The sequence below is a fragment of the Podarcis filfolensis genome (genome assembly GCF_964270895.1).
Source record: "Podarcis filfolensis genome assembly, chromosome: 17".
NCBI lineage: Eukaryota > Metazoa > Chordata > Lepidosauria > Squamata > Lacertidae > Podarcis > Podarcis filfolensis.
In genome coordinates, this window is record NC_139621.1 from 1626793 (window position 1) to 1692758 (window position 65966).

Genomic DNA, 65966 nt, shown 5'->3' on the forward strand with positions numbered 1-65966 from the left:
TCATTGGTTCCAAACTGTCCATCATTTCTCCCATGAAAATAGGGACATCCCATTCCATGATGATAATTTTACTATTTATACCACACACATCTTACTGGGTTGCCCCAGCCACTCTGGGCAGCTTCCAACATATAAAAACATAATAAAACATTTAAAAAACTTCCCTATACAGGACTGCCTTCAGACAGTGTGGGGGTCGGATAACTCCATACACTCCAACATTTCTCCAATTAAAATAGGAACATCTAAGGAAAAGTGGGGTATTACGGGATCAAATCAGAAACTGGAACAGCTTCTCTAAATCAGGGACGCTCCTGGAAAATAGGGACACTTGAAGGGTCTGTGCTTCAGATCCTAGCTTCCGAAGCAGGAAAAAACAAGCTTGCTGCATCTTCCATGAGACAGCCCTGTAGATTTTTGAAGATGGCAATCATATCACCTCTCACTCTCTTCTCCAGGCTAAACATACCCAGTTCCTTCAAGTGCTCCTCATAAGACTTGGTTTCCAAACCCTTGATCATATTGGTCACCCTCCTTTGCACACATACCAGCTTGTCAATAACCTTCTTAAATTGTGGTCTGACCAAGATGTGGTCTGACCATGGCAGAATAGAGCAGGACTCATACTTCCCTTGATCTTGGCACCCAGCTTCTGTTGATGCAGCCTAGAATAACATTAGCTTATTTTGCTACTGCATCACCCTGTTGCCTAATGTTAAGCTAGTGAGCTACTAAGACTCCTAGATCCTTTTCACATGTACTGCTAGTAAGCCATGTATCCCCCATCCTATATTTGTGCATCTGGTTCGTCCTGCCTAAGTGCAGCAGCTTATATTTGTCCCTATTGAAATTCATTTTGTTAGTTTGGGCCCAGTTCTCCAAACTATTAAGGTTGTCTTAAATCCCAGTTTTATCTTCTGTGGCCTTAGCTACCCCTCCCACTTTGGTGTCATCTTGAAATTTGATTCATCCATTTATAAAGGCATTGAACAGTCCCAGGACAGAACTCTGTGGCACTCCATTTGTCACTTTATTCCCAGATGATGAGAAACCATTTGTGAGCACTCTTTGGGTTTGGAAAGTTAACTAGCTGCCAATCTACCCAACAGTTACCCCGTCTAGTCCACATTTTACCAGCTTCTCCACAAGAATGTAATGAAGGACTTTGTCAAAAGCCTTACTGAGATATAGATACACTACACCCACAGCTTACCCTTCTTAAATCTCAGCTGATCTATAAACTCCTTATACACCCACACCATTCTTTTTAGATGCTTCCCACTTTTCTATCTTGTTGGAATTGTTTGCATTTGTGCCTTCAATATTTTATCTTTAAGAAACTCCCTTCCTAGGACTCCATTCTCTTTGATACTCTATGACATGGGTAGGCAAACTAAGGCCCGGGGACCAGATCCGGCCCAATCGCCTTCTAAATCTGACCCGCAGACGGTCTGGGAATCAGCATGTTTTTATAGGAGTAGAATGTGTGCTTTTATTTAAAATGCATCTCTGGGTTATTTGTGGGGCATAGGAATTCATTCACTCTCCCCCCCCCAAATATAGTCTGGACCCCCACAAGGTCTGAGGGACAGTGGACCGGCCCCCTGCTGAAAAAGTTTGCTGACCCCTGCTCTACAATTCTATGTAATTTGAGGCTTAGTGATATTTTCATGCAATTGGCACAATGAGGGCGTCTCCAGGTGTGCCTCAGTCTGAGGAAGGCCTGGAGATCCTAGGCCATAATGGCTCTTGAAAAAGTTTGGGCAGCCCTTTGAAGCAAACTTTTGCAAACTTTTCAGATGATTCCTGGTTCGTAAGAATCCTTTTGCTCTTGTAAGTTAAACAAAGTAAAAGTTATGGACTGCAACTTACCTGTGATTCCTGCATTGCATGAGGATGAGGTTGGTTAGTTGTGGTTCTTGCATTGCAGAGGGTTGGACTAGATGACCCTTAGGGTCCTTTCCAAATCTACAATTCTATGACCTTATCAGTGCTTTTTCTGGGGGTACTCAAGAGTATACCATACTGGCACCTTTCCCCCCAAATGTAAAAAGTGTGGCACTTACTGTAACAACTTCATGGTGAGTACCTGCTGGTGAGCTCTCTTGGCTTGCCTGGAGCATCAATTAGCCAGCTTTGGAGGGCAGACTCAACTTCCGAGGTGATTATTTATTTATACCCCACCCATTCTCGGCAGCTTACAGCACAAAATCTTTTTTTTTAAATAGAAATTTAAGATTTCCTGATACAGTGCTAAATCATGCTTTGTGCATGCACAGAAGCACCGAATAGCAACCTGCATGTGCACAGACGCACCACTGCGGGTTGCGAATGTGCATCCCGCACGGATCACATTCGCAACCGGAGCGTCCACTGTATTCAGCTTGTGCTGTAGAACCCCCTCCCGCCCACCTAGAATCCTGAAATGCCCACTAGTGGGCGGTAGGGACCAGGTTGACAACCCCTGGCGTAAACTCAATAGATGGCAGTGTGGGGCTGCCTATATCGGACATGTCATAATGGCAACAATTTTTACATTTATACACGTAAGTTCTCACTTGGTTGTTACAGTATTTCATAGGGTATTTCTTAAGCATCCCTTTAGAGACATTCATTGAATGTCTTGCGAAGCAAGCCCATAGGGAAATTCGTTTTGCGAAGCAACTCAAAAAATGAAAAACTCTTTCGTCTTGCGAGTTTTTCGTCTTCTGAGGCATTCGTCTTGCGAGGTACCACTGTACAGTGTTACATTTTACATGATTATTTCAAGGTCATACATTATTCTGTTAGTCCTTGGGCACACACTTTATTAACAGTAGGTTACAGGAATGTGAAGGGGGGAACTCCCCCCCCAGTTCTGTTTACATCAGTAGTTAGTCAAGGGAGCCGTGTACTCAAAGGTTGAAAACCTGTGGTGTAAGGGATAAAACTAAACCCTGAAGACCCCATATTGAAGTCTCAATGGGGCTGAAGAGCACTGCACAAGCATATCCCTCTGGAAATGACCTTCCAATTAGGAAGCTCGGGCCTCCCCCGCGCCTGGGGGGGGGGAATAATTTTTCCCCCTTTATTTCCCCGCCAAAAAACTAGGTGCGCCTTATGGGACGGTGTGTCCTATAGGGCGAAAAATACGGTAAGTTTCCAAAGTGTGTTTTGGTTTTTTTTTTAAAAAAATAATTTTTATTAACTGGCCAATCACATCAAATTAAATCACATCACATAAATTCCGAATTACAAAGCCAAATTTTGAATTTTGTTGGGGGGACCCATACTTCAAGATCCGAAGGGGAATTCTGATCATCTTCTTGCTGCTGCATTAATGTCCAAATCAGTCCAGACAGAGTTTGTAATTCTATCCCATCTTATCTTGCTGTTTCCACATCACATCTTGTTCATATATTTTCTCTTTTTTCTTTATGATCTCTTCTGATAGTCTCCTTAAGCCGATAAACACCAATAGTAATAATAGTCCTGTGTGAATTTTCCATTCTTCCAATCCTCAAATCCAGATGGTTTCCATATATCATCTCCTTCATAGATAACATCACTCTTTCCATCATAATCTTACGAAACTGTCGCTCTTAAGTCCCACTGAGGAGTTTAATCCACAATATATACACAGCTTTGTTTCGCTCTTTCTCCTCCCAGACTCAAGTGCTCCGACAGAGCTTCCCAAAATGGTGACGGCATTTTTAACTGCATCATTCCAAAGCTCTTATACCTTCCAGACTCTTCTTGAAACATGCTTTGGTTTGAAAGTTTATCTCCACACAGCCTTAAATCCACAGCTTAAGTCCTTAAAACGACATTTCTGTCTCATAAGGGGAGGGGATTATTGTTTAATCACATAGAAAAGGAAAGGTTTTTCCCCCCCTCCCCCATCAGTCATTTGCCGTGCCGTATCTTGACGTATCTTCTCATGTTTTATTCTTGTCTTGTTTTATCAGAGATCTCTTCTGTCAGCAGTCTTTACTCCCCCTTCTTCCTTGAAGTATGTGCAATTCGCCTTGTCCAAATTGTTTCTTTTGAAGTTCTTGCAGCTATTGGCGCAAATCAGGGACGGCGTCCAGGAGAGCCGAAATCCCACAGGAGGGCTTTGTGCCTAGTGCCCATATCCCCACTAATTCGGGGGTGGTATAGGGCACAGCAGGCAAGGACCGTCCCCCCCACCATCCTGGGGGGGTTAAGGAGGCTAATTACCCCCATCATAGCCTCCAAATTACCTCGTGTGGGTCGGAGAGGTTATTGTCAGCCATCTTCCAATGCGCCCCCTAGTGGCCCCTAGTTTCCAAAGTGTGTTAGGCAGTTTGTGAACTGTGAGAAAACTGGTGTTCTGCATCTCATTAAATACTTGGGGTATGAATAAGGAGTACACCACACACACACACACACACACACGAGGGTGCCTTCTGGACAGCCTCCAAAATGCAACAACAGTAGAGTAGAAGGAAAGTATTTAGGGCTGTATTTATAAAGGCTGCCAAGTCCGTGTGTGTTGGCCTTCCCAGGGAGGGGGGCAGGCAGGCAGGCTGGGGCGTCCGACGCCGCCTCCGCACCCGGCAGGAGCAGATGCCCAGCACCCGCTCGCTCCTCCTTGCAGGCTAAGGACACTTCCTTATCGTTTATCGTCGTCGTCGTCGTCATCCCTCTATTCTTGTGGTTTGATTCCGCCCTTCGTCCAGAGGAGGGGCGGCCCCAATTGCCCCCCCCGCTTCCTTTTTCGCCTCACGACCATCCTAAGAGGCAGCCGGGGAGACGACGGTTCCTGCCTGTTACGGTAAAAATCTGGGTGCGAGGCTGCTCAGCCACCCAGCTCGTCGGACTAAGTCCGCGGGTCCCTGCGGAGGAAAAATGAGCTCAGCCAGAGACAGGAGCAAGCTGCAGAAGATCCACGTTTATTGCGCAACAGGTTCAAGGCGAGATTGAACAGCGGGAAAGAGGTGACATGAGCTTTTGAAACTTCCCTCCATGTCCCATAATACAGTGCAAAATACATCATAGCTACATCATGAATACATTAAAGAGAGGTTGGGTTACACAGATGACATCATGAATACATTAAAGAGAGGTTGGGTTACACAGATGACATCATGAATACATTAAGGAGAGGTTGGGTTACACTGGATTAGCACACAGAGGAGGGAGGGGGAATATGCAGAGCTGGAGATATGCGCAGATAAACATTTCCTGAGTACCGGTGATGAGAAGACAATAGTTCGAATATGTAAAGTCTGCCACCTGGCACTGCCCAGAGGAAAGGCCGGGCAGAGCGATTTGACCGGATTAGGGTCTTCCTGAGTACGTGACATCTCGCTTGAGGGATTATGGAGGCAGGGGAGGTGTCATGGAGTCCTGAAGAGACTGAGTCGATCGACACCAAAACCAAGGAGATCGGAGTTACCGTTGATTTTATACGAATTTTTAAGGATTTTTCGTTCATTCTATATTGGTAATTGAAGTCGGAAACAAAATGGATACATTGTTGCAAGATTTGTCACTTTTACGAGTTCACAAGTTTCGGTTCCATTGTTCTCCCAGCGGGGAGCCGTCAGTAGCTTGTCAAGAGGTTAAATGAGGCGTGCAGGAGCTCGCTGAGCTAGCTCTACAAAGCGAATGCATGGTTCTGATTGGATAGAACACAGCCATTGAAACGAATGGGGATATACCTTTGTCCGGTCTACCCACAGTAAAGCTAGAGCGAGAAGGAGGCTTAAGAGTTTGGGCTTATTTCGCCCGCATAGGAAAGGGAAAGGCACTTTATTTATGGGGCTTGGGGTAGAGTGTGGTGCTTGTGTAACGGTGTGGGGGCTGAGGGGTCTGTGTAGGGCTGGGTGCCCTTGAGGTCATCGCCTCGGACCCTCCGGTGACCGGCGGAGGGTGAAGGGATGCATGCCCCCCCCTCCTTCCGTATCACTGCCCAAGGCAGCCCGGAAAGCTCTGCGGGCGAGAAACAAACGAGAACACGAGAGGCGTCACCAGGCGCCATCTTGCACAGAAACGAGTCTCTTAGGATTCCGGGCCCCGAGAGCGGAAATGTCTCGTCCCTCGTCTCTTTCCACACTGAAGAGCCGGCTAAGCACCGGAAGCGGAAGTAGGGAAAGCCGTTCCTAGAGCGGAAGGGTCCGTCGCGTGGCGTCTTTTTTCACTCGCATGAAAATTCCTGCGCGCCCAGATGAAACAAAGCCCCTTTCGCGCCTGACGTCATCGGCCAGGGACGAAAGCTTTTTTTTTTTTTTAGTGCGCATGCTCTGTGTTTGCCAGCGGGCGAGGCGCGAAAGGGCTGCTGTGATGCTCCGGCTCTGCGCGTCGCTGCCGCGTCGGGGAGTCGCTTGGCGGGTGAGGCGACGGGGCGCGCGCGAGGGAGCTGCGGGGCTCCTGGGAAGCGGCCCCCCCTCCCGCCGCCCAGCTGCGGAGGCTCCCCTCACCGCCTCCGAAAAGCCACTCAGGCGGGAGCGCGCTCGGGCACAGGCGCGCGCGCCCAGGGGGCTGTAAATGAAATAAGGGTTGTACTTGGCGAGCGTGTTGAGGCTGGACTTCAGCTGGCGCTGCTATCAATATTTGGGCATAGAAACGAGCCGGGGCCCCAACCGGAATAAAATATTGCGGGGGAGGCTGGCATGGGCCTAGGCCGGATTTTTTTTGGCGGGGAGAACCTCAGTTAAGTATTTTTTATTGAATTAGGGGGGCATCTACCCCCCTTGGCTACCCCCATGGGCCCTGGTAAGCCTCACGCCACATAATCACAAGACGCTGTGCCTGCACACCATTTGAATGGCAGTGCCCATTAACTGGGGGGGGGGGGGCTATGGAAACGAGGAAATAAAATTGAAGACTATTAATTTTTTTATTCATGGCAGCACGTACTACCATGGTTCAGAAGTAGAAGGCAGCATTGGAGAGGGCTGGTAGGGTTAAGCCAGAAGCCTTTGGGGTGTTTTGGAGAGATCTTATTGAATATATGAACAGGGCAAAGCTGCTACACTCCTTGACAGCCTTCACAGACATATGTAATATGTGAAGACAGGATTATTTTTGTAGTTATATCAATATTTTAAGTATCCCCATTTTTCCTTCTTTTCAGCTCATTTCCTATCTTTGTATTTGTTCTGTGAAGCATAAGATACACTAGCCACTTACATTAATTATGTCTATTGTGCATCAAAATGTGATTCACCATCCCCCATTAAAAAGGTAAAGGTACCCCTGCCCGTACGGGCCAGTCTTGCCAGACTCTAGGGTTGTGCGCTCATCTCACTCTAGAGGCCGGGAGCCAGCGCTGTCCGCAGACACTTCCGGGTCACGTGGCCAGCGTGACAAGCTGCATCTGGCGAGCCAGAGCCGCACACGGAAACGCCACCATCCCCCATTATGTTTGCTTTATTGGTTTCTAAACTATGTGCAAAATTAACAAAGAGTATTTGAAAAAAAAACATGTTAGTGTTGATCACCACATATCACAGCAGCAAGTTCATTATTTTTGTGTGAAAAGGGAATTTCTTTGCCTTGTCTTGAATCTTACTTTTTGTATTCAGTCAGTTGTTCTCAATACATGTGAATATAGCCACAGAGGGAACAAGAACAAGGTGAAGCCCTGTGCAGATGTACTTGCAGCTGTGTAAAGAAGTGCATAGTGCTGTCTTTTAGAATTTTCTGAGTCTTCACTTGATTGCACAGCACATCCACCTGCTGTGCAAACCCAATCCACTCCAGTCCTGAGATACCCAAAGCATCCTTGATGTCTGTGGGGACTACTCATCAAAAGCATTTTCGGAGATCCAGCATATGAGACAGAGAGAGCTTTCATGACAGGGAGTGCTATCTTTTTTGCACTGTGCCACTAAAAGGAGTTTAGGGCAAAGTCATAACATTTTGACAGTATGGTGAGCACGTGTATCAAAAAGCATCAATGTATTGTCACTCATTTTTATATACAGCATCACAAGTGAACTTTACAAAGCAACATAAGCAAAAGAAAAGGAGGGAAATAAGCAAAAATGTCAGGTCTCTGCCTCAGTGAGCATATATGTACATTTCAGTAGTGTGGGGGTGTTAAAGAGGAAGGATGATGGGATTAATATGATAAAAAAGTTATGCATTCCTTAGTTACAGCCTAATCCCTATGCATCAGTTTAGTGGAATTACACTGTGGTAAACATCTGCAAGGCTAGCCTTTTTCTGTATTTCATTAGGACTGTGAAGGTGCACAGTGAAAAGTACAGGGTTATCTCAAATGACCCCATGGGAAAACTGGATTTGGGGCTAAGTTGAGAGAGGTGGCACCAGGTTGGCATTCTGTCTAAAGATCCAAGCATAAGCCATCTCCGTGATAAATGAGCAGCCATTTACAGGAGCTATCTTGATTGAGCTGTCGGTACCTTCAGATATCTTACTCCATTTTTATTTCTTCCCCTAGCCTTTGTGTACATTATCGAACCAGACAGGATTTCTAGGCAACCCTGGTGTTTCAGCTAGTGTGACAGATGTAGCTTCATTAAAAGGTAAGGCCTTTTCATGACTAGAACAGACTTGTTGCCTCTAGATGTTGTAGGGCACCCATGGAATCATCAGTCCTAGATTGCATGGCCAATTGTCAGACGCAGTGAGAATTGTTGGCAGAACATTAGAACTTCCTCACTGGGGAATGGTTGTAATCCTTTACACACTTGAGAGTGAGTCCCATTGAACCCAGTGGAGCTTACTTCTGATGTGACATGTATAAACTTGTACTGTTAGTTATCAAGTGTGTTAGAAATGCCTGATCCATAACAGTGATGTGAGGTGGAAAACATTCCATTTTTAGAAATGCATCATTTAATACAAGTAATTAGCAGCATACTGAATGGATCTACTAGCAGTCAAAGATAAAATAAATATTGTCATTTTTTTTCACACGAGTACCCCTGGAAAGTACATGCATTTATGTATTCAGCTCTTTGAGCATGCTAGAGTTAATATGGTAACTGTGCTGAGTGCATTCACTTTTTAAATTTAAACAGTGTAAGGGAAATGCATGCTATACGTTGTTCAGCGTCTTTGTAAATGACTTGGATGAAGGAATTGAAGGGATGCTCATCAAATTTGCAAACAACACCAAACTGGAAAGGGTAGCAGAAGACAAAATCAGAATTCAAAATGATATTAACAGATTGGAGAACTGGGTACAAGCTAACAAAATGAATTTCAGTAGGGACAAATGTAAGGTTCTGCACTTAGGCAGCAAGAACCAGATGCACAAATATAGGATGGAGGACACCTGGCTTACTAGCAGTACATGTGAAAAGGATCATGGGGTCTTGGTGGACCACGAGCTTAACACGAGTCATCAGTGTGATGTAGTAGCAAAAAAAGCTAATGCTATTTTAAGCTGCATCAATAGTCCAGATCAAGGGAAGTAATAGTATCACTCTATTCTGACTTAGTCAGATCACACTTGGAATACTGTGTCCAAATCTGCACACCACAATTTAAGAAGGATTTTGACAAGCTGGAACATGTGCAGAGGAGGGCGACCAAGATGATCAATGGTCTGGAAACTAAGCCTTATGAGGAGTGCTTGAAGGAGCTGGGTATGTTTAGCCTGGTGAAGAGGAGACTGAGAGAAGATATGATAGTCATCTTCATATATCTTAAGGGCTGTCACATGGGGGAGGGAGCAAGCTTGTTTTCTGCTCTGGAGCGTAGAACTCGAACAAATGGCTTCAAGTTGCAAGAAAGGAGATTCCAATTAAACATTCGGAAAAACTTTCTGTCAGTAAGGGCTGTTCAGCAGTGGAACAGACTCTCACAAGAGGTGGTGGACTCTACTTCCTTGGAGATTTTTAAACAGAGGTAGGATGACCATCTGTCATGGATGCTTTAGTTGAGATTCCTGCATTGCAGAGTGTTGGACTAGATGACCCTTGGGGTCCCTTCCAACTCTACAATTCTATCAAGTTGTCGTGTCTTAAAAATATTTACAATTATTTCAGTAAGAATAATTTCCAAGTAAAGTTTTGAATTTAACTATAAAATTAAAATTGCTTTGTATTTTATTGATTTCTTCATTTAATCAAATGTTTCTGGCTATTGAAACTAACTTTTGTTGCACCCCGAAAGTAATATGGTGTGGTTGTTTTTTTTTACTAAATATGAGTCAAACATAAATAAGAACACCATCAATTTAGGGTAGTAGATTTTTTTCTGATTCAAAATCTTCCAGTAAACAGATATCACTGCTACATACTATGATTAAGAATGGAATAAATTTTTGAAAGAGAATCAATCCCAGTTGCGTGTGCACCTGTAGTTCTCAACTCATTGCTTCTGAGGAAGTTGGTGATTTCAGGCGATATCATTAGAGTAATCTGCAAGCAACAACTTTAAAGGCTCTAAAATGCTTAAAATGTGGCTGACAAACTTGGAAGGGATTGCCTACCTAAACATTTCGTGCAGATATCTAGAAGTTTGAAACACTATTTTCAGTCCAGTTATGTCCTAAAAGAGATCTGATGATAGCACCAAGCCATTTCAAATATTTTTCTAGTCATGGTTTGAAATAGAATCAATCTTAATACAGGCTTTTAAAGAGTCACCTGGCATTTCCTCTAGGCATACAATTAAGAAAGCATTTGTAAATTGGGTAAGATGTTACCTTTCTTCTTTGCAATAATGAGTCCCAAATAAATAAAACAGGAATGTGTGCATATGGCCTTGTAAAAATGTATATGGAGTGATGCTTTTGTGAATTCACTTTTAAGTTTCAAAGAAATTATTTCAGGCAAGATTGCCCGAAATCACACCTGCACATATTCCCCCCCCCCCGCCTTGTTTCCTTTTAGAAAAGTGTCCTGACATAGTCTCTAGCGAGCCCATCCTACGGAAATGCAGCATTGCCATCCCCAAACACCTTGCACCTGTTCAGGCCTGGGTAGAGTCCCTGAAGCATTATGACGCCAGGCACGTGGGCTTGACAGATTTGCATCCTGATGTGTTTGCAGTAATGCCCCGGTAAGAATTGATTACCAGTTACTAGGCATTTGCAGAGATGGGCTGGAAGTGACCATCAGTCGTCAAAAAGTGGGTGTGGGGATTTCTCATAAAGCATTTCATGCATCAAGGAATGGTGGTGAAGGTTGGGGGTAGGTAACAGAAAAGAGATATGGAGTATTGGTTACGATACGTAAAAGGCTGACATGCAGATCTTAAGTTTCAGGAATCATATTCAGTTGAGCACCTGGCAATCATAGACCAGGCTGGGCCTGTCCATATGTGCCATAGGGATAAGATGCCTTGAATAGTTCCTGAAATTTGGCGCTGTCATTTCAGGAGTCTGGGCTTTTCAATTTGTTTTTACAGGCAACTCCCAATTTGTGTGGGGGTTGCTTTTCGGATCCTTGCACTCTTGCATGAAATTGCATGCAATTGAAACACCCCTCTCTGCCCCTGCTCCTGTTCTGTCCTTTTAGTGACGTCTTTGATGATATTTCTGGGTCATTTCTGGGTTCGCCACTGTGTGCATGTGTGTGATTGCACACATATCAGTCGTGCCTACAATGTGAGTTGCCTGTATTAGCTAAGCTGGTTAGGGAGCATTTAACACCAAAACAGAAGTTGAAATCTTACTTCCTCATGACTTTCCTAGGCCAGGTTTCAGTTGGTATCCTCCACCTCCAGCTGTATCTTCTCCCTTGGATAAAATGGAGGCTTCAGTTACTGTGGCAAAAGGACTGGTGTAAAAATCCTGTGTTTAAATTCTGAACCATTTTAACCATACTGCTTTCCATCATGACGATTACTGTGGTGCTGTCCCGTTTCCCAGATCTCTTGCTAACTTGCTTCTTGTTGGTGTCTGTGTGTTTTCCTCTCAGCGTTGATATTCTACACACAGTGGCCATCTGGCAGAAGAACTTTAAGAGAATTGTAAGTATAGAAATTGGAAGATCAGGAGCTGGTGGGCAATATGGGGAAGAACATTGTTCAGTGGGAGTTTTGCAGGGAGAAATTTGGGGCAGACAATTTGCCAGGGAGAAAGGGGGCAAAATAATAGGCAGTGGTAAAGGGAGGGCCCTCTTTGCGTAATGAAGTTAAAAGTCCAAAGTCAGTTTGCTTATCTTGGGAAGACTCCTTAACATTTTGCCACATCCATGAATTCCACTAAGAAAGCAATTCTTTCTCAGCTTCAGCCCCCACCCCTTACCACCTTTGGGGACAACAATCTTACAAGGTTGTTGTAGGAATTGCTGAGGCAAATTGTGCCCAGCACTTTGAGCATTCTGATTGTGTTTGGCCAGAGCAGCATACACCAGTCTCACCTGCCTTAATTTTCCAGAGTTATGCCAACACAAAGACTCGTGCGGAGATGCGTGGTGGCGGCAGAAAACCCTGGGCACAGAAGGGCAGCGGACGGGCCCGACATGGCAGTATCCGGTCACCTTTGTGGCGTGGTGGTGCGTGATGATCTCTCTCTCCATCTCAAACCACTGTGCGATATGTCATCTCTGTAAGCCTTGGAGACACTAGTAGCTGTTCCCTTTGTGGCTGGGATGCAGATACCCAAAACATTGCTGTGTCAACAGAGCCCAAACACTGTCCCTTCAGAAGGCTGTTAGTGTGCAGCCAAGATAATAATAATAATAAAATAATAATAATAATAATAATAATAATAATAATTTATATTTATATTTATATTTTTATTTATATTTGGTTGTCCTCCTAATTATTCTAAAAAGTTGTGCCGGGCGAGAGCTAGCGGATGCAATGGAAGCTGCGAAGTAAGATTTCTTAGCAGCTTTCATAGCCATCTCATAGGCTTTCATAAGTGTCCTATAAGATGTTCTTGAGGCTCCGTCATGAGTCCGTCGCCATATTTGCTCTAGCTGTCTGAGATCCCGCTTCATTTTCTGGAGCTCCTCAGTAAACCAAGGAGCCCTGTTTCGACGGGGTCACAGAGGGTACTTAGGCGCGATCTCATCGATGCCAAGAGCCGGTTATTCCAGTCTTCGACAAGGTCATCTAATGAGTCGCCAGGAGGAGCAGGGTCCCGCAAGGCCTGACGGAATCTATCAGGATCCATCAGCCTTCGCGGGCGAGCCCAGATAGGCTCGCCACCCGAGCACGGGAGGAGCGGGAAGTCAATCTTGGCTTTCAGAGTGTAGTGATCAGACCATGGCACTTCCACAGAGGGGAGCATGATCTCATCTATGCCAGCACCAAAGATCAGATCCAGCGTGTGGCCTGCTTGATGAGTGGGGCCCAAAAGAAACTGGGAGAGCCCTAGTGTTGCCATGGAAGTCACTAGGTCCAGAGCCTGTGAGGAGGGACCGGCATCGGCATGGACGTTGAAATCTCCCAAAACCAGTAGGCTTGGGAACTCCAAGGCCCAGCCTGCTGCCACCTCCAGCAGGTCTGACAGGGTGGCTGCCAGTGCACTAGGTGGTCGGTATACCAGCCAGACAGCCAAGCTCTCCTTGGTGCCCCACACGAGACCAACAGATTCAATGCCGGAGATCGCTGGTGCCGGCAGAGTTCTGAAAGAGCAATCCTCCCAGATTAACAATGCTCCTCCTCCCCCCCCCGACCCACAGTCCGCGATTGATGGAGGACAGAGAAACCTGGGGGTGTTATCTCATGTAGGGAGACTACTTCGCCTTCCCGTACCCAGGTCTCTGTCACGCAAGCCAGGTCAATCCCCTGCGAGACAAAAAAGTCACGCATGTTGGCGGTTTTGTTACCTATGGACCTGGCATTGCACAGCACCAATGACGGAGGTGGGTAATCCCTGCTTGCCCTACCCTCGTCCCTTGGGATGGGGCGTAGATTGGAAGGGGTTCGAGCAACATTGCATCTCAAAACCCTTCGCCGATAGTGATATCTAGCCCCACCGCCATTCCTCCCTAGCCCTTCAATAGTGGAAATCCCAGACCCGATACTAGCTTCCCCAAAAGAGGGGTAACATCCCCTCACTAACAAGTCATCCCTGGACCAGGACTCCTGGGTCAAAATGGTATGGGGAAGAGGTGAAGTTTTGATAGGGTAAGTATCCCTAGAAGATAAAACCCAACCAACCGCACCCCAAGCAGGGAGGGCAGTCCCATGGTGTTTCGTTAACTGTAAATCCCCCTCTCCCTCCTGGATTGATTGGATGATGTGTTTATTCCCACTAACGTCCCATAGACTTTTCTGGCTCTTGCTTTTAGGTGGTGTTGCCTGTGGCCCTCGTGGTCCCACCAGCTACTACTACATGATCCCCATGAAAATGCGTGTCCTGGGACTCAAGGTGGCATTGACAACCAAACTGGCACAGGTATCACACAGCCACAATTCTTTGTGAATTCAAAGAGTTATTACCAGTGTAATATGCTGTGACTGGTCGAAGGGTTGGCTCATGGTTTTTTTTTTAAGGTCTGGAACTGGACTCTGTAGTTATGTTTGTATATCACTGTCTAGCAGTAGTCATAGAATCATAGAATCATAGAGTTGGAAGAGACCACAAGGGCCATCAAGTCCAACTCCCTGCCAAGCAGGAAACACCATCAGAGCACTCCTGACATATGGTTGTCAAGCCTCTGCTTAAAGACCTCCAAAGAAGGAGACTCCACCACACTCCTTGGCAGCAAATTCCACTGTCGAACAGCTCTTACTGTCAGGAAGTTCTTCCTAATGTTTAGGTGGAATCTTCTTTCTTGTAGTTTGGATCCATTGCTCCGTGTCCGCTTCTCTGGAGCAGCAGAAAACAACCTTTCTCCCTCCTCTATGTGACATCCTTTTATATATTTGAACATGGCTATCATATCACCCCTTAACCTCCTCTTCTCCAGGCTAAACATGCCCAGCTCCCTTAGCCGTTCCTCATAAGGCATCGTTTCCAGGCCTTTGACCATTTTGGTTGCCCTCCTCTGGACACGTTCCAGTATGTCAGTGTCCTTCTTGAACTGTGGTGCCCAGAACTGGACACAGTACTCCAGGTGAGGTCTGACCAGAGCAGAATACAGTGGCACTATTACTTCCCTTGATCTAGATGCTATACTCCTATTGATGCAGCCCAGAATTGCATTGGCTTTTTTAGCTGCCGCGTCACAATGTTGGCTCATGTCAAGTTTGCGGTCAACCAAGACACCTTAGATCCTTTTCACATGTACTGCTCTCAAGCCAGGTGTCACCCATCTTGTATTTGTGCCTCTCATTTTTTTTGCCCAAGTGCAATACTTTACATTTCTCCCTGTTAAAATTCATCTTGTTTGTTTTGGCCCAGTTCTCTAATCTGTCAAGGTCGTTTTGAAGTGTGATCCTGTCCTCTGGGGTGTTAGCCACCCCTCCCAGTTTGGTGTCATCTGCAAATTTGATCAGGATGCCCTTGAGTCCATCATCCAAGTCGTTGATAAAGATGTTGAATAAGACCGGGCCCAAGACAGAACCCTGTGGCACCCCACTAGTCACTCTTCTCCAGGATGAAGAGGAACCATTGATGAGCATCCTTTGGTTTTTTTTTATAATAATGTTTTATTAGGTTTAACAATAAAAAGATACATCCAGACATAATACAATAAACACATACAAAAATAAAAAACACAACAATGCAATCTTTCACAAAAAAGAAAAGAACAATCAACACACCACAAATAACATAAATAACATAAGGCAAACACAAATCACTCTTTTCTAGTTATTCATCTTTGATTAACTTGTTTTCCTGACTTCCTCACACCTCCCTTTTTTGTATCCCTCTTTAACAGTTAGCTCAGCAAATTCATATCATACTACTTTGTCCTTAAATATTTTACCTCACAAATTTATAGTTTCCAATTTTTATCTCTTGTTACTAGAACTTCTTCTTTTTATTTCAATATCATCCACATTCATACATTTTACAGTGCTTCTGTAAATAAATTTTAAATTTCCTCCAATCTTCTTCCACCAACTCCTCTCCCTGGTCTCGGATTCTGCCAGTCATCTCAGCCATTTCCATATAGTCAATTACTTGCATCTGCCATTCTTCCAAGGTGGGTAAATCTTGCGTCTTCCAATGCTTCGCAATAAGTATTCTTGCTGCTGCTGTAGCATACATAAAGAAAGTTCTGTCCTTCTTTAGCACCAATTGGCCAACTATGCCTAGGAGAAAGGCCTCTGGTTTCTTCACAAATGTGCATTTAAGCACCTTTTTCATTTCATTATAAATCATTTCCCAGAAAGCCTTAATCTTCGGACATGTCCACCAAAGGTGAAAGAATGTACCTTCAATTTCATTACATTTCCAACATTTATTCTCGGGCAAATGGTAGATTTTTGCAAGCTTGACTGGGGTCATGTACCACCTCTACATCATTTTCATAATATTCTCTCTTAAGGCATTACATGCCGTAAATTTAATCCCAGTGGTCCACAACTGTTCCCAGTCAGCAAACATAATGTTATGTCCTATATCTTGTGCCCATTTAATCATAGCAGATTTTACCGTTTCTTCCTCAGTACTCCATTTCAACAGCAGATTATACATTCTTGATAACATCTTAGCATTGGGTTCTAACAGTTCTGTTTCCAACTTTGATTTTTCCACCTGAAAGCCAATTTTTTTATCTTGATTATAAACCTCTCTTATTTGAAAATAATGTAACCAGTCTCGCACCTTCCCTTTGAGCTTGTCATTACTCTGCTATTTCAACTTGTCACCTTCCTGTTCCAAGATTTCACAATACTTTGGCCATTTTGCCTCCATGTTAAGTTTTTTCATAGCTTTCGCTTCCATAGGTGATAACCACCTTGGGGTTTTATTCTCTAAAAAATCTTTATATCTTGTCCAGACATTAAATAGTGCTTTCCTGACAATATGGTTTTTAAATGCTTTATACGCTTTAACCTTGCCATACCACAAATATGCATGCCACCCAAATACATTATCGTAACCTTCAAGATCTAAGATGTCAGTGTTCTCAAGAAGTAGCCATTCCTTCAACCAGCAAAAAGCTGCTGATTCATAATAAAGTTTGAAGTCCGGCAGGGCAAACCCCCCTCTGTTTTTAGCATCAGTAAGTATCTTAAATTTTATTCTGGGCTTTTTGCCCTGCCAGACAAATCTGGAAATATCTCTTTGCCACCTCTTGAAACAGTCCATCTTGTCAATGATTTGTAATGTTTGAAACAAAAACAACATTCTCGGCAGTACATTCATCTTAATGACAGCAATCCGACCCAGCAAGGAAAGCTTCAAATTCGACCAAATCTCTAAATCTTTCTTCACTTCTGACCAACATTTCTCATAATTATCTTTAAATAAATTTGCATTCTTAGCTGTCATATTCACCCCCAAGTATTTTACCTTCTTAACTAATGTCAGATCTGTCTCTTTCTGAAACCTCTCTCTCTCCATCGGCGTCAAATTTTTCTCCAAAACTTTAGTTTTTAACTTATTTAACTTAAAGCCTGCCACATGACCAAACTCCTGGATTAATTCTAAAGCCCTCTTGGTACTAGGTACTGGCTCTTGTAATGTCAATACAAGGTCATCTGCAAAGGCTTTAAGTTTATATTGTTTTGCTCCGACCTGAATACCATGAATCAGCTGGTCCCTTCTTATCATAGTTAGCAAAACCTCCAGGACCGAAATAAAAAGCAATGGGGAAATTGGGCATCCTTGTCGTGTCCCTTTCTCAATATTGAATTCTTCTGTCACTATATTGTTGACTATAAGTTTAGCCTTTTGTTCAGAATAAATCGCACCTATACCATTTTCAAAGTTTTGTCCAGCCCCCATCCCCTGCAAATTTTTCTTCATAAAAAGCCAAGAGATGTTGTCAAAGGCTTTCTCCGCATCTACGAATATCAACACCGCTTTTGTATTAATATTAACTTGTAACTTTTCCAAAGTGTCAATTACATTTCTCATATTATCCGATAAATGTCTACCAGGGAGAAAGCCGGCCTGGTCCTTATGTATCATTTCTGCTAAAACTTTTTTAAGTCTTCTAGCCAAAATATCAGCAAAATTTTTGTAATCCACATTAAGCAGGGATATGCGGCGGTAGTTCTTAAGCTGTGTTTTCTCAGACTCAGTTTTAGGTATAAGTGTGATGAAGGCTTCTTTCCACGACTCCGGCGCCTTTTTCCCCTCCATAATTTCATTGCAAACCTCCTTTAGTGGTTGAATCAAGTAGTCCTTCAAAGTTCTATAATATTTGGAGGTTAATTCATCTGGCCCTGGAGATTTTCCCAATTGCATAGACTGTATGGCACCTTCAACCTCTTGTTCTGATATTTTAGAGTTCAACAGTAATTTATTTTCTTGAGAAATTTCTTGTAATCCATTAGTTTTCAAAAATTGATCAATTTTAGTCTCTGACTGTGGCCCTTGTGTATAAAGTTGTTTGAAGTAGCTCTGGAAGCAATTTCTAATCTCCTGTGGGTTTTGTATGATCTTACCATTCACTTCAAGGTCAGTCACCGTATTTAACTTATGTCTTTTCTTCAATTGCCATGCTAACAATTTTCCACATTTATTAGCAGATTCAAAAGTCTTCTGTCTCATCTGTTTAATTTTCTATTCTATCTCCTGATTTGTCATTTTCATATATTGTGCTTGGTAAAATTTAATCTCCCTCAAAATTTCCTGCGACTTTGGTTTAACTCTAAGTTTCTTCTCTCCTTCTTTTATTTTTTCCAGGATCTTTCCCTTTTTCTCTTCTTGAGTTCTCTTTTTTATTACATTCTGTTGAATCAAAAATCCTCTCATAACGGCTTTACTTGCATCCCAGATTACCCTTTTTTCCACTGATGTCTTCAAGTTTATCTCAAAATAGTCTTTCACCCTATTTTGGGCCTTCCTGATAATTTCTGGATCTCTAAACAAGGTGTCATTCATCCTCCATCTGAAGGAGCCAGTCGGTGTTAGTTTCATTTCCAGTTTCAACATTTGCCCTCCTCCAGTCTGCCGGGACTTCGCCTGTTCTCCAGGAATTCTCAAAGATGACTGCCAGTGGTTCTGAAATCACATCTGCCAGTTCTTTTAATACTCTTGGATGCAGTTCATCTGGCCCTGGAGACTTGAATACATCTAAACTAGCCAAGTATTCTTGTACTATCTCCTTAGTTATTCTGGGCTGTGTTTCCTCTGCTGAATCATTTGCTCCAAATTCTTCAGGTCGGGCATTGTTTTCTTTATCAGAGAAGACTGAGGCAAAGAAGGCATTGAGGAGTTCAGCCCTGTGTCCCCTGTTTGCATTTCACCATCTCCTCTGAGTGACCCCACTGTTTCTTCTTCCTTTTGCTACGAACATACCCATAAAAGCCTTTTTTGTTGCTTTTAACCTCTCTAGCAAGCCTGAGTTCATTCTGTGCTTTAGCTTTTCTGACTTTGTATCTACACGTGCTGGCTATTTGTTTGAATTCCTCTTTGGTGGTTTCCCCCCTTTTCCATTTTTTGTACACATCCTTTTTTAGTCTTAACTCAGTTAAAAGTTCTTTAGATAGCCACCCTGGCTTCTTTAGGCACCTTCCATGTTTCCGTCTCATTGGTATTGCCTGAAGTTGTGCTTTTACTATCTCCCTCTTAACAAACTCCCAGTCATCATGAACTCCCTTTCCTTTTAGTATTACTGTCCATGGGATCTCACCCAGCACTTCCCTAAGTTTTATGAAGTCGGCTTTCTTAAAGTCGAGAAATTGAGTCCTAGTATGCTTGGCTGCTCCTTTCCGCTGTATAGTAAACTTCAGAAGAGCATGATCACTCGCGCCTAATGATCCTTCCACTTCTACCCCACTAACCAGGACATCAACATTGGTTAGGACCAGATCTAAAATGGCTGTTCCTCTTGTTGCTTCTCCCACTTTCTGGACAATGAAGTTGTCTGCAAGGCCAGTGAGGAATCTGTTTGACCTTATGCTCTTGGCTGAGTTTGACATCCAACAAATTGAAGTCCCCCATTACTACTATCTCCCTTCCTTTTGCATGCTTGGCCATCTGTTCCAGGAAGGCATCATCTATGTCCTCCGTTTGGCTTGGGGATCTATAGTAAACTCCCACAATGAGGTCACTGTTATTCTTCTCTCCCTTAATTTTGACCCAAATGCTCTCACTTTGGCTTTGAGGTTCTAAATCTTGGATCTCTTCACAGGTATACACATCCCTGACATATAGCGCCACTCCTCCTCCTTTCTTGTCTGGTCTGTTTCTCTGAAATAGATTGTATCCCTCCATTATTACATTCCAATCGTGGGACTTATCCCACCAGGTTTCAGTGATGCCTATTATGTCATATTTAGTTTGCTGTACCAAGAGCTCAAGCTCATCTTGTTTATTTCCCATGCTTTGCGCATTAGTGTACAGACATTGAAGTCCATTAATCGTTCCCCCGTGTCTCTTATTTAAGGATTTTTTTCCTCCCACCACTAGGTCTGCGTGCTGTTTGCTCCATTCAGTCTATGACATTAGGATGATCATCTTCATCAATTGATAGACTCCTACCTTCAGGAGCACTGTCTCCCTCCCCCACATTAGTCAGTTTAAAGCCCTCCTGATGAGGTATCTGAGTTTTTTGGCAAAAACATTCCTCCGAACCGTTGTGAGGTGCAGCCCATCGCTTGCCAGAAGTCCATCTTCAAGAAACTGCATATTACTTAGTCATATTACTTAGTATTTATATAGTACTTACAGGGTTTCCAAACAACATCATTATAGTATATGCTACAGCAGTTCTGTAACATAGGGAATCTGAAGAACCCATTAGGTCTGTCCACTTGTTGCAGTGAGGGTGTAAGTTGCTTGCAGTCCTTTGCAGACGCAATTGGGGTCACAGTAACCCAATTTTTTGCACAGAATAATAACAGTCATGAAGAGGAACAGTTGGGTTGCAAGGATTTCTAAATAGGGAACAAATCAGGTTTGTAAAAGCACTTCATTAACCTGTGGGGGTACTATTGATCCCTGATAGTAGTGAGGCTAATGAAAGTGAATGATTTGTTACTTTGGAAATAGAGAAATATTGTGCTTTTTACCCTCTATGCGCCTTTCTCCTAACATAACAGAACAAGCAGGTTCTGGTTAGACACTAAGAAGATCAAAGTAATTTAAATAGCATTTCTGAGGTCATTTTAAGCCCTACTACCTTAATTGCATTGGTCCCCCCCTTTATTTTTTCATTCATTCCAATGAGTAGAATTAACTAAATTCTGTAAAAAATAAAAACATCAATTTTTAGGACCCATCACAACCCTGCAGTGGCAGCTCTCACCTTGTTATGGTTGAGGAATACCTGGTGTATGAAGTTGGGAAAGACTGGCACAAATATATATATTTAAAATAGTGTTGCCATGTTATATTTGCCCCTACCTGTTTACATGTGGCTAAAGAAACCCCTGGCTATATGTGGAATGCTCTCTGCTTAATGCACATTTATTTTAATTAGTCCATAATCACAGAGGAGATGTGTGGAAATTTGATTATTTAATTCAGAATCCTTCCAAAAAGCATCCCATGTGCTGGCAAGAAAATATGATGGTCTGTGGAGAAAAGCAGTTGCGGGCCTCAGTATAGCAGTGTTTAAAAACCAGTGACCTGGCCAACAGCACTAGATTCTGGTATTCCTGGTTCTGGCAGCCTCTCCCCACATTGCCCATGTGAAGCCTGCATGCTGTGCTCTTGCCCTTTTTGTGTGCTCCCATTTCCAACAGTGACAAGCTGCTGTGGCTTCCCTCCCTGCCAGTGATTCACTGTCAGCCTTCTGTCTCCATGCTTCCTCTTGTGAGCTGCTGCTGAGAACTTCAGTCTGAGTTTGGGTTTTTTGTCTTTTTAAATAGAACCCTTCCCCCTTGCCACTGCTTTTACTGACAAACAAAAATGTCTGTAGGCTAAGGCACCACTGCTCATCTGCTGCAGCAGAAAAATTCTCTCTCCCCTACAAAGGGCTGCCTGAGTTGGCAGCTGTTATTGTTGCTGCTTTGTAGTTGTTGCTAATGTTTTATACAGAGTGGTCAATGTGCATGTAGCCTTACTGACTAGCGTAAGCAGAAATGACAGATGCCTGCAACTGAGGTTTCATGTAATTGGGCTTTGTTCTAGTTCAGAATGAATAATTTGAAGGGTTAAGCCAAAGGATTTGAGGAAAGCTTTACTTCTGCTGTCTTTTCCTTGAGTCAGACCACTGGTCCATCAAGTTGCTTTTTGTCTACTCAAAGTGGCAGTAGCTCTGCACAACTCAAGACAGTGTTTCTTCCAGCTCTGACATCCTTTTAACAGGGTGGGGAAGGGGGTGTGAACCTGCAACCTTCTGCATGCAAGGCATGTGCTCTGTCACTGAGCTACAAACACTTGTTTGGGATTTTCAGGAAAGGCTTTTGTGACACCTCACAGGTACCCTGGAAGAGAGCTGCAGACATAAGAAACACCATGGGAGAAGTAGCTTAGCAGGCAGGCTTCTGTTCATTTCCTTCGGCTCTTTTCTTCTCTCTTTGCCTGCAGGATAATCTGCGTGTTGTAGACTCTCTAGATATGCCAACTTCTGACCCACAGTATCTGATGGACCTGGCTCGCTACAGACACTGGGGAGAATCAGTGCTGATTGTCGATGTGTGAGTTTTGCTTCTTCAGGTTCTGTTTGGGGGGTGGCTGAGGATACAGCCTGTCACTGGGGTCAGAGCTTTAGAGACACTCATGTGGTTTTGGAGGATGTTGGTTTGACCAAAGGTTGCTGCTGTCTTGAGCCACGGGAACACTTTCAGAAATGGCCCAAGTGTTTGTGACAACTTTTATCCACGCCATTGGTTTTCAAACTGAAAAACCCTAGAGTTCGGCAGAACCTTTTTCAGGGATCCAGAATAAAAAGATCAGTAGTGTCCCAACAAGTTGCTTTGAAGTACCCACCACTACTGATCTCTTGAACTGTGCAGTCACATTCAGTGTTTGGTTCACGCAGGGTGAGAGTAAGATCCATCAGGCCCGGCCCCTGGGAACCTGCTTTGTTCTCTAAAGTATGCCTTGGGATGCTCCATGGTGCATTCCAGTGACCGTGAGGTTGAGATGGAGAAGGTTTCCAACCAAGGTGGAAGATGGTTTTTTGGTCATGTAAAACAAGAAAAATAGCATTAGCTTCAGTCATGTGACTGGGTACTGGAGCTTTATGGATTTAGGTAGCTTTTATGTGTCAGAATGTGTCTCTACATAAAATGGCTCAAGTTTCAACCGTGTCCCTTGTGATTTCATCCAAGTTTGAAATGCCCTTCATCATAAATGTCGCACGCTTGTTTAGGTGTGCAAGAACATGTCTCTTGTAAAGGTTGGAAATTAGGCACTTTGATTGTTGTTGTTGTTGTTTAGTTGTATCCGACTTTTCGTGACCCATGGACCAGAGCACCCCTGTCTTCCACTGCCTCTTGCAGTTTGGTCAAACTCATGTTAGGCACTTTTTTATTTGGGCACAATTACCTTAAGCTGAATGGGATGCTGGTGGCGCTGTGGTCTAAACCACAGAGCCTAGGGCTTGCCGATCGGAAGGTCAGCGGTTCGAATCCCCGCGACGGGGTGAGCTCCCGTTGCTTGGTCCCTGCTTCTGCCAACCTAGCAGTTCAAAAGCATGTCAAAGTGCAAGTAGATAAATTGGTACAGCTCCAGCAGGAAGGTAAACGGTGTTTCCGTGCACTGCTCTGGTTCTCCAGAAGCGGCTTAGTCATGCTGGCCACATGACCTGGAAGGTGTACACCGGCTCCCTTGGCCAATAAAGCAAGATGAGCGCCGCAACCCCAGAGTCGTTTGCAACGACCTAACGGTTGGGGTCCCTTTACCTTTACCTTAAACTGCTGTGTTAGCAGTAGAGGGCCCTGAAACCTGAAGCCCTCGTTGAAGTCCATTTGTTGGGCTTGTTTTTCATTGTTCCTCTGGGTTGGATTCTTCTTCTTCTTTTTATAATAAGTTTTTATTGTTAAAATAGTTCATCATTAATACACATATATTACAGATACACAAGCATACAAACATACATTTCATACAATCCTTAAAAGTGTTCAAACATACTTACACTCAATCCCACAAATAATTCCTATACAGAGTATTCTTCTGACCAAAATTCATGCAAACAACTTTCACATTGAAACAGCATAGAGACTTGCAATGCTTTAAGCAGCCTTTCCCAAGCTGGTGCCCTCCAGATGATGTTGGACTCCAACTCCCACCAGCCCAGGCAGCAAAAGCATAGGCAGGGATGATGGGAATTGGAGTCCATAATATCCAGAGGGCAGCCGTTTGGCAAAGGTTGCCTTACAGACTGACTTAAAGACTTAACAGATTTATTGTCTGCAAAGTGCGCTTTAGCCTGCAACAGCTATAAGACATTAATTTCTTAAGGCACTATAGCAATATTTTCTATTTTGTGGCAACACAATTTCATGGCAAACATTTTGGAACAGTTGTAATCTTGGTGAGGCTTCCAAACCAGAGCAACTCTTCAAGCCCCTTTTGCTAATCAAGTTTTTGAGCAATGAGCCTCTAGTGCAGACTCCAGCAGGGACAGGAGATAGGTACGGAGGGAGGCAAATGAGGACCCCCCCTCCCGGTCACTGCATACCGCCCAGCCAAAATGTAAAGGGGAATGACTAGTATTTTGTACCCAACAAATCCTGGACCTGAACCTGCAAAACATAGATAATTTTCCCTTTCTGGCTTCCAGCAATGACTTACCTGAGAACATCAAAGCTGCAACGAGGGGCCTTAAAACCATCACAGTCCTACCAGCCGTAGGTGAGTGGGGTTGGGGAGAATGGGCAGGGCCTTCTGCAGAATGACTCACTGCATACTTAGTCTGGGTGGAGTAGGATGCTTAGGCAGTTGCAGGCAAGCATCCCACCCAGTCTCTAATTCTTCATACAGCACAGCAGTTTCAATGCACGCTATCTGTCTATTGATATTATTTACTTCATCCTTTACTGCTTATGACTATTGGCCTCACACTGTAGTTTTAACAAGAAACAAAGTATAGTAAAGTGCTTGCACACACAGGACAAAGGCATATTCTTAAGCAAGTTCTTAAGTTAATTGGTCAGCTTTATAGTTAACAGTCTGAGGATATTTACTATGACTTGTGCTAACATTGACAGTGAATAATGTAGCCAATATATCCATATCTGACTGTAGAGCACCAATGATTGCATAACAAGGCCAGTTCCTATAAGGGGCTCAAATGCAATAAATAAAAAGAAAAACACTCCAGGCTGTCCAGCTGGAGATGCTGGGGATGGAACCTCGGATCTTCTGGATGGAAGGCGGGTACTATGACATTTCCCCTCACTGGCCCCCCTTCCTGTCTCTTGCATCCAAGCTAGTCTTCTTGTCATGTCTTGCCATTGCTACCCTTCCGCTCTTCGGGGCCAGGTCTCATTAGAGATACAGCCTGACTCCTGTGTCTTCTTTTCTCACAGGTCTCAATGTGCACAGTATGCTGAAGTACGAGACCCTTGTGCTGACCCTGGATACAATTGCCTTCCTGGAAGAGAAGCTGCTGTGGCACGACTCGCGATACAGGCTGCTCTACCCTTTGCAGTTGCCCTATAGCGACTTCCCATAACCTTTATGGCGAAGGTGGACTGAACAGCTGTGAGCTGGACACCTCTCACTCCTTGCATCCTTGGAAGAGTTTTTCCCCACCTAACATGAACATTAAAGCTAACTTGTCTTCCCAAGTTGCAGCCTGCCTTTATCTTGAGACATAGTTCCTCTTTCAAAAATCTTTAATTTTTTAACAGTTGATTTTTGGTGCTTACTGTTGAATTTGCACAAGTGAGGAAACAAAAAAGCCAAAATGCTTTTGTGCTATATGTTTGTATGGTGAATTTTGGAAGGGGTGTGTGGAAAAAGAGCCCTGCTGGATCAGACCAAGGGCTCTCCTAGTCAGCACCGTTTCCATATTAATAATTCCAGCATATACAAAAACATAATAAAACATTAAACTTTTAAAACCTCCCAATACAGTCAAACCTTGGTTGTCAAACGTAATCCATTCTGGAAGTCCATTAGGCTTCTGAAATGTTCGACAACCGAGGCGCAGCTTCTGATTGGTTGCAGGAGCTTCCTGCACTCAAGCGGAAGCCGTGTTGGACATTTGGCTAACAGAAAAAGTTCAAAAATTGGAACACTTCTGGGTTTTCGGCGTTTGGGAGCTGAAATGTTCCAAAACGGAGGCATTTGGGAACTGAGGTTTGACTGTACAGGGCTGCCTTCAGATGTCTTCTAAAGGTTATATAGTTATTCATCTCCTTGACATCTGATGGGAGGGCGTTCCACAGGGTGGGTGTCACTACCAAGAAGGCCTTCTTCCTGGTTCCCTGTAGCTTCACGTCTGTGAGGGAACTGCCAGAAGGCCCTCAGTGCTGCATCTCAGTGTCTAGGCTTAATGATGGGGGTGGAAACGCTCCTTCAGGTATACAGGGCCGAGGCCATTTAGGGCTTTAATGGTCATTACCAACACTTTGAATTGTGCTGGAAAGGTGGGGAATGTTCAGCATCCAGCAAGATCACCAGTCTACCTGCTGCTTTCTGGATTAGTTTGTAGCTCCATGTGGAGCACATTGCCGTAGTCCAGACATGTCCAATACGTTGATCATGATCGATGAGTCGATTGTGCAATGGATTTTCATCAATCGCAACCCAAGCCTTGGCATGCCTCCACCTCACCCATGGTCACCAGGTGCCCTTGGCACACGCTAGGCCACGGGCAGAGTGACTCTGCAGGCGGCACGGGCGTTTGAGGCTCTGCTTAGCCAGGCTTGCTCACTGCGGTGCTGCCGCAGCAAGCATTCTGGCTGGCACTTGCACTGCCTCTGCCTCGTGGCTGCCTCAAGCACCCCACTCCGGCCGCTGGCTTTGCCCGATGCCCAGTCAGCTGGCCTGGAAAGGTACGAGGCACCTGCCTCTACCCACTGCAAGCCGCAGCCATGGGGCAGGGAGGCAAAGATGAGGCGCATGGGCTCTGCATGGGCTGCAGCTGCAGACGTGCCTGGTTAGCCCCTCCTGACGGTTCCCATGGAAAGAAAATGCCCTCTCCCTTCTAATTCTGCTGGATGCTGAACATTCCCCACCTTTCCAGCTCCAGCCTAGCTGTGTTTACACGTAAGTAAGCCGCTGCCCCCCTCTCCACAGAGCTCTTCTTCTAGTAAAGGGGGAATTGGACATTTCGGAGCGTGTTGGCTTCCCGTGTGCACCAAGGGGGCTGGTGAGGGGGGTTAATAATTTGTTATTTTTATCATCATCATTATTACAGTTGTACCTCAGGTTAAGGACTTAATTCGTTCCGGAGGTCCGTACTTAACCTGAAACTGTTCTTAACCTGAAGCACCACTTTAGCTAATGGGGCCTCCTGCTGCCGCCGTGCCACTGGATCACAATTTCTGTTCTCATCCTGAAGCAAAGTTCTTAACCTGAAGCACTATTTCTGGGTTAGCGGAGTATGTAACCTGAGGTACCACTGTATTTATATCCCGCCCATCTGGCTGGGTTTCGCCAGCCAAATATATGTTTAAGCTGCAGAATGACAATGGGAGAGTGTGGTGGATTACTGCCAGTTTTTGATATTGGATAGTAGATTGCAGCCTAATGCAAGTTGGACATGCCTGCAGTAGTCTAAGCGGGAGATGACCAGGGCACATACCACTCTGGCAAGACAGTGCACAGACATGTCTCAGCCTGTTTACCAGATGGAGCTGGTAGGCAGCTGCCCTGGACATAGAATTAACTTGTGCCTCCATGGACAGCTTTAGGGGCACAGTTACTCCATTCAGGACCAGGGAGTCGTACCCCCCCCCCCGCCTGCCCTCTGCACCCCAGAAACAATACTCCTGTCTTGTCGAAATTAAACTTGAATCCATTAGCTGCTATCCTCCAACCGCCTCCAGACACACAGGACACTCGCTGCCTTCACTGCTTCTGATTTAAACGGAGGTAGAGCTGGGTATCATCTGCATATTGGTGAACACCCAGTCCAAACCCCCTGATGATCTCTCCCAGCGGCTTCATATAGATGTTGAAAAGCATGGGGGAGAGGACAGAACCGTGAGGCACCCCACAAGTGAGAGTCCAGGGGTCTGAACACTTATCCCCCCCTGCACTTTCTGAACATGGCCTAAAAGAAAGGAGTGGGAGCATTATATAACAGTCCCCCCAACTCCCAACCCCCCTAGACAGTCCAGAAGGATACCATGGTCAATAATATCAAAAGCCGCTGAGAACGCTGCAAACCTGCAAGTGAATGTTCCAGTTTGTGAATGTTTTTTGGAAGCAGCTTGCACTTGAGTGCAGGAAGCTCCTGCAGCCAATCGGAAGCCGCGTCTTGGTTTTCAAATGGTTTTGGGAGTCGAACAGACTTCCGGAATGGATTAAGTTCGAGAACCAAGGTACCACTGTATTTTCTAATATTGTTGCATATTTTAATTACTCTATACCCTACCCTTCCCGCTTGTTCCCAGATACATGTTTTACTGTTGTTCTTAATTCAAATCCTTCTTGCCTTTTTACATGCTTGCAATAGCACTTTAGATATTCTAGAAAACGTTTCCAATCCTTAAAATCTGCTTCTTCTTGATTTCTAATTTCATGGTAAAATTTGCCCATTCAACATATTCTGTCAATTTTAACTGCCACTCTTCTTCTGGGTGGGTAATAATCTAATTAACAACAACAACACTTTGAAAGCAATATTACCACTGCTGCTGCTACTGCTACACTTTAAAAGCAATATTACAGTGAGGGGGGAAAGTATTTGATCCCCTGCTGAATTTGCCCGTTTGCCCTCTGATGAAGAAATGACCAGTCCATAATTTTAATGGTAGGTTTATTGTAGCTGTGAGAGACAGAATAACAACAGGAAAACCCCCAGAAATCCAGAGGACGAAAGTCAGAGATTGATGTGCATTATAATGAGTGAAATAAGTATTTGATCCCCTATCAACCAGCCAGATGCCTGGCTACCTGGTATCTTCACTGTATGTAATGAGCTGAGATTAGAAGCACCCGCTGTAAGGGAGAAGTCTCACCTGTAATTCCAGCTTGTTACAGTACCTGTACAAAAGACACCTGTCGACAGAAGCAATCAGTCCTGCAGATTCCAAAGTGGCCACCATGACCAAGACCAAAGAGCTGTCCAAGGATGTCAGGGACAAGATTGTAGACCTGCACAAGGCTGGACTGGGCTACAAGACTATTGCCAAGCAGCTTGGTGAGAAGATGACAACAGTTGGTGCAATAATTTGCAAACGGAAGAATCACAAAATAATTGTCAACCTCCCTCGATCTGGGGCTCCATGAAAGATCTCATCTCGTTGGCATCTATGAATTGCAAGTTAAATTTTGACAGCACAAAGTGAACCTCCATTTTTTTCACCTTGTCTGTTTTTTGCCAAGTAATTGTCCCGTTCCAATTTTTCAATTTATTTTACCAATGTGGCTTTAAATTTATTGAAAAATATTACTGCTTGAGGCTGAAGTTCAGGGCTTTCCACCAGAGACTTGTTGTTTTCTTCTTGCACCTCTGCCGCTCGATCCCATCTCAACCCCCCCTTTTTTTGGTGGGGGAGACACAAGAACCCGCAATTTAGCGCTGCCGAAGCTCCACGCCCAAATCTTCTCTTTGGGCTTCTTTCTGGAGGCACAGCGTCCTTGTGCGCACCCCAAAAGTCTCTTGATGGCAGAGTTTTTCTTGGAGGCTAAGACTCTTACTTCCTCACCATCTTGCAGTCACCCCGGAAGCTTAACACTTTTAACTTTTCCAACCAACTATATCAGGGGTGTCAACCTTTTTATACCTACTGCCCACTAATGCATCTTTCTTGATGGTAAAATTTCCTTACCGCCCCCCAGTGCTCGATGGAAGGAGGATTCAGCTTGTGCCGTAGAGCCCCCTCCCGCCCACCTAGAATCCTGAAACGCCCACTAGTGGGCAGGAGGGACCAAATTGACAACCCCTGAATGATACCAAGGTAAGAATTGCACTCATTGCTTGACTTGATTTTGCTTCTGCAGTTTTGTCTGGGCAACAGCACAGAAAGTTAATGCACTTTTACACTTTGGCTTCCTTTGGTAAAGTAGTATCAAACTAAGCAGCAAAACAGGAACAGCCTCATGAAAAGGAAGCCCGTTAATTTTGGGGTTTGTGGTTTTGAACTACAGTTGCTGTTTCCTCTATGCAAGATCATTTACCACACAGAACATCTGCATGCTAAGCAGAGGTGCTGGGCAGCTGCCAAGGCTTTTTCAACCCAATAGGATCCTTTTTTAATTGCACAGGTGGGGAGAGAGCCTCATTTCCACACGGGCAAACTTCCTGTTGAAATCAGCCTTTGATGCCACCAGTGTTCCATGTTTTTGTTTTTGTGTGCCACTCTTCTTGCACTATAGTGGAAGAGTGCCTGCCCCCATGGCAGTAATGCAGTATACATTGGGGGAGCTTTACAGAACAATTAATAAAGCAGATGGGATATTACTGCCTTGATAACAGGTTTCAGAATATAATTGAAAAAAGGAAAAAAAACCCCACCAATCTGGAGAGGCCCCTCATCCTTTGTCTCTTGCCAACACTCTTTGTTCCAGTTCTTCTGAGAAAGTTCAGACATAGGGACCTGACTTGCACATTTTGGAGTAAAGGTAGATGCAAATAATTCAACCAGCTTCTTTAAAATATCCCCTTCTTTATATATATATATATATAATATTTTATTGAGTTTTATTGAGTTTTCCAATTTAATAATTCAATAAGAACCACATTAAAACATTCCAAATTACAATACAATAAAAAGCCAAATATATTGCCAAATTATATATCTTTGAGCGACTTCCCATGCTCTGAATTTCACGGAGTGCTAATCATCTACTATCACATTGCATTTCTTAATTAGTCAATAAACCATTCCAATGTTAGTCCTTCACTTAATTTTCATTTATGTTTACAACCACTGGTCTGTTCAAACTTTCGTCTTCATAATTCTGTGTGAAATATTTTCCCCTGACATTATCCACATTCCAGCATTTTTGGTTTCTGCCAATAGGAGCAAAAACAAAGTACCAGTAACTCCAATCCATAATTGTTTCCTTCCTTCCACCGAGGGAACAGCAGCAATGTTCTTTCAAACCCACTTGCATTCAAACAACATCCCCTTCTCCTTTAGCATATATTTAACTCCCTTGTTGTCCAAAGGCACTGCTGCCTTCCCTAACGGGTTTCCTGCTTCTAACGTAGTTAAATATTTTTCTTGTTATTCAGCTGGTCGAAAGTTCCTTGAAATTATTTTGCTTTGTTGCTCTGATAACCTGTTTGCATTTATTTTGCTAGACCTTGTGTCCCTTTTTGTTCTTTTTTGGGCAAGACTTCCATTTTCCGAATTAAGTCTTCTTACCTCTAGAAGTTTCCTTGACTCTGTTAACAATGCTGGCATCCTCTTGAACTTAGTGGTACCTTTCCTGAGATTTTTTCTCTCCTCCTTTCACCCACTCCACCCTGACCCAGCATTCTGGAGAGATTTGAGCCTCTTGACCCTTAAAGTTTTTTATTTTGAAGCCCAATGCAACTTTGTTGGATTTCTATGGGAGATCTGTGTGCTTGTGTGTGATTTCAACAGCACTGTCCAGAGCAAACTTTTATTTCTGATGTTTTGCTGAATTCTTTCCCTCTAATGGAAACTGTTTCAGAGCCAAAGTTCAGATATATTTTCCTGGGTTCCTGCTCAGATGGCATACAAATGTTGCTGTTTATGGGAAAGCTGCTGTAAGGTGATAGATTTTATTATCAGGGATCCCCAGTGTTAAGTTGTGGGCAAACATATCAGACGACACAGCGATTCTTCCAAAGCAGCTCTTTATTTGTAAGCTGGAAAAGAACTGAACTGAGGAGCTCAGTCAGCCTGCTTATATAGAGCTCCACTAGAATGCAACAGTAACCATTTTCTGCAACTAGCCAATCACTGAACGTCACTTTCGATCCTTCATTTGCATACAAACTATCCAATCACTGAACGTCACTTTCGATCCTTCATTTGCATAACTATCTACAGTATCCCCCTGCTGGCCCAGGGTGAGAACTTCAGTACATAACACCCAGAGACTTCTGAGTAATTGAAATAAAAGTTTCATTTACCCTTCTGCCAAATGGCTTTTCCCCACCTGGGTGTGCCAAGGAATATTGTGCAGAATTTAGAATCTGAGAATATCAGCTTTGGGGTTTGGGAACTTTCTGGTTCAGATGAAAACAGGTGTAGATGTTTTATGCACCACCTGGCTGAATACAGCTCATTCGCCATGAATTGTGACCTGGCAGCTCCCTACTCCCATTTTTCCAGTTCTAGGAAGGCAGCAAAACTAGGAGGCCCATTGAGTCCTTGTAGGCCTACCTTGTAGGTGTGCTGTGTTGGGCTTGAGAGATCACAACTTTTGCAAGTCTGCCTTTGAAAAGCACACAGAGTGCCTGCAAAGACTTCCAAGATTCACTGCAGTTGGGACAGAAAAAACCCTTCCCAAAGTCCACAGAGACAGCCTGAACTAGCAGTGTATTATGGCTGACAGGTTTTATTCCAGCATCCTGATTCCATCCTGAGACACAGAGATTAAGGAGCTGAAACTGCTCCCTTATTTTCACCTGCCAGGTCAGGAAAAGCTTCATTTCCTATAGTTTGTTTTGTTTCAGGGTTGTGTTAAAAACATTGGGGCAGAGCCAGAATAAAAAGTGGCAACTGTGCTAGTTATTTTGTAAAAAGCATATTTTTGTTTTCGGTAAGTTGATCTGAAAACTTTTATCAGTACAGTCAATATTCTGTGTGCTTGTACAGTATCAGAGCTGTAGACTGGAAGAGCAACAGATTTATTTCAACGATTTTTTGCTGTGCTGATAATTACTGCTCACTCATCAAAGCAGTGGGTGGGGTTTGTGACCCTGTGCAGGCTTCCTGTGCCAGGGTGACACCCCCTTTTGTTGCTGGCTCTTGCTCCCCCCCACTCCCTGGCTACCCAATCAGCTGCTGGCTGGGGGGCGGAGCAAAGACCAGGTAGTGCGGGCCTCCAGCTGACCACCTCTCCATTTGGTCTCTGGAGTACACTCACCCATCCCTCCCTCTAACTGTCATGTGGTTTTCTTGCAGGCTAACCTTTTCCTTCCTAGGTCCGCGGGTGTTGCTATGATCGCACGATGGTTTCTGTGTCCCAGAGCCAGGAAGGAATTTTCCCTGCTCGGCAGGTTTTGCCTTCCCCATAGCAATTGTCAGTTTTTTGGTGGTTTTTAGGTCCTGGGCGGAATCCTATAGTCTATCTTCGGAATGGGGAGTAGCATTGTTAATGCACCCCCATGCAGCGACATTTGCAGGGCCTGTTAAAGGTTTGATTGCAGGAGTCACTGGCCCAGAGTGGCGGTGTAAGGTTAAACTCCCTACATCGGGTGAAGTGGGGGGTACGCTATGAAAATTCTCATTTTGCAGTCCCCCTCATAACACCTGTCTGCGCTGCGCATCCTCAGACCCGCGGGGCTGAGAGGGATGCCATCCAGTGCCTAAGCCAAGGATTCCTACATCTGAAGTCAATGAAATTGTGGCCTCATTTAATCCCATACATCTGTTGTTGTGCCTCCTTATTTACGGGCTGGCTCCTGAGCCGGGGGGGGGGGTTAGCGCATGGGCTCACAAGCAGTCCAGCATCCTCTTCTCACTGTGACCAGCCTGATGCCTCTCAGAAGTCTAGAAGCATGATGGCAACACTATTCTCCCCACTCCAGATTCCCATCAGCAGTTGCCCTACAGACGCATGAAAAAGATCAAGCAGATGCAACTTGGGTTTAATATATTGTAAGTTTTCACACTTCCTGTGGGTTTTGATTAGTTTGCTCCTGTAGTATAGAGTGAGAACTAGTGACGTTTGAACTGGAAGTCCTTTCTCCATGGCCTGACCCTGATGTTGTCATTGCAAAACCACTTCCATGCAGCTAGAGGACTGTTGGGCAGTGGGAGCACATTTGGAAACAGTGTGGAAGCTGTTTGTAGTATGATGATCTGACTTCCGCTTGCCTAGGTCACTGCTGCAGTGAAGGACCCCATCTCACGGACATGCTTTGCAAGTTTATTTGAGCTGACAGGCTGAAATTAGAAAAACAGAAGTGTGTGTATGTGTGGCTACAGAGGTGAGGAAAATGTAATTCTCAATATGCACACATGCCTTGTCAAAACTGCATCTGGTAGGATCACATCTTCTGAGTGATTTTCAAAGCAGGGATGGGGGAGCCTGTGGTCCTCCAGATGTTACCAGACTGCTGTTCTCATCATTGTTGACCACTGGCTGTCTTGCCTGGGGCTGATGGGAGATAGAGTCTAACAGCAGAAGCAGTAGTCGGCGGGCCAGAGCTCCCCCAGACCTGTTCTGAAACTCAAGGAACTACTGTATATTGGCCACTGAACACTTATCCCTACACTCAGTTTTATATTCCTCAGAGCTGTTTCCTCGGAGCCATATTTTTGTTTCGAAGGGAGGAAGTGCTTGGGTGGGGCGGTGAGTCAGCCGGTTAAAGGATATGCATGTTTCCTGAACCAAAACGTTAAATAAAACTTTAGACAAAAGCGTGGCTAAGCTTAGACTTCCCTGGACTGTTTTGGCTCCATATAGCTAGCTGGAAAACCATCAAACTCCCAATGGTCATCTTTTCTGCCTTGTCCTGGTGAAGATGATACCTGTCTTGCCTCTGAACTTTGCTGTGCTTCTCATCTTCTGGTTGCATGTGGGTGAGTCATCCTGAAAACTCTTTACATTCCAGAGCCAAGGAGAGCTGTCTAGTTTGTGTTTCCTTGGTGGAGGAATCTGGAAACTGGCTTCATCTAAAGGTGCTTCCCGATGGGGGCTTAATTTGCAAACAGATTATTGAGATATTTGCCAGTGAGTTGTTGCAACAGTTTTTCAAAAAGTGTATTGTCATTTCCATAGAAAGGGAAATCCAGATTAAATTGTGTGTGTGTGCTGTGGGCTGGCATTTTGAGGATGAGAATGCTGTGTGGGTACTGCATGACTAAGGCACACTGTCCCCATGCTAAATGTCTTTCTAAAAGCATCCTAAGATCCCCAAATACAAATGGGGGAATGGAAAATGTCTTGTGTGATGGATGAGGTGTCAGAAGTGTTGGTGGCAAGGGAAAAAAATAGGTATAAAAGGAAAAATCTTGGATGCCAAGATCCAATCTCATTTATACTAGGTCTAATCTGAGAAAAACAAACTCATTCCAAAAAGAAACATGAGCTCTGGGTGAGTGCCTGGAACCCCTGGAAACTCACACCCCCTTGGAGGCCAGGGTGGGTGGCAGGCCGCAGTATTATTATGGGAGTAAGGAGACAGTTCTTGGTTCCTGGAGAGACCCTTGGTTTAGTTTCCTTGGAAGGAAGAGGACTGGAAATTGATGACTTTTCTGTGATAGGAGATAGGAGATAGAGATCTCCTATTTGCCCATTAGATTTCTAAAGGAGCCCGAGTGCCAAAGCACTGGATTCACCACTGAGCAAGCCAAGCTAAGCTGCTGTGTCTTTTTCATATCCAGTTTCAAGACTCCTGCCTTTTGACTATTTCAGACAATATGCTTTCCCCCCAACATACTGCCCCTCACCTAACACCCCAGAGGCATATTAGGGGGAACTGCTTTTCAAAAATATGTATATTAGGCAAAATTACATAAAAAATATTTATAGTATTTTTTGTAGTATTGTATGATGTTATTGTACATGTCTAATAAATCTGACTATGGAGATATTCACACAAAAATACTGGTGAATTATCATGAGGTCTTTATTGTTAATATTGCAAACTGATTTGGAAACTTGGAAAACTGAACTTAAGGTTGGAAAAATGAAAAGCTGATGGATACATACTTCAATCACAAGGTGTGGGAGAGATTTGCATTCTTAGCCTTAGGCTGAGTCACTGGAACAGGTCCAGTCCTCTTTTCTACTTCATTGGCTGCCTGTTTGTGTCTGGACTCTGTTAAATCTTTTTTTATAGCCATAAATTATCTAACAGGTACTCGTACCTCAAAGGGAACATGAGAACTGCAGTGAGGGGAAGGGGACTAGGAATCTCTACCAGATAAAAGTCCCTACTGTTGCACATCACCCAAATCTCTGGTGGTGCAAGATTCCAGAGGTTCATGTTTTGTTTTGTAATGAGGCTTTGTGTCATCTGTTTGATATATGGTTAATTTACATATATATACGATCTGAAACTATGATGGTGGGGCTCACAGCATCAACACTCCAATAGAGCATTCTCTCATGGCCATAGCTTTGGATTCCAACAGAAATCAGGCATGGCTCTGCCTCTCCCAGCTGCCTAGCCTGCAGCTTCCAGCTTCTGGTTTCTAGCTCACATAACTCAAATTCCCAACTCAGGACTTCTGGTGAAGCAAGATGGCAAGCCCCTCTGAGGACCACCAGCACCAACTGCGCTGCCTGGCTGGTCCGCATGCCAACTGCCGCCGCCACTACTGCGATGGGGGGGGGGGACCAAGTTGCCCAACGCGACAACCAGGGAGGCTGCATGGAGCCCCCAGCTCCTCCAGCGGCCTCAACCCCACTGGGACCAGGAGCACCGATGGCCCAGTGGAGCTCCACGACCTGGAGGCCTCTGGAGCTGAACAGAAAACAAAAAGGAGGGCCCCCCCAGCCGAGCACCAGCTTAGATAGGAGGGTACCGGGAGGGCCAGGGAGGCCATGAGGAATTGCACAGCCTAGCCCAGGCCTGACCCCGAGGCTACCTCCCTGGCGGTTAGCGCAAAAATAGCAGGCTGGGACCCAGGGGGAAACAGTGTGCTGGAGACCACCCCACAGGAAAAAACACAGCACGGGTTCCCCCTGTTGGAAATATATATATATATATATATATATATATATATATATATATATATAATATTTTTTAATAATTTTATTATTATTTCTTCAAAAAACTGTAATGGCATCCATGTAAGAGGCCTGAACCACTGAAAGCCACTCCCGGGACTCCTGCCTTAGCCCTAATCCAGGGACCTGAAATCCAGACTCTGCGGGCCCCGCAGTGAAATTAAAACTGCTTGTGAGTCAAAATTACAGCAAATACATTTTTAAATTATATACATGAACCACTTTTTTCTTAGTACCATTAGTTTCCATTTTTTATTCCTTTCACACATTTTCTATGATTACTTATATTTTGTATTTTTACCCTTTCTAATTTTTTTAAAAAAATTCTCATTTAAAAAACCCCTCCTTCTCACTATCACTATCATCTTATTTCTACCTTTTATTTTTTAGATTCCAAACATCTCAACATTTTTATTAAAAAAAAATTAAGCTACATATAGGCTACTCTCTATAACCTACCACCCAATCTTCAGCCCATCCCTAACTCCCCTCTTCTCCCACCCATCATACTATATGTCAGCACAACACAATAGGTTCAATAGACAATATAAGGTGAGAAACAGGACAGCCCAGATGGGTTGGCACGGAATAATAATATAGCAGGCACAACCAACTCCCAAGAGACTGAGATCTACTCACAGAAGAATCTTGATAAATAAGAGAATTGGACAGGAATTTATATCCTCAGACATTACAAAGAAAAGAGGAGTAGTTTTCTATATTAAACCCAAACTGGACCCAAAATAGCTATTTAAGGACGATAAAAGAAGAATGATGGTAGTATAAATAACAATACAAGTTGAAAAAATTGTTTTAGTTGGAATGTATGCACTGAATGAGAATAAATCAGAATTTTATATTTAGATTAATTAATAGGAGATACAAATGGAGTAGTCTCCCTGGAAATGAATAAAATCTTAAGAAAAACAGATTCAAAGGAAGGGAGACTACACACAACCTTCTTCAAAATGGTGGAGAATTTCAGTTTACCAGATACTTGGAGTTTTAAACACCCACTGGATAGAGAATATACATTTCGTTCGGGGGGCCACTAGGGGGCGCATCGGAAGATGGCTGACAATAACATCTCTCCGACCCACACGAGGTAATTTGGAGGCTATGATGGGGGTAATTAGCCTCCTTAACCCCCCAGGATTGTGGGGGGGACGGCCCTTGCCTGCTGTGCCCTATACCACCCCCGAATTTGTGGGGATGGGGGCACTAGGCCCAAAGCCCTCCTGTGGGATTTCGGCTCTCCTGGATGCCGTCCCTGATTCACGCCACTAGCTGCAAGAACTTCAAAAGAAACAATTTGGACGAGATGAATTGCACATACTTCAAGGAAGAAGGGGGAGTAAAGACTGCTGACAGAAGAGATCTCTGATAAAACAAGACAAGAATAAAACATGAGAAGTTACGTCAAGATACGGTACGGCAAATGACTGAGGGGGGAGGGGAAAAAAAGCTTTCCTTTCTTTTTATGTGATTAAACAAGAACCCCCTCCCCGAATGAGTCAGAAATGTCGTTTTAAGGACTTAAGCTGTGGATTTAAGGCTGTGTGGAGATAAACTTTCGAACCAAAGCAATTTTTCAAGACGAATCTGGAAGGCATAAGAGTTTTGGAATGACGCAGTTAAAAATGCCGTCGCCATTTTGGGAAGCTCTGTCGGAGGTCTTGAGTCTGGGAGGAGAAAGAGAGAAACAAAGCTGTTTATATATCATGGATTAAACTCCTCAGTGGGACTTAAGAGCGACAACTTCGTAAAATTATGATGGAAAGAGTGATGTTATCTATGAAGGAGATGATATATGGAAACCATCTGGACTTGGATTGGAAGAACGGGAAATTCACACAGGATTATTATATTTGTGTTTATCGGCTTAAGGAGACTATCAGAAGAGATCATAAAGAAAAAAGAGAAATTATATGAACAAGATATGATGTGGAAACAGCAAGATAAGACTGGATAGAATTATGAACTCTGTTTGGACTGATTGGGACTGATTTGGACATTAACGCAGTAGCAAGAAGATGATTAGAATCCCCCTTTGGATCTTGAAGTATGGGTCCCCCCAACAAAATTCAAAATTTGGCTTTGTAATTCGGAATTTATGTGATGTGATTTAATTTGATGTGATTGGCCAGTTAATAAAAATTATTTTTTTTAAAAAAAGAGAATATACATTTCGTTCAAAGGTCCATCAATCTAGCAGAAGGATAGGCTCGGTATGGCTATCTAAAGCGTTATCAATAACAGTAAAAAAAAAGTAGAAATACAACCAAGAACACTCCTGGATCACAATTTGATAATTCTTGAACTAAAAAGGGGAGGGGAATACCCCATTTAGATGGAGATCGAATGAGGAGTTATTAGATAATCAGGATATAAGACAAAAACAGAAAAAGCCCTGAAAGATTATTTTGAACTAAACTTAGATCAATACACTGATAGGAGGATTGTCTGGGATGCTAGTAAGGTGGTAATGAGAGGATTTTTTTATCCAAGAAAATGCCTATCAGAAGAAAATTAGAAAAAATAAAAAAGCAGATATTAGATGGACTGATTAGAAATGAGAAAGAACTAATTACCGTATTTTTCGCTCCATAAGATGCACTTTTCTCCTCCTAAAAAGTAAGGGGAAATGTGAGTGCGTCTTATGGAGTGAATGGCGCTGTGCAGAGAGGTAGAGCTGTGCAGTGCCCCTTCAGCGAAGTGGGAGGAGGAATGGACCCCCTTCTGTTCCTCCTCCCACTTCGCTGAAGGGGTGCTGCGCAGCTCTCCCTCTCTGCGCAGCGCCTGTCCTGCGAAGCCGGAGGGGGAACAGAAGGGACTCCTTCTGTTCCTTCTCCAGCTTCGCTGAAGGGGCGCTGTGCAGTTCTCCCTCTCAGATATCTCCCCATATCTTTTCTTTCTTTCTTATAGTGCACTTCCTTGACACTTGCAATGTGACTATCCACCCTGAGGCACCTGCTGTGGAATTTGGAGGTTCTGTGAATCTGAACTGCACAACTACATGTGCTAACTACACCCGGTTGGAGTGGGAGGTGTCTGTTGAAGGAGGAATCCAGAAGGGCGATGGGTGGATTTCTCTAAACATCACCAATGTGTCTGAATGGGAACTTCAACCTATATGCATAGTCCAAAGAGCAGGCTTTGATTCCTTAGACACCAATGTGGTCATCTATGTTTACCGTGAGTATGCACAGAATTTCATGGCGGGGAGGCAACTGGAGGCTATGTAATTTAGCCTCCTTCCTCACACACATAATATCAAGGGGGGAAATAGGTCCCATGTTTCCATGTCGTCCCACTACCCTAAAACAAAATAGCAGAGTACACATGTTATTAGACATGGTGTGCTGCATAACATGGCTGTGAGGCCTGAGGAAAGAGGGAGGGAAACCCAAGACCCGCCCAAGACATTTTGGTGATTGGGACACATGATCTTAGCGGCTCCTCTGCTCTACAAAAATCATGCTGCATGTAGTATTAGCAACACCAATCTTACAACAAAACACCTTCTGGGAGCACTTTAACATAACTTAAGGGCAGCGGCAAAGCATATGCTACCACTGCCTGGGGTGGAGCGTGGAGGGAGCTTGCTGCATCTTTTCTCGCAAAGTGGAGCGGGGTGGGGCATACTTGTGCCCAGCCAAGAAGAGGGGTGGCAAATCCACTCCTGGGTCAGGTCTGATCCGGGAGTGGAGCTGGGGTGGCTGGCGGTGTTGGGCCATCACAATGAGGGAGCCTGCCATGGGGGGGCTGCCTGGTCGTGCCCCCTCCATGCTATGCCACTGCTTCAGGATGCTCAGGACTTCATGTCTGCCATGACAACCATGGGGCTGTCACAATATAACACCAGCCCAACGCACATCGTAGGTCACACTCTGAATCTTGTCTTTTCGACTGGGCAGGAAGAGGGTGATCTGAAAGAGGCTTTTAGCCTCTTCCCCACTCTGTAGAGGCAGGCGACCCACTTTCAGAGGTTGTGGGGTCCATGTAGTTTCCAGACAGCTCTGGAGGATTTTCTGCCTGATATGACTGGCGTTCCTGTCAAAGCCTTGGCCAACCTCTGGAAGAAGAGGATGGCTTGGGCTGAACTTTTGAGTAGTGGTTTCCTATAAAGAAAATATTTCATTGAAAACAAACTGAACTTTCAAAAGAAGCCTTTGATACTTGTGTTTATGTCCTTCTATTGTACATAAATTATCTTTTGTAAACTTCCTTGGAATGCCTTTGCCCTGAAAATCAGTATGTAAGTGCAGTCAGTCAACCAACCAACCAATAGGAGCTCATCCTTGTCTACCATTATTTGATTAGGTTAGGATGCTCAGTTGTCATGCAGAGTTTTCCCTCCCATTGCCCTGAAATTGTTGTCTATATTTATTTTAAACGACTGGGATGGTTAACATTTCCAACTTCAGAAAGCCAGGAGCTGTAGATTTCCTAGGCCTCTTTACTAGTTAGTCCTTACTTACCATTTCAGATGGTGGCCATTCATATCTTTATTTCCCCCCAGAGTTCTCAACCCCAGTTCTCAACCTTACTTCCAAGATTGTGGCTAATCACTGGGAGAAAATTGTATGCAGCATCCCGAGTTTGAAAGTGAGAGGTTCCAGCTCCCCATCTAATGTCAGCATCTTCCTGAGAAAGGGCAATAATGTCCTGAAGTGGGAGTGCAGCATCTCTGTGGAGTACAGCTTTTTGGCTAAGCCTCAGGAGGATGGGGATGAAATTCTCTGCGAAGCTAACCTCCAGGTGGGCTCAGAAGTACTGCAAAAAAGTGCAAACAGAACCTTGAAGATTGTGGGTAAGTTCTATTTGCTATGCATCTGACTGGTTTTGCCACGTGTTCAGGGCTGGGAGGGCCGGTTTGGAAGTAATTTATGCACACATGTATCTAACGATTTGTTCTAGCCTAGAGGGCTTAGGATACTTCTGTAGCTGAGTATTTTATTTATTTACGTGTTAAAACGCATTTATATGCCACCCAATTTAGAACCAGCTGAAATACAAATTCATTTAAGCCAGTCCATTAAACAATAAATAATAAAGCCCCCACCACTAACTATTGTTCCCCATTAAATCTTCGTGGGCCCCTAAGACCAGTGTAAATAAACAAGTATTCTAGAAATCATGGAAGCACATTGCTGTTGGTGCTTCAAGGGCATGTTATTGCATAGGGTTGGCCAGGGGCGTGGCCAGGGTTTTAGTGGGGGGGGGGGGAGAACCTCAGCTACCTATGTATTACTATTGATCTTTATTGATTTAGGGGAGGCAGCTGCCCCTCCCTGCCCCCCCAGCTATGCCCATGGAGTTGGGCAGTGTTTTTTCGGGGGGAAATAGGTGCCAGTACTCACCATGAAGTTGTGGTGGTTAAAAAGTGTGGCACTTAGTGTAACAACAACAACAAAGGTGCTGGTACTGCATACACTTGAGTACCCTTTGGAGGGAAGAGCGCTATTGGATGGGAGCCCAAACTGAGAAGGCTGTTTCCATGGTGACTTCAAGAAGGGCATCTGCAGGCTGTGCTATAACCAAGAAGGCCCCACCAATGAACTATACGGGAGAAAGTGTTACCTAAGCTGTCTGGGGCTTTATATATTACAATATTAGCAAAACTGTTGTTGCCTGTGGTTTATTTTTTGTCCCATTGTTGTCTATTTTTGAGGCAATATAAAATTCTACAAAACCTGTTTGAGAATTATGGGGTGGGCCTGAACATTATGGACAAACATGCTGTCACCTTGTATCACCTTCAAGCTGCTTCAACTCTCAGGGGGTGGACTGGGGAGAATTCTTCTCTATCCAGGCTCAGCTCACCCTCCTTACCCGATAGGAGGAGTTGAGGGTAGTGGGGTAGAAGTGGAAGGATCATTAGGCGCGAGTGATCATGTTCTTCTGAAGTTTACTATACAGCAGAAAGGAGCAGCCAAGCATACTAGGACTCAATTTCTCGACTTTAAGAAAGCCGACTTCATAAAACTTAGGGAAGTGCTGGGTGAGATCCCATGGACAGTAATACTAAAAGGAAAGGGAGTTCATGATGGCTGGGAGTTTGTTAAGAGGGAGATAGTAAAAGCACAACTTCAGGCAATACCAATGAGACAGAAACATGGAAGGTGCCTAAGGAAGCCAGGGTGGCTATCTAAAGAACTTTTAACTGAGTTAAGATTAAAAAAGGATGTGTACAAAAAATGGAAAAGGGGGGAAACCACCAAAGAGGAATTCAAACAAATAGCCAGCACGTGTAGACACAAAGTCAGAAAAGCTAAAGCACAGAATGAACTCAGGCTTGCTAGAGAGGTTAAAAGCAACAAAAAAGGCTTTTATGGGTATGTTCGTAGCAAAAGGAAGAACAAAGAAACAGTGGGGTCACTCAGAGGAGAAGATGGTGAAATGCAAACAGGGGACACAGAAAGGGCTGGACTCCTCAATGCCTTCTTTGCCTCAGTCTTCTCCGATAAAGAAAACAATGCCCGACCTGAAGAATTTGGAGCAAATGATTCATCAGAGGAAACATAGCCCAGAATAACTAAGGAGATAGTACAAGAATACTTGGCTAGTTTAGATGTATTCAAGTCTCCAGGGCCAGATGAACTGCATCCAAGAGTATTAAAAGAACTGGCAGATGTGATCTCAGAACCACTGGCAGTCATCTTTGAGAATTCCTGGAGAACAGGCGAAGTCCCGGCAGACTGGAGGGCGGCAAATGTTGTCCCTATTTTCAAAAAGGGGAAAAGAGAGGACCCAAATAATTACTGCCCAGTCAGTCTGACATCAATACCAGGGAAGATTCTGGAGCAGATCATTAAGCAAACAGTCTGTGAGCACCTAGAAAGGAATGCTGTGATCACCAATAGTCAGCATGGATTTCTGAAAAATAAGTCATGTCATACTAACCTGATCTCATTTTTTGACAGAATTACAAGCCTGGTAGATGAAGGGAACGCAGTGGATGTAGCCTACCTTGATCTCAGCAAGGCATTTGACAAGGTGCCCCATGATATTCTTGTAAAGAAGCTGGTAAAATGCGGTCTTGACTATGCTACCACTCAGTGGATTTGTAACTGGCTGACTGACCGAACCCAAAGGGTGCTCATCAATGGTTCCTCTTCATCCTGGAGAAGAGTGACTAGTGGGGCGCCACAGGGTTCTGTCTTGGGCCCGGTCTTATTCAACATCTTTATCAACGACTTGGATGATGGACTCAAGGGCATCCTGATCAAATTTGCAGATGACACCAAACTGGGAGGGGTGGCTAACACCCCAGAGGACAGGATCACACTTCAAAACGACCTTGACAGATTAGAGAACTGGGCCAAAACAAACAAGATGAATTTTAACAGGGAGAAATGTAAAGTATTGCACTTGGGCAAAAAAAATGAGAGGCACAAATACAAGATGGGTGACACCTGGCTTGAGAGCAGTACATGTGAAAAGGATCTAGGAGTCTTGGTTGACCACAAACTTGACATGAGCCAACAGTGTGACGCGGCAGCTAAAAAAGCCAATGCAATTCTGGGCTGCATCAATAGGAGTATAGCATCTAGATCAAGGGAAGTAATAGTGCCATTGTATTCTGCTCTGGTCAGACCTCACCTGGAGTACTGTGTCCAGTTCTGGGCACCACAGTTCAAGAAGGACACTGACAAACTGGAACGTGTCCAGAGGAGGGCAACCAAAATGGTCAAAGGCCTGGAAACGATGCCTTATGAGGAACGGCTAAGGGAGCTGGGCATGTTTAGCCTGGAGAAGAGGAGGTTAAGGGGTGATATGATAGCCATGTTCAAATATATAAAAGGATGTCACATAGAGGAGGGAGAAAGGTTGTTTTCTGCTGCTCCAGAGAAGCGGACATGGAGCAATGGATCCAAACTACAAGAAAGAAGATTCCACCTAAACATTAGGAAGAACTTCCTGACAGTAAGAGCTGTTTGACAGTGGAATTTGCTGCCAAGGAGTGTGGTGGAGTCTCCTTCTTTGGAGGTCTTTAAGCAGAGGCTTGACAGCCATATGTCAGGAGTGCTCTGATGGTGTTTCCTGCTTGGCAGGGGGTTGGACTCGATGGCCCTTGTGGTCTCTTCCAACTCTATGATTCTATGAGGACCAGCAGCGGTGTAGCAATCCCGGCCGGTGCCTGGGGCAGACCAAAGTTGTTGAACTTTTTTTAGGAAATCAAAGTTGCTGAGCTTTTTATAATCAGGGTGTTGATTTTATCGGCCTGTTAAGAGGCTCGGACATTGTGCTTCCATACTGGCTGGCTGTGGAAGAAGCATTTCCCCCTCCTCTGCAGCTCGCAGGCTGCTCACTTAGCAGGCTAGTGCAGTGGCATAGCATGGGGGGGGGGTTGAGGAGGTCACCGCCCAGGCACATTTTTTTAAGGGGCTCAACCAGGAACCTCGACAGAGAAAGGCCTGACTGGGCCAGCCTTTTTATGCCCCCCTCTCTGGCGATGGCATCCGGCACACAAGGGAGCCGTGTGGAGGGAGCTTCATCCCCCGGAAGAATCGGAGAGCAGCCACAGGGCCCTCCTCTAACGCTGCGATCTGCGCAGCAACACCCCCAGGGCAAGAGTTGGAGAGGCGGCTCAACACTGCCAGCCGGCTGCAGTGTGGAAGCGGTGGGCTCCCCCCCCCCCCGTTCGTGCCTGGCCCAGGAGGCGATCAGGATGCTACGGCATGGGGCTAGTAAAAGAAGCCAAAGTAAAAAGCTACTATCTTTTGTGAGCTTATTTGCAAGGATGGAGGGCATCCTTCTGTTTGGGTAATGGAGTAAAACAAAGTTAAGCAAGAATAGGCTTCAATGTGCTGAATCTTCCTTTGCGTGGACAGGCGGAGTCCCCCAAACCCTGGGCGGCCCCCATGTGGAATAACAACTCAAGACAACGTGGTATTGAGGCATCTGATCAAGACTTGTATTTTAAAATGAGCTTAAATATATATATATATATTTGCAGATGCTTGTGTGTTTTTATGCCAGGCAGCTGGGTTTGGCAGATGTTTATCCTCCTGGACAAAGGCCCCCCTGATTTATTTATAGTAGGAGCCAAAATTCTCAAAGTTGTAAAAAGGGAATTACAGGCTGAGAGCAAAGGTTACTAGGTTACTGACCCTACAGAATACAATCAAGCTGCAAAAGCACTAATTAAGAGTTGGTAAATAGTAGGATTCATTGTTTAACAAAATATAATACCATGTGTCTCCCATTAGAGACTTGAGCCACAGGTTAAAGGGCAAGAGCTAATGGGAAAAGCAGCTGGACAGGAAAGGGGGGTTGCTTTTGGAAAGTGTTTTTTACTAAGTTCCTTTTTTACTTAGAAAAGGCCTTTGCTTCTAAAAATCTATATATGTTATGTATGAAATATATTGGCTTAAATGTAATTATGCAAAGGATTTAGAAAGTAAGAAATGTTAGATTCTTATGTTAGATTCTTATTTCATAGAATCATAGAATCATAGAGTTGGAAGAGACCACAAGGGCCATCGAGTCCAACCCCCTGCCAAGCAGGAAACACCACCAGAGCACTCCTGACATATGGTTGTCAAGCCTCTGCTTAAAGACCTCCAAAGAAGGAGATCTTTCATTGATGGTGTGTGAGAATGTGAACCCAAGATCTCTGACCTCTGTTTAAGATAAAAATTTAAAACCATTAGCCATCTGTTTTGGAGGGCAAAAGGGCAAGAAGGGCAAGAGGTGATCTGGTAATTAAGGTGCCTTGTTGAGGCAAATGTAAGACATATGGCTACTTGTTTGCCATTTATAGATAGAAGGAAATATAGCTCTTTGTCTCCCATAAAAGGTAATAGGAAATGGGTGTATCTTTTATGATTGGTTCTAGCAAACAGCCAATAGAAATTTCAACCAGGCTGATTGGATAGAGGCAGCCAAAGGAGGAGCAAGGGGGCTGGGCTGAGGAAATATAAGTGCTGGCCATCAGGGCTGGAGTGGGTAGAGCTTTGGTAACCATATACAACTGTGTCTCTCATTTATTTGTCTGACAAATAAATTATTATTTTAATTTCTCTATTGCTGCGTTGAATATTTCATTCCAGCTAAGCATTAACCACAAGCAGGGTGCTACAGTATGGGATTAAAATTGGCCACAACTTTATGATGTTTCAGATGTGGGTAGACCTTGGCTCAGGCATTGGGCGTTTAGCCCTCCCAGTCCCCTGCCGGGGACCTAGGGAGCATCAGGGTTATCCAGTGTGTGTGCGGGGGGGGGGGGATGGGCCGGCTCTGGAGAACATATGTTCAAACAGAGATAGCCGCCCCCATTACGCCGCCATCGCAGGAGAGAGCAATGATGACCTTTAGGCGTACGGCCAAAGCCTCCCCTCAAAAACCCCTTTAATGGGGAACCCTGGTATCACCGCTGCAAAGAGGAGGGGGGCGTGGGTCACTTCTGCACGCCCCCCCCCATTCAGGGAAGATAGACTAAAGGATTCCGCCCAAGGCCTGATACTGCCAAAGTTGTGACGTTTTACTACGGGAAAGGCAAACCTGCCAATGCAGGAGAATTCCTTTCCGGCCCTTCAACAGCGACCTTGATGTAGCCCCGCCCGCGTACCTGTGGAGAAAAGGTTAACCTGCAAAAGAAGTCTTAACTGAGGGTGGGTAGGGTGGGAGAAGTTCTGGAGCCAACTGGCGATTCCCAAGTAAGACCCTCCCCCTATTGTGTAGGCAGGTAGTCCCTCCCCCTCCCCCTACCTGGCCTGATCACCTTGGCAACACCTCTCCAGGCGGGATTGGGCAACTGACTGAGGTAGGCGGAGACCTCCAGGTATCCCACCTGGGGGGAGGTGAAGCCAAGCCTGTGCTAATGGTGCCGCATAGGGTCCAGGGGGCTGCGTGCGACAATGCAAAGGGTGCCCCCCATTTAATGTGGGGAGCGGTCATTCCTTTTTGGGTACAATGTAATTGGGATTGGGGAGTGTTTGGTCTCCATTGTAGCGTGGCAATGCTTGGCTTCTGGTGCTGTGACTGGAATAGCATCTGTCTATGGCTCTCTAGGGTCTCTCACAGCTGTTTTAGGTTTTATGATTTATTTGTTTACCTATTTATATCACACTTTTTATGATGAGCCTTCTGAAAGCAGCTTACAAAGATCACTCAAAACAATGACAGTAATTTTAAAACTATTTCACTACTGCAATCTAACTATATTTACAAAATCTAAGCAGCAGTGCTAACAAAATAAAACCCGTCATAGTGCTTTATTTAATAACAAATTAAAGCATAATCAGAACAAGCATAAAACATTTTTTTTATTTTTCAAATAACACTTTAGTTTAATTAAAAGAGGATTGGAATAGAAAAGTGTTCATAGTAAAGCAAGGACCATTTGTATATCGTTTGCAGGTGGCTGATGGCTTCTGCAACTCATCAACCATTGTTTTTTCTTATTGCAGCCAGTCCATACAATGTGAACATCTCAACAAATTTCACAGTGTACAAAACTGGTGCAGCCCTTGTGGTGAAGTGCCATGCAGAGGGAAAGCCCTTTCCAGAGTTTTCATGGGATCTCCCCTCCCAGACTGGCGTGGAGTACTCAGATAACAATAAGACCATCACAATCCCTTCAGCGCAAAAATACCACAATGGGACTTACCGATGTCTAGTACATAATGTCTATGGCGATGGCTCGACAGAGGTTGACATTCTGTATGAAGGTAGGTTGGATATGACTTTCTTTCCAGTCTTCCCCTTCCCCCAGTGTAGCACTTTCTCAACGTCCTTCCTCATCAAGGGTGCTTCCAGGACGGGACTTTATTTGCAATGTGAAATGTCACAAATGGGCCATTGATACCAGTCATTGTTGCTTTTTTAACTCATTTAATTTCCCCCAGAATGGGTAAACGCAGATTAAATGAGGAAAGAATATGAGCTGCTATTGTGATGCCAATGAAAACTGTGTAGACTCTGGTGAAAACTTGTACAGGATGAGAACCATCCATCCTAAAATACACACCCATCTCAAAGAATCTCAAGTTATTGGTTTCTCAGGAGACTAGGAATTGAAATTTCACCATACAGTGGTACCTTGGGTTACGAACTTAATTTGTTCTGGAAGTCTGTTCTTAACCCGAAGCGTTATTGACCTGAAGCGCACATTCCCTACATAGGCCTCCCATGGCCCCGGAAGCGGATTGCGTTCGTATCCCGGGGCAAAGTTTGCAACCCGGGACACCTACTTCCGGGTTTATGGAGTTCGTAACCCGAAGCGTTTGTAAGCAGGACTGTTTGTAACCCGTGGTACCACTGTATATGATCCTGAAAGAGAATTTGAAGTCAGGATGCGTGGAGAACTATTTGGGGGATCTGACAGGAGATCAATTCAGATTTGATAAGACTAAGAAAATTTCAAAGGTGAGGGGCTGCACTTGATTACTCCTCCACAGTTGAGGCTGATATAAATGGAAAGAAAGGGGGAATCTTTGCAAGGAATGTTCAAATACCAAACTGGAAGTTAAGAATAATTTTCCATAAAAGAAAATACATTCATGTGAAGACTTGTTGTTTAAACAGCTTCATGTGGATGCATCCTAATGCCATCTCTTCAGCTGCATCACTCTGAGGTGGTGTCAGGCAGTGCAGAATCTGTGCATTGCTGCCCTGTGGGCATACCCTCCAACATTCCTCAGAGGAAAATAGGGACATTTCCCACTCCTCCCCAACTGACTTGACCCCCCCATTTCCTGTCAGAAAAAAGGCAAGGGCCACCACTGCTACACCAACAGGACACAGCACACAGGCCCTTCACCGTCCTGAGAAAACACCTTAATCCCAATTTTGTTTTATATTATTTTATTCTTTGGTAGATTTACAAAAAGAAAAACACACAGCCATAAATACATTTTAGAAAGGGGCAAAATTAGATGTAGATGCACAAAGCATTTTTTTAAAAATCCAGACCAATTGCGTTCTGCTCCCCCCTTTCTTCCCCTCGCAGGAGGGCAGGGCTCTGCCTGCCCCTCAGAGCCTGCACGTCCCACGGGGCTGGGCCTTGGCCTTGGCGGTGGCAGCCTCTCCTCCTCCTCGCCTGCTCTCCAGCAGCTGCTATGAGTTGCCCAAAGGAGGAGGCCGACAGCGATGGGCATGGAGAGGCAACGGGATGCTCCCTCGCAGCTGCCACTGCCACCATCGTCATCACTCGCGACAAGCTCCTCCTCCTCCTCAAGCTTGGTGCTGGTGGTGCTGGTGGGGGTAATAGGGACATTCCAGGACATTCCGGGATCAAAACAAAAGCCGGGATGGTGATTCCAGAACTGCCTCCATAAAATTCGGACACTTGGAGGGTATGCGTGTGAGGAATTGTTGGGAGCTTCTCCATGAAGCATCTTCAGGCCCTGCACTAACTCTGCCCTCCCAGCTGGTCCTTTGATCTCCTGGGCACGAAGGCACATGAAGCCTGACTACTAGCTGGTCCTATGATTCCTGGGCACATGGGCCCTACTTTTAGGTGGTTCTGGGAGACTTCAACATCCATGCCAAGGCAGTTGGCTCTGGGGCGCCTCAGGACCTCATGGCAGCCATGACAACCATGGGGCTGTCCCACCATGTCACCGACCCAACGCCCATGGCAGGCCACACTCTGGACCTTGTTTTCTTGACTGGGCAGGAAGAGGGTGATGGGGGGCGGACATCGACATCAGTCCCCTGTCATGTTCAGATCACTTCCTGTTGAGATTTAGGATGTCAGCACCTTTTCCCTCTGCACAGGTGGGGGACCTATTAGGAAGGTCCGCCCATGGAGGCTGATGGATCCAGTGGGATTCCCAGTGGCTCTGGGGGTTTTTCCTTTTTTTTTTTTTAATAAATATTTATTAGAGTTTTCAATTTTATACAAACAAAAAAGAAAAAGAAAAAAAGTATTAAAAACAAATCAATTTCAATATCAATTTTCAATAACATATTTCCTTGACTTCCTCATACCTCCCCTTCTTGTTTTCTAGTTCAAATTGTTTATCCAGCAAATCCTAATCTCTTAACATTCCATTTAACTAACACCTTATTTTCCAATCAACTTCTTAAATTTTGTAACTTAAACAATATTTATACCAATTCTTTTTACCATAACAGCTAGAGACCACATAGATTCAATCCAGCATCTTTCAAAGTTCATTAATTTTGCAATGTTTCTGTAAATAGTCCTTAAATTTCTTCCAATCTTCTTCTGCCGACTCTTCTCCCTGGTCGCGGATTCTGCCAGTCATTTCTGCCAGTCCTATACAGTCAATCAACTTCATCTGCCATTCTTCCAGAGTGGGTAGATCTTGCGTCTTCCAGTGCTTTGCTATAAGTATTCATGCTGCCGTTGTAGCATGCATAAAAAAAGTTCTATCCTTCTTTGGCACCAAATGGCCGACTATGCCCAAGAGAAAAGCCTCTGGTTTCTTCAAGAAGGTATATTTAAATACCTTTTTCATTTCATTATAAATCATCTCCCAGAAAGCCTTAATCTTTGGGCACGTCCACCAAAGGTGAAAGAATGTACCTTCAACCTCCTTACATTTCCAACATTTATTATCAGGCAAATGATATATTTTTGCGAGCTTGACTGGTGTCATGTACCACCTGTATATCATTTTCATAATATTCTCTCTTAGGGCATTACATGCCGTAAATTTCATACCGGTGGTCCACAACTGTTCCCAGTCAGCAAACATAATGTTATGTCCAACATCTTGTGCCCATTTAATCATAGCTGACTTAACCGTTTCATCCTGTGTATTCCATTTCAACAGCAAGTTATACATTTTTGACATGATCTTAGTTTTGGGTTCTAGCACTTCTGTTTCTAATTTAGATTTTTCCACCTGGAAGCCAATTTTCTTGTCCAAATTATAAGCCTCCATTATCTGAAAATAATGAAGCCAGTCCTGCACTTTATTTTTTAGTTTCTCAAAGCTCTGCAATTTCAGTCTGTCTCCTTCTTGTTCCAAAATTTCCCAATATTTCGGCCATTTGGCCTCCATATTGAGCTTTTTCTGGGCTTTTGCTTCCATTGGTGACAACCACCTTGGGGTCTTATTTTCCAATAAATCCTTGTATCTAATCCAAACATTAAACAAAGATCTCCTAACAATATGATTTTTAAATGCTTTATGTGCTTTAACCTTGTCATACCACAAATATGCATGCCATCCAAAAACGTTGTTAAAACCTTCTAGGTCCAAAATGTCTGTGTTTTCAAGAAGCAGCCAGTCTTTCAACCAGCAGAATGCTGCTGATTCATAGTAAAGTTTAAAGTCTGGCAGGGCAAATCCACCCCTTTCTTTTACATCAGTTAAAATCTTATATTTTATCCTGGGCTTCTTGCCCTGCCAGACAAATTTAGAAATGTCTTTCTGCCACTTCTTAAAACAATCCATCTTGTCCACAATTTGCAATGTTTGAAACAAAAACAACATTTTAGGCAATACATTCATCTTTATAGCTGCAATTCGACCCATCAAGGAAAGCTTCAAATTTGTCCATATTTCAAGATCCCTTTTCACTTCCGCCCAACATTTCTCATAATTATTTTTAAATAAATTCCCATTTTTAGCTGTCATATTAATCCCCAGATATTTCACTTTCTTCACCACAGTCAAACCTGTTTCATTCTGAAATTTCTCTTTTTCAAACCGTGGTAAGTTTTTCTCTAAAACCTTAGTTTTGGACTTGTTCAGTTTAAATCCTGCCACCTGACCAAATTCTTGAATTAATTCTAAAACTCTTTTGGTACTAGATTCTGGCTCCTGTAACGTCAAAACTAGGTCATCTGCAAAAGCTCTCAGTTTATACTGTTTGGCTCCGACCTGTATACCTTTAAACAGCCGGTCCCTTCTAATCATGTTCAGCAAAACCTCCAGGACCGATATAAAAAGTAAAGGGGAAATTGGGCACCCTTGTCGTGTCCCTTTTTCTATCTTAAATTGTTCCGTAACCACATTATTTACAATTAGTTTAGCCTTTTGTTCAGAGTATATTGCACTTATACCATTTTCAAAGCCTTGGCCTACCCCCATACCCTGTAAGTTCTTTTTCATAAAACTCCAAGAAATGTTGTCAAAGGCTTTCTCCGCGTCCACAAATATCAAAACAGCTTTAGTATTTATATTCACATCTAACTTTTCCAAAATGTCAATTACATTCCTCAAGTTATCAGATATATGTCTTCCCGGTAGAAAGCCCGCTTGGTCCTTATGTATCTCTTCAGTCAATACTCTTTTCAATCTCTTGGCCAAGATATCAGCAAAAATTTTGTAATCCACATTTAATAAGGATATGGGATGGTAGTTTTTAAGTTGAGTCTTTTCAGTCTCTGTTTTCGGTATAAGTGTAATGTAGGCCTCTTTCCACGATTCTGGTGCCCTTTTCCCTTCCAAAATCTCACTGCAGACTTCCTTCAGAGGTTGGATTAACCAGTCCTTCAAAAATCTATAGTATCTGGAAGTCAACCCATCCGGTCCCGGAGATTTGCCCAATTGCATATTTAAAATGGCACCTTCTATCTCCTGGTCTGTTATTTTACAGTTCAACAGTATTTTACATTCCTGTGAAATTTTTTGTAATCCATTTGTTTTCAAAAATCCATCGATATCCCTTTCATTCTGTGGCCCTTGTGCATATAATTGCTTAAAGTACTTCTGGAAACAATTTCTAATCTCATTCGGATTGTTTATATCTTTTCCTTCTACTTCCAGGTTTGTAATTGTGTTTAATTTTTGTCTTTTTTTCAGTTGCCAAGCCAATAATTTCCCCGATTCAAATGTCTTCTGTCTCATTTGTTTAATTTTCCATTCTATTTCCTGATTCATCAATTCCATATATTGTGTTTGATAGATCTTTATTTCTCTCAGAATCTCTTGTGACTTCGGCTTGGCTCTCAATTTTTTCTCACCTTCTTTAATTTTCTCCAAAATTTTATCTTTTTTCTCATTTTGCCTTCTCTTTTTTAATGCATTCTGTTGTATCAGAAACCCTCTCATCACAGCTTTACTTGCGTCCCAGATTACTCTTTTTTCCACATTTGTTGGCAAATTTAATTCAAAATAGTCTCTTAAAGTCTTTTGGGCCTTGTTGTATACTTCTTCATCTCTAAATAAGGTGTCATTCATCCTCCATCTGAAGGTGCCGGTTGCTGTTTGCTTCATCTCCATCTTTACAGCATTATGGTCAGAGCAAGTTTTAGGGCGGATCTCCACTTTTTTTATCTTTGGTGCCATTCCTCTAGTAATCCAAATTTGGTCTATTCTGGTCCATGTCATCTTGGCTTCAGAGAAAAATGTTCCCTCTCTCTCCAGGGGGTTCTTAGTTCTCCAAATATCAATCAAGTCCATGCTATCAGTCATTTCGAAAAAGGTTTTTGGTAGTATACCATCTTTGGTGACTACCTGTTTTTGCACCTTGTCCATATTAGTAGATACAACTCAATTCATGTCTCCCATCAGGATTATATTATAGTCCATAAAGTCCATAAGGGTCTCATGCAACTTCTTAAAAAATTCCGACTTCCCCTCATTCGGTGCATACACACCTACTATCAAAAAATTCTCTCCTTGAAACTGAATTTCAATTGCCAAATACCTTCCTTGTTCATCTTTGAGGATAAATTTCGGTGAAAATTTCTCCTTTGCATATATCACCACTCCTCTCTTTTTAACTTTGTCAGACGAAATAAACTCTTGCCCTAATCTTTTATTAACGAGTATTTTCCTGTGTAACCTCGTTACATGTGTTTCCTGTAAACAAATCAAGTCCAATTGTTCTTTTTTTAATATATGAAAAACACCTTTTCTCTTTCTAGGGGAATTCAGTCCATTACATTTCCAACTTAGAAGTTGCAGAGACATGATTAGTGAATTAATTTTCCCTCCCACTGCACCAAGTTGTTGTTCTTCTTCTGTCGGTGGCTTGTCTCTCCCTGAGCCGGGGAGTCCAGATAATAAGTTTGCTATGTCCAAAAGTCCTTTTCCTGACGCCGATGGGTCCTCACCAGATTCCACTTCCTTCTGTAGGTCCTCTTCGTGGTCTTTCAGAAACTTGTCCTTGTCGTTTACTGTCCTTATTCTTATTTTCTTTCCTCTATATTTAAAAAACATACCTTGGGGGAATTCCCACCTGAAGATTATTCTGTTTCTTCTCAACAAAACAACCAGATCTCTGTAGTAGGCCCCTACATCCAAAATATGTTTAGGTATATCTCTGAAGATTTCCACAAAAGTGTCTTCAATTTCCAGAGTTCTTTGATAGTGCAAGTTCAAAATTTTGTCTCTTTCTTCCTTTGTTTTTAAAGTAATCAAACAATCTCTTCCTTTGTTCTTTCCTTGTCTTCTGCCAAGTCTAAATGCACTCACTATCTTGAATTCTTCTTCCCCCAAGTCCTTTTGCCAAAATTGTAGCAATTCCTTTGTGAGAAATTCTGCCAAATTATCTTTCTCACTTTCTGGCACGCCTCTGATTCTTAAATTCCTCTCCTTTCTTTGTAATTCTATCATGGACAGTGTCAAATCATGCTATTCTAACTTTTTATATACCGCTGGAATCTATTCCTGGGCAGCAGTTGCAATTTCCTTAGCCTCTTCAGCCAGCTTTCTAGTTGAGGCCGATTCCTCCAGTAGTTTTTCAATAGACTGTGTATTAGAATTCACCTTTTTTCCTAATTCATTGATACTTGAAGTATTCAAATCAATTTTTGCTGAAGCCTCAGCTACTTGTTTGTTTGTCTCGGCTACTTGTCTATTTGTCTCTTCCACCTTATTAGCCAATTTCTCCAAAGATGCATCAATCTTGCCCAATGCTTGAGCCAAAAGCTCTTCAGTTGACATAACTTTTGGTTTTACCTGTGGGGCAGCAGCTCCTACTGTACCCGCTGCACCAGCTATTGAAGGCCTTCTCTGATGTGTAGTATCAGTCTTGTATTGTCTACCGGACCTGGTAGTCTTTTCCTGTATCAACTCTGTTTTCCCTTTTTCATCTGCCATAACACTCTCATACACTCCCAAGGTTAGTCCCACGCTTGGAGAGTTTGTTTTGAGAAGAAATTTTCCACAGCAGTTACTTATTGACTAAAATGTCATTGCAACATAGTCACCTCTAGGGGTCACAGTTCCAACTTCTTATTGCAACTTTATAACAAGTATAGTCCTGGTAAATTCCCAGTGTCTCTAATATCAAATTTTCAAAGTCCTGAAAAGTTACTTTAATTTCCAATATAGTTCTGTCAACACTGTATCCTTTGCCGAGCTAAATCAAACTTTTTTTACTCTTGCAGTTTGACAGTTCCCTCTGATCGGCTTCCCTGTCATAGGCAGTCCGTTCCCAGGTTTTAAAGTCAGCAGATATACTTTAAATTTTTCTTTCCTTGCAGGACAAATATCTTTCAGATCTCACCCCACTGTTCCTGCAAACAGAGGGGAAAATTTCCTTTTTGGTGCTGGATTTTAATCCTTTCAAAAACACGTCTTTCTCAGTCACAGCTTTACGATCTCTTTGCTTTGATCTGTTAACAGTCCGGAAAGGCAGACTTCCTGTTTTTACCTTTCCCGTTTCGGTGCCAAATTCTTAAAAAATTTCTTCCAAATATATGTCAAAATCCTACTCACGGGTAGTTATTTTCGAGTCCAATTGTCCAGTGAAGAAATCAGCGCTCTCCGACCCTGGCTATGCGGCTTCACTCCGCGGAGACGGGTAAACAGCTCTCAGCTCCGCGCCGCTCACCCCCGGTCCGTTCCGGAGCCTTTAAAAAGGCTCCTTTGCAGCGGGCAAATGGAGCCCGCCGAGCCTTCAGCTCACAGGCTTCCCCACCTGTGATTTTTTTCGGGTCCCCGCTTCGCCGTAGCGGTAGAACCCTAGCTCCACGAAGCCAATTTCCTCCGGAGATCAGAGGAAATCCGCCATTACGGTCACTGGCGCTGACCGGAAGTCGGCTCTGGGGGTTTTTCCGGCTGATATGACTGGTGCCCCTGTCAAAGCCCTGGCTGACTTCTGGAACACCCGAATGGGTCGGGCTATTGATACAAACTCTCCTGAGCACCCTCTCCCACTTCGTGGAGCCCAACTGGTCTCCTGGTACACTCCAGAGCTTAGGGCGAGGAAACAAGCTGGAAGACGACTTGAACACAAATGGAGGGAAGATCCAAATGAATGCAACCAAACACTGGTAAGGGCTCATTATGAAGCCTACCTAGTGGCAGTGAAGGAAGCAAAGAAGACATACCGTATTTTTCACTCTATTGGACGCACCGGACCATAGGACGCACCGAACCATAGGAGGGAGAGAAGAGGAAAAATTTTTTTTTCTTGTTCTCCCCCTCTAAGTCAAGGTGCGTTCTGTGCGTTCAAGGTGCGTTCACCCGAAGCCTCCGGAGCCCAGCGGGAGTTCCCACCGGGCTCTGGAGGCTTTGGGTTCCTTTCGACCTGCTCTTTGGGGCTGGGGGGGAGAAGCGCTGCTTTCCCCCACCGCCAGCCCCAAAGACCAGGTCGGGGAATAGCGGGAAGGCAACGCTCTGCCTCCCCACTGTCCCCCCAGCTTGTGGGGCTGGCGGTGAGGAAAGCAGCGCTTCTCACCACCGCCAGCCTCCAAACCAGGTTGGGGAACAGCGGGAAGGCGGCGCTCTCAACCACTGCCACTGTTTTGAACAGGAGATCTGAAATGTGAGGCACTGTATGGCTCTTGCATACTTCCTACATCCTGTTGGTTTCAATTAGGCTCATGCAGAATTTCTCCATGGCTGGTTGTGCCCCAGGATCCATCTGTTGCAGCAGCCTGTTTTCCAGTGCACAAGCCCTTCTTGCTGCTTGTCCCCCACTTACTGAGCACTTCTTCCTCAGCAGCCAAATTCCATCCTAGAATCATAGAATGATGGAGTTGGAAGGGACGTTGAGAGTCATCCAGCTCAAACCCCTGCAATGCAGAAATCTGGATTCAGGCACCCATTACATCCATTACCTAATGTGCTGACTTCTATTATTGCAGAGGCGCCTCGCAGCTGGGTTGCAGTCTGGGTGATCGTGTCAGTGTTGGTCATCTTGGGCATCTTGGGCACCATTTACTACTGCCTAAAAAGAAGATGATCATTGGGGAAGAAAGCTCAAAGTCTCAAAGAGACTGTTCTTGGCACAATGGAGACGGCTAAAAGAACCATTTCTTAGCAAGCCCCCACAGAAGCAACCAAGAGAGGGTATAATTTACTGTGATTCAGGATATGACAGCACTCGGCAGAACTGGATGATAGCCTGAAAGCACATGAATTCCATTAATCTGCTACTAGCTGTAGACAAAATCAGGGACTGCTGCTGTGAAGAGCAATGGTGGAGCTAGCTGCTCGGGCAGCCAGAGCAGCGCACATGCCGTGCACCAGGGGGCGGAGCATCCCGCCCAGGGGGTGCGATCCGCGCAGTGGATCACCACTGGGGGGATTTTGTCACCCCTCCCCCAGGGATGACACCCAGGGAGAGCCGCCCTCACTGCCCCCCCTTCCCACACCCCTGGTGAACAGCCAAGTACCTTTAGAGCAGCTGGAGTGGATGTCAGAGCTCTGGCAGAGAAAACATATAGAATATGGTATCAGACATGGAATTCAGCTAGAAAAGAATCTTTGTATTAATCAAAGGTGAGGGGATCAAGTTTTCAGCCCTTAAGGATGTGGAAAATGTCCATTGAAATCTCAGAAGCTTAGTCTGGTTTGATTAAAAATCCCAGCCGCTGTGGGGAGACCTTCCCTATGATTTGCAGCACCAGAATAAATTATGCAAAATAAGATAAATTTTGCTCCCCTCCCCATTTATGCATTTATACAGGTTGCTGAATGTAACTTTCCTTGGTGCAGATTTTGGGGTTCAGCAGCCCTTCTCTGCCCACCTTTCTCCTAATAAAATCATTTATTTGGTTAAACGTTTCCAACTGGTATATAGTGGTAAGCTTGCCTCATGCTTGAGAAATGAATGTCACAGACCTGAAGTGTGAGTACTAAATGACAAAGGCTTCGGTATGCCACCCATACAAATCTCCCTAAGGGGGATGCCTGCCCTTGAGCTTGGCAACAGCAAGTTTTGCCTCTGAAGCATGTCTCAGAGGAGGAGCCACCAGACCCTGTAGATAAGCAGATGCTCATGATACCCTTCCCCATCTTGGAAAAGAGACACCCACGGAACCACTTTCTCTCAACTGTCTAGAGACATAGGCTAATCTTGGTGCTTGGGGAAAGGAGTGTTTATGGCTGCACATTTCCACTGTCTTTGAAAAAGGCTGCTGGGTATGCATCCCTCTCTGAGGTTAATGCGGGCAAAGCTCTAAAGCACAGGCTCCATGGGGGCCTGGAAACCTCTGGGATATTCCTGGCCTGTTCCTTGAATTTTAAGTGTTTGGCTTGTTTACAGAAAGACTACTGTTAAGTTGTGGGTGAACATATCAGATGACACAGCGATTCTTCAAACAGCTCTTGTTTATTCACAGGCCAGAACAGAACTGAACTGAAGGGTTCAGCCAGCCTGCTTATATAGAGCTCCACTAGAACACAACAGTAACCATTTTCTGTTACATCCAAGCACTGAACGTCACTTTCAATCCCTTATTTGCATATGTGGACCTGAGTGAAAACTATCTACAGTATCCCCCTGCTGGCCCAGGGTGAGAACTTCAGTACATAACAACTACATTTGCTTGTAGAAAAGCTACATTTCTTAATCTTTCCCTTTTGGAGTTGCCAGAGTTAAATATGGGGGCAGCTGCTCTGTAGAAGTAGATCTGCTCTCATTGTCCAGCATTTTGGTGACAATGGCTGATGGGATGTATTAGGTAGGTGTGGGAATATGATGAACTATATTTTATCACCCTATGGGCCCATGTGTGTGAGGTATCAGTCAAAAGGATTGCATTTAAAAGCACGGTGCTGAGCAGAGTTTAAACCTCATCTTGAACAGTTTAATTGAAAACATAGGCATCCCTGCTCCTCCTTAACAGTCAACCAGATTTATGGGGACAGGGGGAACCTTGCAGGAAAGGACCATGTCTGCATGTGTGTTGTGTGTTTCTTGCTTTCCTTCCCCTGGCAGTGACAAAATATTTCTGCTTCTGATCTTAATCTTGTTTTGCCCTCTCCAGCCCCACCCCCATGAGCACACTAATTTTGTGAAAGGCAGGTTGGGGCTGCCACATGGAGAGCAGTGGCTTGTGTTGCCATTGACACGTGTTCCCACTTACACAAGTGCCGAAAATGGTGCCAAAAGGGGTCTGGGCAAAATGGGGAAGAACGGGGAAATCTCCACTTCCATGCCTGCAGTGCGCGTGGCAGCCATGGAAGGACTGTGGATGATCAAGGGAGCAAGGGACTGTGGGGGCCGGGGGCCGCACACAACGTGGGTGCGTGGACGCCTGATGTCAACACATCCACGGCATGAGCTGACATCACACGCATTTGGAGAGATGGTGTGATCAGGCACCCCCCGGCTCCGTCCCTGGAGGCTGTCTCCTCACTCCCTGCAGCAGTTCTGCTGTGGGTCAGGTCTGACCCAGGGCCGGAGGGGAGGAGAGGCGGCAGCGGCAGCACTGCGGCCAAGGCACTCCTCTCCTGCCCTGCCCTGAGAGGAGGAGGAGGAGAGGCAGCGGCAGCCATGTTGCCACCCCACCTCTCTCCAGCACAGGGCTGCACGCATGGGAGTTGCCAGCTCCCTCAGGCCCAGCCGCAGCTGCGCTCCTGGGTCAGGCATGACCCAAGAGGTGGAGAGAAGGAGGAGAGTTGTGGCTGTGCTGCTGCCCCTCACCTCAACTAGGCAGCACGGTGCAAGGATGCTGCCAAGGTAGCCTTCTCACTGGGGCGGGGCGCAGGGAGCTCCCTCTGTGTCCCACCCTCCTCGGCGTGCGCGCCCCTGGTGCAAAAAGCTGTGGGTGCCTGGCCCCTTCATGGGGAATGGTGTGGTGGCCCGCACGCAGCGCCTATGAACCACTGGGTTAGTCTTTCAGGTGCCACAAGAGTCTTGCCTGTTTTAGCTTCCTTGGCTTTCTTGCGACTACCACCGGGGGGAGCCGGGGGGTTAAAAGAAAACCGCATGACTCTATTTGGTGTAATCTAGCCATGTGTAATATTCAGTGCCTCTGTGTGAAACCTGCCCCCCTGCCCCCCCCTGCCTTCTCCCTCCACCTTGCTCAGGGGCAGCTCTCCTACATAGACGGGAGAGAAATTTCCCTTGACTTGCGAAAATTTTGTGTGAGGGGATTTTCTTTAAACAAATACATTTCTTTGGAAATGAGAAGCAGACCGCCAAGGGGGGCCTGCCATGAGGCTGGGGGATGCAGTTGCCTTGGGGCTGCTCAGCGCTGCCTCCGCCGGCTCCTCTGGGGCTGCCTCTTCATTGCTCACTGCCTTCAGTGGGAAGGGGCTTCGCTAGGCTGCCTCCAGCCACCTCAGGCCGTGGGGGGAAGGAGGTGTGGCAGCTGGGGGTCGAAATGGGGGTGGACTGCAAAGGACAAGGAGGGGAAACTCCATTTTCTGTTTTGCTGCTAGTGGCAAAATAACTTGGGTTGACCTTGCAGACAGCATCTGTTTCACCACTGTTTCACAACCTTTCTAAACCCATGCCTGCTTCTTTTAGCTATTCTAAAAATCCCACCCTCTTTCCAACCTATCTCTCCTAATTATTTTTTTAAATGTTCAAAAGATTGAACTATCCACAAGATCTGGCTTAAGGCATGGAAAGGAAAATTAGGCAAACTCTCCCCAGCCCCACTAACCCCTCTGGCCGATCACCCACTATTCCAACATGCAGCACAAAACCTCCAGATAAAAACCTGGCAAGTCAAAGGCCTACACTGTCTAAAAGACTTCTACAAAACAACAAACCCATACCAACACAAGAAATACAGTACAAGACAAAGTAGGGGACACCCAAATACCCTGGCTAACACATCGTCAACTACATGTCTTCTTAAACAATCCAGTGGCAAAATCAGCAACCACTAGGCCCTTGACCACCTTCGAAAACCTTCTCCTGGCAGCAGAGGGACACAGCAAAAGGATGGTATCCACAATATACAAAATACTGCTCAAAATCCCCCTTGACGCAATCAAAGAACAATGGGAGCACAACATAGGGTATGAAATTAAACCCACCCAATGGACTAGAATGTGGTCTAACCCTCTCTTTAAGTCCTTGTCGCCAAAAGAAGGGAATTCACTCAGAAACTCACCTATGGGTGGTACTCAACACCACGGAAACTGGCGCTGATACACCCAGGAACCTCACCAAGATGTGGGAGAGGCTGCACCTCCACAGGCACATACCTCTACACGTGGTGGGAATGCCCTAAAATCCAACCCTTCTGGACATCAGTCCTCCAAGAGATATGCAAAATAACTAAACAGAATTCACCCCAGAACTGGCCCTACTGAACATCTTCCAAGATCATAATGACCACTCACATTATAAAGAGCTTTCAGCAGCCAGAAGCCTCATAGCCAGACACTGGAGAGACCTGTCAGGAGTAAACATGAACCACTGGTACCAAATCGTATAGAAAACAGCCTTACTAGAAAAGATAACCAACAGACTGAAACTGACACAGGGAAAAATAGAAGAGGACACCTTCACCCCAGTATGGCTCCCCTTTATCACACAGCCCAACAAGACAACGACAAGAATCCACCGATAGCATACAAATCATTCTGGCTAATTTGACCCAACAAGCCCTCCCCCCCCACAAATGCAAACAAACCCCACAGCCGCCAACCACAGGCAACCAACCACCCCCTGCCCCCCCCCGATACCTCTCACTACCAAGGAAATGTAATAACAAATAGAAAGAGAACCTACCCAAGTGATGCTGACACAAAACCCCACATGAACACTATACAAAACAAAATAAGCTTCTCCACCCCAGCCCTCCTTTCCCCACCTCGTCTTCCCCAACCTTGTACAGTGGTACCTCAGGTTACATTCGCTTCAGGTTACATACGCTTCAGGTTACAGACTCCGCTAACCCAGAAATAGTGCTTCAGGATGAGAACAGAAATCGTGCTCCGGCGGTGCAGCAGCAGGAGGCCCCATTAGCTAAAGTGGTGCTTCAGGTTAAGAACAGTTTCAGGTTAAGAATGGACCTCCGGAATGAATTAAGTACTTAACCTGAGGTACCACTGTACTGTACTCACAACAAATGTAACTGATTTGTAAGAAAGGCTGTACAACCTGAAAAAAGAGACAAGGCATGTACTTTTGTAAACCAAGAGACTCATTTAATTTTTTTTTTTTTAAGATCCCAACTCAGGCCTTTGTATTTCTACTAGTGGGTTGATGGAGGGAAGCCCAGCCATTTGCCATCTGACACAGAGACACTGGCTTTGTTACCTTAATGGCCCAAACTTAGAGGGCCATTACCTGACCAGGAAGCTAGCCTGGCTTTTCCAGGAATGGATCTGTGCTGCATCCAGGAATTAAAACAAAAAAGATTGAACTAATATGACTTTTAATCATAAATAATATTTTGAGACTTAATAATAGACATGAATCAAAGTGCTTATAATTTTTTTAAAAAAAAGATTCAAGGTGAGGTTCAGTTCGTGAGTCCTGGTAGTGGAAGCCTTGCAGAAGGATTTTCTCTCTGCTCCCCATACTGCTGGGGGTGGGGGGTGGGGAGCCCTGGAGCCGTGCAGTGGGGGGAGCGGGGAGGATCCTTCCATCTAGCAAGCCCAAATGCCTCCCCTGACAGAATGATCGCCTTAGCAGACGGCTGAAGTCCGCTCAGTAATTTCCAAAAAACTGTCCGGGGCTGGTTGGACAAAGGAACGGCGTGAGACACCAGTTGGGGAACCCCAGGGGAAGAAAGCGCAGAGCCCAGGGACTGGTGGGGGACAACAAGGAGTGGCCCGAGGGAGAGGACTGGGAGAGGAGGTGTCAGAAGGGCCTGGTGGCATCAAGGGCAGGGGCCTGGCCTCGGGTGTCCCTAGGACCCTCGTTATTTTGCCAGAGAAGAATGTGTTCGTGCTGTAGAGGTTGTGCTCTGAGGAGCCCACGCAGCTTTTCCAACTCTACAATTCTATGACTGAACAGCTTATTGTTGATTATTTAATGTCTACATTGCTGAATTTATTTAAAAATCTCTACGTGGTATACAAAAACTGAAGTGACAACAGGCACTTACCGTATACAGAGTATTACAAAAATATGCTTCTTTTTAAAATGTCACATGAATACAAAGTTACTATTACAAAATTATTATAAATATATATTCTATGATTCCAACACCCCCAGCAATTTTCAAGTGACCCATTCTTACATACAAAATTTGAGACCTCAGGGAATTTCCATGGGATTTTCTCAGTTGGCTAATTTCTCGGGAATTTTGTTGAAGTGAATGAAACACTCAGTTTCCCTTTCAGCAAAGAGCTGTCTTTCCAGCAAACAGAATTTCTCAACAAAGTGTTCAGAATCTCTTTGTGTCATATGTATCCCTTAAAAATTGCTCCCTGGATGTTTGTGTAAAGGGACAAAGAAATGACTTGTGGAAAATACTTGGCCAACCTGGGAAATTCTGTGGAAAGTTTGTGAGCCTTAAATAGTCTTTATCAAGGACATTGTCATCTACTTATATTCCGACAATTTCCCAGTGATAGTTGAAGATTGGCTCAAAACCAGGAAGAAATAATTGCCGCCACCCCCACCCCCCTTTTTGAATTTGCGAAGGCAGAGTTAAATATCAGTTCTGCATCAAACAAATATTTCCGGAACAGGAGACTGAGCTGCCTTATTTAGATACTGGATTTTCTCCCTACTAGAAAAAGCACAGTTCTCCTCCCCCCCCCCCCCGGAAGCCTGCAAGCCAACAGTACATTCCTGCCCCATTTGCTAATGCTGTTCTGTGTTTATATTGAAACTGAAATAACTATTTGATTTTTAAGAGAATTAGCTTGGGTGTGGCAGAAGTCTCTTAGATTGCAACAAATATATCAGACCAGTGACTTAGGACACAATCCTGCACTTGAGATTCACCAGATATACTACCACAGTGACAGTTAGGCAGGAGGAACTTTTCAGATACACTGGTGCAAAACACCATTTTTTCATTTTCTGTTTGTGTGTGTTTTCCTCTCCCCTGCCAGATTGTCACAGATTGTACTATGCAGTTCCACCTTGGTGTTGTGTTTCCAGTTCTAGCGTGAGGTGAGCATAACCCTGCAAACAGATGCTCAAATTGGTAGCAGGAGCAACAGCATTTGTAGCCTTAGTAGTTTTCTTTCCTTAAAGGTAAAGGTAAAGGGACCCCTGATCATTAGGTCCAGTCGCAGATGACTCTGGGGTTGCGGCGCTCATCTCGCTTTATTGGCCGAGGGAGCCAGCGTACAGCTTCCGGGTCATGTGGCCAGCATGACGAAGCCGCTTCTGGTGAACCAGAGCAGCGCATGGAAACACTGTTTACCTTCCCACCGGAGCAGTACCTATTTATCTCCTTGCACTTTGACGTGCTTTTGAACTGCTAGGTTGGCAGGAGCAGGGACCGAGCAACAGGAGCTCACCCCGTCATGGGGATTTGAACCGCCGACCTTCTGATCGGCAAGCCCTTGGCTCTGTGGTTTAACCCACAGCGCCACTCGCGTCCCTTTCTTTCCTTAGAGGATGGCTAAACTGGCAAGACCACAATGCACCTCTCCTCTTCAAAAAGAACGGAGAGTTAAACCATTAAAAGACTAATGCAGTCACAAATGAACACAAATATGTATTACAATATACAAAGCCGTGGGGTTTGACCAGATTTCCCTAGGGGGGCCCTCCAACAGCACAATTCTATGATTCGTTGCTCTTACAAAGAACATGACCCCGACTATCCAAATCCAGAAGGATCTTATGCTAAGCGCAAGCCCCCGGGGGCCCAGCTAGTCCAGCATCCTCTTCTCACAGCGGCCGCCGATCAGATGCCTAGATGCATCCTGCAAGCAAGCAGTGGGGCTGCAACAGCAGGGGGAAGGGAGGAGTGGGCCTGATGAGTTGCGGTGGGGTTAAGTGGGAAGGCTCCAAAGAAATTAAATTTTATAATATTTTACTGTATCTTGCTGCGTTTGAAACCTTTTCATAAAAGCCTCTTCTACATCTAAGTATACCTACTGTTTAAGGTTAGGTGGTGTTGAACAGCAACACAGCA

General features: G+C 44.6%; 2 protein-coding genes across 2 annotated transcripts; both read left to right on the forward strand.

Moving 5' to 3' along the window:
• The first annotated feature begins 6177 nt into the window (after positions 1–6177).
• MRPL4 (mitochondrial ribosomal protein L4) lies at positions 6178–25632 on the forward strand. Its single transcript, XM_083592277.1, has 9 exons — positions 6178–6336; positions 8414–8498; positions 10818–10986; positions 11847–11898; positions 12308–12425; positions 14175–14281; positions 22424–22533; positions 24624–24694; positions 25372–25632. The coding sequence occupies exons 1-9, from the start codon at positions 6244–6246 to the stop codon at positions 25515–25517; spliced, it is 951 nt and encodes a 316-aa protein (XP_083448403.1). The 5' UTR covers positions 6178–6243; the 3' UTR covers positions 25518–25632.
• Positions 25633–34493: 8861 nt separating this feature from the next.
• Positions 34494–58737, forward strand: LOC310752261 (vascular cell adhesion protein 1-like). Its single transcript, XM_083592280.1, has 5 exons — positions 34494–34689; positions 39770–40039; positions 41367–41657; positions 48262–48522; positions 57816–58737. The coding sequence occupies exons 1-5, from the start codon at positions 34632–34634 to the stop codon at positions 57911–57913; spliced, it is 978 nt and encodes a 325-aa protein (XP_083448406.1). The 5' UTR covers positions 34494–34631; the 3' UTR covers positions 57914–58737.
• Positions 58738–65966: the final 7229 nt, after the last annotated feature.

Coding starts and splice junctions, on each gene's coding strand:
- LOC310752261 (XM_083592280.1), top strand. CDS start 34,632: ATGATACCTGTCTTGCCTCTGAACTTTGCTGTGCTTCTCATCTTCTGG. Junction 40,040..41,366: donor TGTGGTCATCTATGTTTACC/GTGAGTATGCAC, acceptor ATTTCCCCCCAG/AGTTCTCAACCCCAGTTCTC. Junction 48,523..57,815: donor GGTTGACATTCTGTATGAAG/GTAGGTTGGATA, acceptor CTATTATTGCAG/AGGCGCCTCGCAGCTGGGTT.
- MRPL4 (XM_083592277.1), top strand. CDS start 6,244: ATGCTCTGTGTTTGCCAGCGGGCGAGGCGCGAAAGGGCTGCTGTGATG. Junction 10,987..11,846: donor GTGTTTGCAGTAATGCCCCG/GTAAGAATTGAT, acceptor TTTTCCTCTCAG/CGTTGATATTCTACACACAG. Junction 12,426..14,174: donor GTCACCTTTGTGGCGTGGTG/GTGCGTGATGAT, acceptor TCTTGCTTTTAG/GTGGTGTTGCCTGTGGCCCT.